Source organism: Bombina bombina, chromosome 6 (genome assembly GCF_027579735.1).
Source record: "Bombina bombina isolate aBomBom1 chromosome 6, aBomBom1.pri, whole genome shotgun sequence".
Classification (NCBI taxonomy): Eukaryota; Metazoa; Chordata; class Amphibia; order Anura; family Bombinatoridae; genus Bombina; species Bombina bombina.
This window is the reverse complement of record NC_069504.1, coordinates 934,203,088-934,275,176: the sequence shown is the minus strand read 5'-3', so window position 1 is coordinate 934,275,176 and position 72,089 is coordinate 934,203,088.

Sequence of the window (72,089 nt, the reverse complement as noted above, 5' to 3'; positions counted from 1 at the left end):
TATTCACCTATAATGGGCCACAAATTATGAGTGGAGAGCAAAATTGCGTTTTTGCAACCACAATATTTATGCTCACTCGTAATACCAGAACATGCAAATGTACACTGGTATTACTAGTTAAGTGAAATGTGAACATAACCTCCCATTTTCATTGCATGGAAGCTTTGCGCTCATGAGAGCGCACTTCCATAGGCTCCAATGGAAGCCTCGTTCTCATGCTGATAGTCACAGCAGAGAACCTAGTGCAGCGAAGGGGGGAAGTCATGCAGCGATGGGCAGCAAAGTTTAAATATATATGGATATGGATATATATATATATATATATATATATGTGTGTTTATATGAGTATATACACATGTTAACACATAAATATATATGTATATAAGCATATACATATATATTTATAGAAATAACACAGTACCCATAGACTGCAATGTAATGGCACTTTTCAGTGCGTTTTTTTTCTAACACTCCGCATCCCCTCTTAAAACTGATTTATGCAGTTATATTTAAAATAAATAAAAAAAATTCTCAGATTTTAATAATAAAATAGAACAATATTCTTTATTTCAGGGGCAATTGGGGGACATTTTTAAAATTAACCAGAGGTCTGACCTCTTGTAATGGCTGGTTATTTAATATGCACCCGTAAATGGGCGAATTTGCCCCTTTACAAGTGCACCTTAAATAAGCGCTCCAATTATAATCTAGCCCAATATGTATTATTCTATTTTTTTCCCTAAAATGTATCAGAACATTTTGATTTTATTTTTACTTAAGTACCTTTTCTTTGTTACATATGCATGTGTCATAGAATAAAGAAATATTTTTATAAAGCAATGTGATATTTTAATTTTATGTAAGTATTGATAATTTCCTAGCATTTATGCTGTAAATGTTTGAGAAACAATAGGAAACAAGTACAACCTCAATTCACAGTGACATATAGATTTATTGAACAAGCAAATACATAAATATGCGAGAGCATAACATCACAGGCACATAATTTAAAAGTAAAGTCACCAAAGTCTTTGCAGCGTACTGTGCTTTTATATTTCTGCTGCGGCTTTGACACACACACCCTTATCGTCTAATGTGCAACAGTATTCAGTATCACTCTTCCTGGGAGGAAGGAGGTACGAGTGATACTGGTTACTGTTGTTGCGCTTTTTTTTTTTTTTAAATAAAGATTTTTATTGAGGTTGTGCGAAAACCAATACAGTTTACATAGAGTAACAAATCACAATACAAACATAGGTAATATATTTCAAATATACTGTTTCTATAGTAATAGATAAGATTTATAACACAGATAATACTTATGGAAAGGACTGGAACCTCTTTTTCATTGCTAGGGGCTAGACACAGAATACAAGGTACATGATTTTTCCACAATGAACACTGGTGACAACTCCTGTACCTCCTGGTCCTTGCTATAGACTCTGAAGGAGGAGTAGGAATAAGCGAGAAACAATCTAAAATAGTTTGGCATTTAATGTGTTGTGAGATATTAACACTAAGGGAGCCAATCATTAGCTTAAATAGTGTGTTATCATATGCAGGTATGGTACAATATCACAAATGTGGTAGATGAGTTAGAAGGTAATAATTCAGATGGTGTCAATAATGAGGGCTCCATTCAGAAATTTGTATATAAATATGGTATAATGAATAGGTATGATATAATATCTAGGGTGCGGTATAGACAAGAGGAACCGCAAAGTTGGCCCTCCTAAAAGGGGGGTACATTATGGGGGGAGGTGGGAATTTTGGGCATAACAAGCAAAGCAATAAAAGCTATTATCACAGATAGGGAGTCTATGGAAACATGTACATATAGAACTTACTTGAGATTGAACTAATCATTGTAACATGTGCTTGGGGGGGGGGGAAATTGTTGTGCTATATCTGTGTGCAGAGTAATAATAACATAATAGGTAGAGTCTCGAGGGGTGCTATAGGGCCGGAGTTTCCTAAAAACAGGCTGGTGTTACCTCAGTGTGAAAAAATCTCAGGTAGTTATCTCCACGTAATCCAGTGCTTATATTTTGGAACAAGAGGTACTGGTGGATTTGTTGCTCTTTTTATATTCAAATTGCGCACTGCATGCTTGTGGGCTCTGTAGTTATATAATATACTATTATTTTTTTGTGAGAATCTTTAAGTGACCCCCTAATTAGGGACTACGTTCTTTACAAATAATAGGCATACACCATCTGTTTGGGAAAAAAGGCTGCAGCTTGTTTTTATTAAACAACATAACTTAACATATAAATAAAACAGATAAATATCCCTAGTAAAATAATTAATATTAACACCCACGGGGTTTGCCAAGTAACCCATTGTACCTCTGTTCCAAAGGTCCCCCTAGGAACCGTAATAGAACTCTCCTGCATAGCAGGATGTACCCCAGCAGAACTCCACAAACTACCAAAGGCAAGCCCCCCGCCACCAGGATGGCTTAAAGCCGGACCCCGCCACTACACAAGGCCTTTTCAACCCCTTCCCTTAAGTTAAAATTAAACAAATGGAGCCCCACCTCGTTTAAATAGACCCCATCTCTCAAAAAGAAGCATTCGCCTGACTCTCCTTTGAATTCCACATGTTATAGACACCCCCCATTCCTCTTCACAAACTTACTCAATATTCTATTGACTTTTCTCCTGGAATCTTCTAGCCTTCGCACATCCCAAGCTGTATGCCAATTTAGCCTAGGCACTATCTCTGACCACACCACAATTAACTCAGGGAACAACTCCCACAAATGGAGTAAATCCCTTTTAATTCCCTCCAGCAAGTCTTTTTGAGAGATGAAGCACAAATGAAGCATGGATCACCAACATACTCGGGGGACTGAATAATCTAGCATATCTTATCACCTTAACAATCCCCTAGTCCCACCTTAACCCCCGGAACCCGAACCACCGGATTCGGACTGTCTTGCCATCAAGATCCAACATTCCGTGGCGCCTACCCCTGGGGACAGAAAAAGAGATACTACAGAACCAATTCACTTCGAACATAGGATTTAAAACTACTAGAAGCCCAACTCTCAATCCTTTCTATCCTTGCATCTGACATACCCTACATTCTTGCCTCTGTTGCAGCCCCAATTCGGAAAGAGTGAGACCCAAAGTCAAGTTGCGGCAGGCCCAACAGCCCTAGCACCTTCCTAAAAACCAATAGAAATTGGAAATGCGATAAAGTGTCCTTGTTCCTATGAATAAACAAAGGAATATTGCCCACCGGACGCACTTGCAGGAACCAAGCCACCGACTCCACTGGGCAACATGCCCCTCTATTGCCCTAAGGCTAATCGCTCTCCCCTGTCCATCCTGATCGGTCTTAGACCACCTCAGGTATATGTAAAGTTCCCACCCTTTAATCCACACATTGCCCCTCTGAATACCTCCCCCATCTCTTTTAGTCGCTCCCACCACCTCAGACAACCGAAATGCCGCAAAAAAGGCTATAACATACGCAGCCCGGAAAAGCGCCACCTCATACCTATCCACGCATGCTGTGTCCAGTGTTCCCATAACCCTTTGCAAAAACAAGAAAATGACCGGTCTCCTTGAGTCCAGCACTCTTCCTTCCCTACACAAACCCATAGCCGCCATGCGCACCACAAAATATTTAGTAACATCCTCCCAACCCAAACATTGGCATAAAAAGATGATTGCCACCAGCCTTCATTTCACCATTGCCTTCGATACCCTTTGTATTTTCCAATCCGCCATCCATCCCAATAGTACTGACAACCAGCTCCGGGCTGTAAAGGCCCCCCGGCCCCTTTTAGCACCACACACCATTATTTCCATACCTGCGAATAAGCCTTCCATGTGGACCCCACCAAAGCCCTTCATACCATCTTCAACAAGCCAAGAAGTCCACCTTCCACAAGTCCCCCAGGCACTGCGTCCCCTCCTCCGCCAGCAGAGCCAGCTCCTGGAATCTATCCCACTGGAAACGGGAAAGAGCATCAGCAATCCCATTAGACTTACCAGGGACATGCAAAGCCTTAAACAGCACATTACATCTCAGGCACTCCAGCACAAACGTAGGAGAACCACCACCGGGGGGAGGATGCCAACAACGAGTTATCCACCAACACCACTGCCATATTATCCGAGTTAAACATAACCTTCCTGTCCCGCCGTAAACCCGGCCAAATAGTCAAGGCCACCAGTAAGGGGAACAATTATAAGAACACCAAGTTCTTAGTCAGGCCTCCCGTCTGCCACCCTTTTGGCCATGAATCCAAGCACCACTTACCCCCAAAGTATGCTCCAAAACCATGACCTTCCGATGCATCTGTAAACAAGTGTACATCCGGGTCCTCCCACCCCTCCTGTTGGATTAAGGACCACCAGTTAAATTCCTCTAGGAATCTCATCCAAATCATCTGATCCTCTTTCAACGCTTTTGTCAAGCGCACATGGTGTAAAGGCTCCTTTACCCCAACCGTAGCCAGGGAACACCCTTCCCACCGGGATGATTCTTAAAGCAAAATTCAGCTTCCCCAGCAACGATTGAATCCCCCTCAGAGTCAACGTCCTCTGCCCCAAGGCCGCCATAATGCACCACACAAGTTGGTCACCTTGTCATGAGGAAGGCAACATTCCATTTTCACAGAATCAATGTGTGTTCCTAAGAAACTCAGTGCAGTGGGATACCGAAATCCCTCGCTACTGCTTCAAATGCGTTCATTAATAGCTGGTATGCATCACTGCCAGGGGGGGCCTACAAACAGGAAGTCTTCCAAATAATGGACCACTGAACTCAACCCACGAAACACGCTTAACAACCCATTACATGAAACAGCTAAATTTTTCAAAATAGGAAGATGAGATCGAACAACCCATAGGTAAACATAAATCAACAAAAACGTTTCCCTCAAACAAACAACCCAACAAATGGTGAACCGGCAGTAACTGGAAAGCTGCCTCAACATCACCCTTTGCCAGGAGTGGTCCCCGGCCCGCCTGCCTGACCAAAGCCACCGCATTGTCAAATGATGCATATAGCCAGGACTGGGTCGATACCATAGTTCACCAAAGAACCCTTCGGGTACGACAGGTGGTGGATCATCCAAAACTGACCCTGTGCCTTCTTTGGGACTACTCCAAGGGGAGACAGCCTCAAGTTAGGCAAAGGACAAGCCGCAAACGGACCAGCCATTCGCCCAAGGGCAACTTCCTTCTCCAATTTTTCCCATACCACTCCCGGAAATTACCTGGCGGACTTCAAGTTTCCTGTCCCCCGGCCCCCTTTCACTTCCCGAAAGGGGGTGGGGAAACCTAAGCTAAACCCCATTTAGAGCATCCCCCTGTTTACCCCTAACCCTAGCGTACCGCCTTAGCCATGGGACCATCCTTCTGATGTCCACCGGTGTCCATGCCCTGAACACCTTCTTCCCTGAGTCTACCTCTGGCCTTTCCTTTTCTGAAACATTTGGCATAAGGATGGACTCCTCCACATCCCAAACATTCATGTTTATACTTGCACAATGCCCTGCACCGGCATTGCCCGTCGTTAAACTGGAAGCATAGGCCTTTTCGGAGGGCCACTGCTGAACTGTTACCAGCCGTTAAGGGGACTGGCCACCACATAGTGGAGTCATTATCTCTAGCCAAATCCCCATGTCCCTGTCGTCCCACCTCATTTCAGGATGAACTGCTATCCTTTGCCAAAACTGCTCATCATATCTCCACCATGCCATACCCCCATATGTACGGTAGGCCGAGGAGACTTCATCGAAGTAGCACAACAGGGCTGAACCTTGTTCAGGAAACTTCTGAGTAATCACGCTAGCCAAAATACAGAAGGCCCTAGACCATTTAGCAAAGGTCTTCGGGATCTTTTGATACCGCTGCTTCCGTTCATCCTCCTCCTTCTTCTCCTGCTCCCCTTTTGGGTCCTCTTTAACTTCAACAAACTGATCCAGGGGGAGGAGGGAAAACAATTCTAAAAACTCCCTCTTCCATATCCTCTCCTTAACCTTGGCCACCAAATACAACCCTAAGGGGCCTATGGAACATAAGCACGGCCTACACAGGGCTTTGTCACCACCCCAGAACTCCCAGCAGCACCGCCCACTCCCGCTACCCCTACAGCCACATCCCCAACAACCGCTCCTCCAGGCCCCTCCCCAGTCCCTGAGGTCCCAACCAGACCCGGCCCCGGAGCCACTGTCACTACGGCCCCATCTCCAGGGACACCGATGCCTGGGGCGCCAGCTCCCATGCCCCCGTCGGGCCCCCACAAAACTGCTCTACCCTCGCAATTAATTCTTTCAAACCTTTCAGCAGCACATTCTGCACCTCACTCATACTCCCACTCTGTGTAATAGTTGAATAATTGATCTCTGTTGAAGTCCTGCGCGCCATTTCCTCTCCTGAATCTCTTGTAGCTCCGGCCTAGCCCGAAAGTCTCCTGTCTCTCACTGGTGACCCTCTGCGCCTTTCTGGGGATCTCCTCCTGGATTTGGGCTCTCTCCTCCTATCCTCACTCTGTCCTCTGTCCGTGTGCCCAATGTGCGCCCAAGTGGGCGACATCCTCCTTTCCCTGCTGAGTCCTGTTGAGTTCATCCCGCATCACTAGCACAGAAGAAAGGGGGCAGTTAATGGCACCCACAACACAAGCCCACCCACCACAGGGGAGAGAGAGGAGAAAAAAAGAGGGGATGGGGGAAGGAGGGGGGAAGGAAGAGGGAGGAAGGTCCCAACATCTTGCTGCACTACATAAGGACTGGGTTACCCCCCCACGGTCTCCTGGCCTACATAGGGGACTATGCTTCCCATCCCCAGATCCTAAAGCCTACAGCCCCTGTCCCTCTCCTGTTAGCTTCCCCAAGTGGCTAAAAAAAAAAACTTGCATACTGCCTACTGCTAACCCACCTAAAAACGCACCTCACAGGGGCCAAGAGCTGTCACCTTGAATTGCTGCCCCCCCCTCCGGCCTAATTTTTGTATTGTTTGCCCCCCCATAACCCTGGCCCTGGCCTCATATGTTCCTCCCTAAGCTAACATTTGTGGCCCCTACCCTGGCCTCATCTGGGCCCACCACACCTGGTTCCTTCCCTAGCCTCATGTGGGCCCAACGGGGTTTACTTTATATACCCAATTGCACCCCCCGGCCTCATTTTGGCCCCACCATGTGTCCCCCTTTTAACCCCCCACTGGGCCTCATATGTGCCAGCCTGCCCCTCAAGTAAGGACACTCATCACCCCACTAACAGCCTCATGTGGGCCCCCCCAGTATCTTCCCGGTGCGCTATGGACCCCCTCATCCCTTGGTACCATCCACTACCACCACCCCTCTCTTCGACAGCTCAGTGGCTTACCTACAGGAGCAGCCATTGCCGCCTCCTCTGAAGATGCCTCCAGGACCGATCCAGCCAGGCTTGCGACAACATCCATGTGACCGCCATCATCTTCCTGCACTACCGGCTCCAGTCGTCCTCTCCTCTGCGGGCTACTCCTCTGCCCAGCTGGCCGTCCTCTGTTCCCTCTTCTGCAGGCTCGAACAGGACTGAGGCACTCTGGCGGCAGCGACCACAGCACCGGCCTGGCCCTAGGGGATGGCTCCTCTTCCACTGCTGTCTCCTCCGGATCCACTCCGCTCCGGGTAAGGCCCCAGCAGCCTGCAGCTGCGCCAGCAGCCACTGAGGACCTCTCTCCCTGATGGCAGCTGCAGCTGCAGTAAACAGCTCCTGGAAGTCAGACATGGTGACAGGTAAGTACCCTCACGTTCTCTCCGGGCTTGATGAGGTGACAAGATACCAGAGCTTCTTCTCACCGTCAGGTCCGGATAGAAGATGAGCCTACTTCCTGTTCACTGTCTCTTAAGGACTCCCCTATGGCCCACTCCTTAACCTCTCTCACCCCATCTTACACACTTGCCCTGTTCTGGGGACAAATGCCCTTCCCAAATAGGCATTTATCCAGGGCTGGCATTATCAGTAATATATATTGTTTATTTATGCAATGTATAAAATTTCAAAATATTTTTAGCAGTAGACGCACTTAGTACAATCAGAGTCACTCAATGTTGTAAAAATATTTGGCTTTCTTAAAGGGACAGTGTACTCCAGAATATTTATTGTTTAAAAAAATAGATAATTCCTTTATTATCCATTCCCCAGTTTTGCATAACCAACACATTTATATTAATACAATTTTTACCTATGTGATTATCTTGTACCTAAAACTCTGCAGACTGCCCCCATATCTCAGTCATTTTTACAGACTTGCATTTTAACCAATCAGTGCTGACTCATAAATAACTCCACCGACTGAGCACAATGTAATCTATATTACACACATGAACTAGCGCTGTCTAGCTGTGAAAAGCTGTCAAAATGCACAGAGATAAGATACTGCCTTCAAAGGCTTAGCAACTTGCATATGAGCCTACCAAGATTTAACTTTCATCAAAGAATACAAAGAGAAGAAAGCAAATTTGATGAAAATAGTAAATTGGGAAGTTAATTATAATTGCTTGTCCTATCTGAATTATGACATTTTTGACTAGACTGTCCCTTTAAGGGACTTTAGCAAAATTATATATTTTAAAAATGCAGCATAATTTAAATGAATTCAATGTTTATGCACAGTCAAAAGACTTTCCTTAGATGCACGACAATAGCATTTCTAAGAAGATTCATTTGCATATAATAGCTTTGCTGAAAAACATATTTCCTAGCAATATTACATTAACAAAAAAATATTTTAGTTAGATAAAAAAAAATAAAGTATTAAACTAAAGATATATTTCATAAATACAATATTTCCTAGCAATATTACATTAAAAAAAATATATATTTTAGTGAGATTAAAAAAAATTAAAGTATTAAACTAATGATACATTTTATGCATACAATATGGGTAAATCTACAATTTCATAATCTGAATTTCTTAAAGGGATAGTAAAGTCCAAATTAAACATGATTCAGATAGGGCATGTAACAACTTTCTAATTTACTTTATTCATCACATTTGCTTTGTACTCTTGGTATTAGATGAAAGCTAAACCTAGGTAGGCTTATATGCTAATTTCTAAGACCTTGAAGGCCGCCTTTTATTTAAATGCATTTGACAGTTTTTCACAGCAAGAGGGCATTAGTTCATGTGTTTCATATAGATAACACTGTGCTCATGCACATGAAGTTATTTAAGAGTCAGCACTAATTGCCTAAAATGCAAGTCTGTCAAAAAATCTTAAATAAGGAGGCAGTCAGCAGAAGTTTAGATGCAAGGTAATTAGAGATGTAAAAAGTATATTTCTATAACAGTGTTGGTTATGCAAAACTGAGGAACGGTAAATAAAGGGATTATCTTTTTAAACAATTACATTTTGGGTGTTTACTTTCCCTTTAAGTATGTATAATAAATAACATTTATATTATAAAAGAAGTGTGGTTTTTATTTTATTCATATTTTGCTTAGACATGCAAGAAAATAGGAAATACATTTACACATAAAGGTTTTGGGATCCAGATTTATATCTTTTTTTTGTTGCTGTTGTTTGGATGCAAAATAAATGAGTACTGGAGTAAAAATCTAATTTAATAAATATGTTTTCTGGAAGTGTTTTTCCATTGTGATAAGATCCTTATTGCAAATTCAAAAAGTAAATCAAAAGTTTTCATTTAAATCCCAAGAGTCATTTGTATTGCATCAATACTGTGAATATAATAGGACTACTCCAAAGTTTGTCTATATACAAATAATACATACTTTGTATGATGCAGTAGGGTGTTTCTGCAGATGATTTATAACCATTGAACACAATATATAATAGTTAAAAACAGGTTACAAGTAGGGCACAACTGATAATGTGCAACACATTAGTTAGCATTCTGCCATGCTCAACAATAACATTAGATCAGGTATTGAAAATTGCTTGTTAAAATGTTTTACCACTGCATTTGTAATGAATCATACACTTGTATAGTGTGCCTTATACTTTTAAGAGCAAAACAGGAGAAGCGCGGCCATTGTGCAGGTAATAATAGTATTTGGATAAAGGGACAGTCGACTTGAAAATTGTTATTGTTAAAAAAGATAAAAAATCCCGTTTGCATACCCAACACGTTTCTATTAACACACTTTTTACCTCTGTGATTACCTTGTATCTAAAGCCTCTGCAGACTGCCCTCTTATCTTAGTTCTTTTGACAGACATGCAATTTAGCCAATCAGTGTTAATTCATAAATAACTCCTGGTGAGTTAGCACAATGTTATCTATATGACACACATGCACTGAGATAAGAGGCAGCCTTCAATTGTTTAGAAATCAGTTTGGGCCTACATAGGTTTAGCTTTCAAAAAAGGATACCAAGGGAACAAAGAAAATTTGATGATTAAAGTAAATTGGAAAGTTGTTTAAAAGTGCATGCCCTATTTGAATCATGAAAGGTTAATTTACACTTGAGTATCCCTTCCATTTTTGCACTTGAACACAATCCAAAGCACCGCTTTTACTTTTAAAAGATCATTAAATACAGTAAAACTGCATAATTGACAAATGCATAATAAAAAGGCAATTCAATAACACTTAGGGCTCAAACTATGAAGCAGCGTAAGTTGCTCCAGAGCCCTTGAGGGGCTGGTTCACACAGGGTCTGAGTTGGCAAAGAGAAATCACCCTGAACTCTGGGTGATTGACAGACCCTTCTGTTGCACAAGAGAAGGGGTGGGCATTACCCACTCATTGGAGTGTGTAAAGATACATAGGGCCAGCAGACAAACAGATCCGCTGCCCATATGCAGCGAAGGAGTGCAGACAACTTCTCAAGTTGAGAAGCTTGTCCGTACGTAGCTTAATACAAGGGGCCCTTACTCTGAATTTCAAATGAGCATAAGAATTTTGTACGACAAATTAAAAAACAAAATCCTTTTATTTCCCAGAACCTGTAACAATTTGACAGCTATCAGTGAATCACAGGCTCATATGTGTATACATTGTGAACCCTTGCACATGCTCAGTAGGCGCTGATGCCTCACAAAGTTGTATCTAAAAAGGTTGTGCACATTTTCATAATGGAAGTAAATTGAAAAGTTGTTTTGTTTTTTTTTTTTTGTTAAATTGCATGCTCTGTCTGAATCATAAAAGTTTAATTTTGACTTTTGTGTCCCTTTAATGGTTTTTAAAATCTAGTATCAAATATTATTTCTTGCTATTGTGCTTTCAAAAACATATTAAAGTGCTAGAAAAGTAAATGAAAAACTCTGTTGCTTGAGCAGTTTTTTGCACTTGATCAGGTTTGTGCTCAAGCTTTATCCAACATAAATTATTTTAGTGCAGGCTGCTATAGAAAATATTACCTGACGGAAATTATGCATCAGTGTTATGAGAATATTGTAGCACACACTTTATTACAGCTCGCATGATAAATATTTACACATGGATTTGTAAGCAGTATAGATTGACCTCTAGCAAACTTAAAGGGATATGAAACCAAACATTTCTCTTTCATGATTAAGATAGACCATACAATTTTAATCAACTTTCCAATTTACTTCTGTTATCTAATTTGCTTTGTTCTCTTTGTATAATTTGTTTAAAAGCATACCTATGTAGCCTCTGAAGCTGGGTGCTAGCTGCTGATTCATGGCTGCAAATATATAGAAGAACTCTGCAAGAAAAGGAAACAACCCACAGCTGTAAGTCGTTCCTTACCCTTCCCTTAAAGGGACAGTCTACACAAAATCTATTGTGGACTGCCCCTTTAAATACCCACACTCAAGCACCTCCCCTCCTAACAACACACCTTAAGCACAAAGCCTAGGCTGTACAATTTTTTTCAACCCCTTAGAATTTTACATTCCTAGATAGTCATTACAATTATTGTGGTACATCATGATTTATTTTTCTTAATACATATATTTCCTGCAGAGTTTATCTCTATATTACAAATTTGCTTCTAGTATTATAGAATTTATCATTGCTTTACTTTTTTCTTTTACATATACAGTTCAGATGGCCATTTTTTTTAAAGGGACACATTGGATTTTTTTTTCACTTGCAGGGTATGTGAACACATCTGAGTAATTCTTCAAGTTAAAGTAAATACTTCTATGTAAATAAAATTTAATGTGCCATTTTTAACAAAACTTACTGCATTTTTTATTCTTGTCAAAAAAAATATTGCACATCCAGTTCTCCAAATAAAAAGAGTACTTGACCAAATACTTAATATTTATTTGATACTCAGAACAGCTCTTCTTAAACCTAGTATCCTACACAAGTTTCCATGTAATAATGCAAAATATGTAAATTGCACCACAATAAAGGATATGTGTTTAATAATAACGTCCAAGGTGCCAATTTAACAATGTGCGAGCAGACATGATCCGCTGTAGCTCGGGCTGATTGCTGTCCGCTGCCTCAGAGGTGGCTGACGAGTTAAGGAGCAGCGGTTTAAGACCGCTGCTTCTTAACTCCTGTATCCAGCGAGCCTGAAGGCTCACGTGGAAACAGTTGCATTCGGGCCTTAATAAGTCAGCCCCCTAAAGTCTTCTCTCGTTTGGTGTAAAAATCTCCAGGAATGGAAAAAAGAGGCAGAACAAACAAAAGTGAAGATTTAGTAATAATGGTGATGACCAAACAGCAGGACAGGAACCATACTCACATGATATAGAGCTATAACATAGCACTCAGTCTGTAAGTGCAGTAAAACCAATCTTCCAGAGTGTGAAAGGACGATATATACCTTGTGAAATTAAAACACAATTTATTAGGGAACAGATAACATAATCACTTGGGCGTAAGGGCGAAATCCAAATCAGAACTGCCGACACAAAACCACATAGACACTACTACAAATGGCGTCTCGGGCAAGCGGTATTACAGTTCAAAGGAAGTCACAACCATCCTAGTGATAAAGTGTCCCAGTGTCCAATCTGACATTTTGTTCACCAGATAGCTTCTGTCTTTTTCAAGTATACCATTGGTCTGTAGTCATCCTCCTTTTAAATGTCCAGCTGTTGTTTTGTTGATTTTTGCTATCCGTCAAATTTTGCTACCCTTTCAGTGCACATGCACACACTTACGTCAGTGCCTTCCACACGTTGTAAAGCATAGGTGAAATGCGGTGATGTATGTGCACTCACACGCACTGAGAGGGGTAGCAAAGTTTGATGGGTAGATAGAAAATCTCAATGCTTTGTCTGTGCATGCACTCCACGCGCACCCTCGATATATAAATAAAATTAACTAAACAGTTTTCCCAATATTAATTTGCAGCTCCATATATTATTACAATTAAAGGTTACTCCTAAATTCATTAACTGTAAGTTGAGTTATTGATCATCACCATTAATAATAGAATTTCACTGTTGTTTGTTCTGTCTCTTTTTCCATTCCTGGAGGTTTTTACACCTAACGAAAGAAAACCTTTGGACTTTAACACATATCCTTTATTGTGGTTCATTTTGCACATATTGTATTATACTTTAGTCCTACTGTGTATTTACAAGATTACTATTTTTTGTTTATGTTTCCATGTAATGTCTATATGGAGAAAGTACAATCTATATTTCACGGTAGATATATTTCTTTTATTAGATTAAGACGCCAATAAAATTATTCTTGCCAAACAGAAAGATGTACATATCAGATTTAAAGTCGAGTAGACATGATACGCTGTCAGCATTTAACATTGCACAAGCATTTCTGGTGAAATGCCGTCCCCTGCTCACTGGTGGCCAATCAGCTGCTAGCAGGAGCTGTCAATCATCCCAATCATATCGGATCGGGATGATTTCAATCTGCCACTTAAAAGGTGACGGACAAGTTAAGAAGCAGCGGTCTTATGACTGCTGCTTCTTAACTTCCGTTTCAAGCAAGCCTGAAATGATGGGGCTCCGAAGCATCCGCTATCATCTGTAGTCACGCTGATCACAACCTCTACAATTAATTCCCTTTAACCTTTTCTAGTAGGCATGTAACTAAGATCATTGCCTTGTTCACTGATGGAAAGCCAGCTGCCTTGAGATAGTTCTTCTTCATGGAAAACCTAGTGCATTACTGCTCTGGAGCTGGAGCTGACTTTATGTATTTAACCCCTTTGCAGCCAAATGCTGTAGCTAAACAAATTCCATTTCAGAAACATGGAAAAACAGCATGATTTATATTAACGTTATATATTTCAAAAGTACTGAACCAATTTAAATGGATATGAAACACAAAATGTTTCTTTCATGATTCAGATAGAGAATAAAATTTAAAAAAACTTTCCAATTTACTTTCATAATCTAATTTCATTAATTCTCTTGGTATCCTTTGTTAAAGAAACAGCAATGCACATGGGTGAGCCAATAACATAAGGCATATGTGCAGCCACCAATCAGAAGCTCCTGTCTGTACCTAGGTATGCTTTTCAACAAAGGATACCAAGAGAAAAAACGAAGAGAAAAAAAAACAAATTGGATAATAGAAGTAAATTGGAAAGTTGTTTAAAGTGTCATGCTCTCTCTGAATCATGAAAAAAAAAAAGTTTCATGTCCCTTTAATATATTTTGGATATGTAGTGATTGCAAATCAAAATTTGAAAGGAAACTCAAGTCAAAATAAACTTTTATGATTCACAAAGAGCAGCATTTTTAAGACACTTTCCAATTTACTTCCATTATCAAATGTTCCACAGTCTTTTTATTTACACACTTTCTGGGGAACAAGATCCTACTGAGCATGTACAAGCAAGCTCACAGGGTATATGTATACTTGTCTGTGATTGGCTGATGTCTGTCCCATGATACAAGGGGCCGGAAAATGAGAGAACAAATCAATTTGCCAGAAAAAAATCTATTGCTTATTTGAAATTCAGAGTAGGTATTAAATTAATGTCTTTTTATTATGCACTTGTTAATTATGCAATTATACTGCATTAAGTGGTCCTTTAAATACCACATGTAGGGCCATATTACAAGGGGAGCGCTATTGTTAGCGTGAGGAGCGCAAACACGATTGCAGGATCTCAGTGTTTTTTTAGTTCAAATCCATATTACAAGTGGCGCAGTGTTTAAATTGCCACAACTAATTTGTGTGAACTTGTGTTAATTTATACTCCCATATTTTCTATGGGCACAGCGTCAATGTGCACTCATATTACATGTTGAAAGTAAATGTGATCGCTCAAACACAATTTTATGCTCAAACTTTTTACGTAACTTAAAAGTTCATGTAAAGAGTTTGGCTGCAGGAAAAAAATTGCACTAAACTGTACTATTTACCCCTAAAAAGACACACATCCACATCGCAAAATACCTCACTACATTGTTAACCCCTAACTGCCACAATCCCCATTGCAAAGTACCCTGCTACACTACTAACCCCTAAACTGCCACAACCCCCTCACAAAGTGCCCTGCTACACTATTAACCCCTAAACCACCACAATCTCCCTATCACAAACTACCCACTGTACTATATACCCCTAAACCATCACAAACCCATCACAAAATTCCCTACTACACTATGAAAACCTAAACTGCCATACTACCACATTGCAAAGTATCCCGCTACACTATTGACCCTTAAACTGCCACAACCCCTTCTCAAAGTACCTTGCTAAACTATTAACTCCTAAACTACCACTAACATCCTAACAGATAACACCCTCTAAGTTACAAAAAAACTACCATTACAAAAAAACCCTAATATTACATAAAAATTAAAAAAAAACGTCTATTACATAAAAATAAAAAACCTATCAATGCAGAATTTGTTTTTACTAAAAATAAAAACACACAGGCCTAGATTTGGAGTTTGGCGGTAGCCGTGAAAACCAGCGTTAGAGGTTCCTAACGCTGGTTTTAGGCTACCGCCGGTATTTGGAGTCAGTCAAAAAAGGGTCTAACGCTCACTTTTCAGCCGCAACTTTTCCATACCGCAGATCCCCTTACGTCAATTGCGTATCCTATCTTTTCAATGGGATCTTTCTAACTCCGGTATTTAGAGTCGTGGCTGAAGTGAGTGTTAGAAATCTAACGACAAAACTCCAGCCGCAGAAAAAAGTCAGTAGTTAAGAGCTTTCTGGGCTAACGCTGGTTCATAAAGCTCTTAACTACTGTGCTCTAAAGTACACTAACACCCATAAACTACCTATGTACCCCTAAACCGAGGCCCCCCCACATCGCCGACACTCAATTACATTTTTTTAACCCCTAATCTGCCGACCGCCACCTACGTTATCCTTATGTACCCCTAATCTGCTGCCCCTAACACCGCCGACCCCTATATTATATTTATTAACCCCTAATCTGCCCCCCACAACGTCGCCGCCAGCTACCTACACTTATTAACCCCTAATCTGCCGTCCGCACGCCGCCGCCAGCTACATTATAGCTATGTACCCCTAATCTGCTGCCCTAACATCGCCGACCCCTATATTATATTTATTAACCCCTAACCTGCCCCCCACAACGTCGCCGCCACCTACCTACAATAATTAACCCCTAATCTGCCGACCGCAAAGAGCTGCCACCTACATTATAGCTATGTACCCCTAATCTGCTGCCCCTAACACCACGACCCCTATATTATATTTATTAACCCCTAATCTGCCCTCCCTAACATCGCCGACACCTAACTTCAATTATTAACCCCTAATCTGCCGACCGAATCTCGCCACTATTCTAATAAATGTATTAACCCCTAAAGCTAAGTCTAACCCTAACACTAACACCCCCTAAGTTAAATATAATTTAAATCTAACGAAATTAATTAACTCTTATTAAATAAATGATTCCTATTTAAAGCTAAATACTTACCTGTAAAATATACACTAATATAGCTACAATATAAATTATAATTATATTATAGCTATTTTAGGATTTATATTTATTTTACAGGTAACTTTGTATTTATTTTAACCAGGTACAATAGCTATTAAATAGTTAAGAACTATTTAATAGCTACCTAGTTAAAATAATTACAAAATTACCTTTAAAATAAATCCTAACCTAAGTTACAATTAAACCTAACACTACACTATCAATAAATTAATTAAATAAAATACCTACAATTACCTACAATTAAACCTAACACTACACTATCAATAAATTAATTAAATACAATATCTACAAATAAATACAATGAAATAAACTAACTAAAGTACAAAAAATAAAAAAGAACTAAGTTACAAAAAATAAAAAAATATTTACAAACATAAGAAAAATGTCACAACAATTTTAAACTAATTACACCTACTCTAAGCCCCCTAATAAAATAACAAAGCCCCCCAAAATAAAAAATGCCCTACCCTATTCTAAATTACAAAAGTTAAAAGCTCTTTTACCTTGCCAGCCCTGAACAGGGCCCTTTGCGGGGCATGCCCCAAGAAATTCAGCTCTTTTTCCTGTAAAAAAACACGTACAATACCTCCCCCAACTTTACAACCCACCACCCACATACCCCTAATCTAACCCAAACCCCCCTTAAATAAACCTAGCCCCTGAAGATCTTCCTACCTTGTCTTCACCATGCCAGGTATGACCGATCCGTCCTGGCTCCGATATCTTCATCTAAGCCCAAGCGGGGGCTAGACATCCATCATCCGATGGCTGAAGAAGTCCAGAAGAGGCTCCAAAGTCTTCATCCTATCCGGGAAGAAGAGTAGATCCGGACCGGCAACCATCTTCTTCCAAGCGGCATCTTCTATCTTCATCCAATGAGGACCGGCTCCATCTTGAAGACCTCCACCGCGGACCCATCTTCTTCCGACGACGACTTCCCGACGAATGACGGTTTCTTTAAGGGACGTCATCCAAGATGGTGTCCCTCGAATTCCGATTGGCTGATAGGATTCTATCAGCCAATCGGAATTAAGGTAGGAAAATTCTGATTGGCTGATGGAATCAGCCAATCAGAATCAAGTTCAATCCGATTGGCTGATCCGATCAGCCAATCAGATTGAGCTCGCATTCTATTGGCTGATCGGAACAGCTGGGTTAGATTAGGGGTATGTGGGTGGTGGGTTGTAATGTTGGGGGGGGGTATTGTATGTGTTTTTTTTACAGGAAAAAGAGCTGAATTTCTTGGGGCATGCCCCGCAAAGGGCCCTGTTCAGAGCTGGTAAGGTAAAAGAGCTTTGAACTTTTGTAATTTAGAATAGGGTAGGGCATTTTTTATTTTGGGGGGCTTTGTTATTTTATTAGGGGGCTTAGAGTAGGTGTAATTAGTTTAAAATTGTTGTAATATTTTTCTTATGTTTGTAAATATTTGTTTATTTTTTGTAACTTAGTTCTTTTGTATTTTTTGTACTTTAGTTAGTTTATTTCATTGTATTTATTTGTAGATATTGTATTTAATTAATTTATTGATAGTGTAGTGTTAGGTTTAATTGTAGGTAATTGTAGGTATTTTATTTAATTAATTTATTGATAGTGTAGTGTTAGGTTTAATTGTAACTTAGGTTATGATTTATTTTACAGGTAATTTTGTAATTATTTTAACTATTTTAGCTATTAAATAGTTCTTAACTATTTAATAGCTATTGTACCTGGTTAAAATAAATACAAAGTTACCTGTAAAATAAATATAAATCCTAAAATAGCTATAATATAATTATAATTTATATTGTAGCTATATTAGGATTTATTTTACAGGTAAGTATTTAGCTTTAAATAGGAATAATTTTTTTTTTTTTTTTTTTGTTTAAATAGTTTTTATTGAGGTTTATGATAAAATGACATGCAAATACAAATACAGGCGAAACTCATGTAACAACGAGAAACATCATCATACAGTAAGAGCTCAGTAGCTATCAATATCAAGTCACTAATAGCATAATATACAATAGTTTCCAATGACAGGATAAAAGTAGACGATATTATGTCATGCGTAGAGTTCCAAAATTAAGCAAACCTCATACATTTTTTACTTTTGTATCACTTGACACAACAGTTCATTAACAGTCAATAAACAACATTATATGATATAGACATAGATTAACGAGTTGTTTATTAATATCAAGCGAGAAAAAGAGCAACTCAGCAAATGTATAGCAAGTAGTATTAGAAAAGGAAAGAGGGGAAGGGAGGGGAAGAAAAAAAAAAAAAAAAGGGGGGGGGGAGAAGGGGGAAGAGAAAAAAGGGGGGGAGGGGGATAACTCCCCACCTCTGATTCCAGGTATCACTATAGCTCTGAATCCCTACAGGAGAACCCACCGGCGACTGGCTTCTATCCCCTATAAGTGGTGTCATCAATAATCCCACTACGTAAGGCACAAAGCATTGCTAGCACATGATAATCTCCCCTTCTAGGCATTGTCGCCAGGCTTCCCAACATAAACAATGAATCGTGATTTTGTTGTTAGCTGCAAAGACCGCGCATTCCATGGTTTCAATATGTGCCATTGTAGACTTAATCTGACTCCATCTAGGGCCCTTAGATTGGAGCCATGCCTTAGCGATGTTTAGCTTAACAGACATGAAAATATATATACACAGGTATTTTAAGTGTCGAGGTATCTTGTCAGAGAATAAATGAAATAGTGCTACAGCTGGCCGATTAGATTCCACCAAGCCTAGTTTGGTGCAGTAATAGAATGCCCTGGTCCAGATTCTCTGAATCTTAGGACACTCCCACCACATATGGGCTGGGGATCCCACTTTGCCACATCCCCTCCAACACATAGGGGAATTTGTTTTAGAGATCTGAAATAAGCGTAAGGGGGTGTAATGCCATTGTGTCAGGGTCTTAAAATAAAGTTCAAAATAGGTAGTACTATGAACCGCATTTTTAAGGAATAATTTATTTAATAAGAGTTAATTAATTTTGTTAGATTTAAATTATATTTAACTTAGGGGGGTGTTAGTGTTAGGGTTAGACTTAGCTTTAGGGGTTACTACATTTATTAGAATAGCGGTGAGCTCCATTCGGCAGATTAGGGGTTAATGTTTGAAGTTAGGTATCGGCAATGTTAGGGAGGGCAGATTAGGGGTTAATACTATTTATTATAGGGTTAGTGAGGCGGATTAGGGGTTAATAACTTTATTATAATAGCGGTGCAGTCCGCTCTGCAGATTAGGGGTTAATAAGTGTAGGCAGGTGGAGGCGACGTTGTGGGGGGCAGATTAGGGGTTAATAAATATAATATAGGGGTCGGCGATGTTAGGGCAGCAGATTAGGGGTACATAGGGATAATGTAAGTAGCGGCGGTTTACGGAGCGGCAGATTAGGGGTTAATAATAATATGCAGGGGTCAGCGATAGTGGGGTCGGCAGAATAGGGGTTAATAAGTGTAAGGTTAGGGGTGTTTAGACTCGGGATACATGTTAGAGTGTTAGGTGCAGACGTAGGAAGTGTTTCCCCATAGCAAACAATGGGGCTGCGTTAGGAGCTGAACGCGGCTTTTTTGCAGGTGTTAGGTTTTTTTTCAGCTCAAACAGCCCCATTGTTTTCTATGGGGGAATCGTGCACAAGCACGTTTTTGAGGCTGGCCACGTCCATAAGCAACTCTGGTATCGAGAGTTGCAGTGGCGTTAAATATGCTCTACGCTCCTTTTTTGGAGCCTAACGCTGACATTCTGTGGACGCTCAATACCAGAGTTATTTTAAAGGTGCGGCCAGAAAAAACCCAGCGTTAGCTACGCGGGTCGTTACCGACAAAACTCTAAATCTAGCCGACAGTTATGCCAATTCTAAAACTCCCCATTAAAAAAACACCCTTAAAATTAAAATATATATATATATATACAGACACTAAAAGTTACTATAGAAAAAGCCCTTAGAATGGCTTTTTGTAGGGCATTACCCTAAAGGGATTTAAGTTATTTTGCTATATAAAAATAAAATCAAATTTAAAAATAAACCTAATCTAAAACATTGCCCTTAAAAGGGCATTTGGTTGGGAATTGCCCTGATAAGGGTAATGGTAGTTCAGAGCCCTAAAGCGAGTCTGCTCTTTTGCTGCCCAAAAAAAAAAAAAAAATCTAAAACACCCTATCCTAAAAAAAAAGATTGCCCATTTGGTAGGGCAGTTCCATAAAGTGATTCAGCACTTTTTCTGCTCCCCCTCCCAAAAAATAAACTAATCTAAAAAAATAATAATAATCTAATAAAAAAATTCTAATCTAAAAAAAATATATATCATAGGTTACCTTGAAAAAAGCATTTGTAGGGCATTGCCCTAAAGTGAACATAGCTCTATTTTATTTTAAAAACAATTTCTAACCAAAAAAAAGTACACCAAAAAAACCAACAGCTAAACCCCAAAGAGGGTATTCATCGACCTTGAATCTGGCTCCCACGTGCTTGCCATCTGCAGTGCTCATCTTTATGGGGGGCCCATCTTCATGGAGGCACACATAAACTAGTTCTGTCTGGCTGTGAAAAGCTAATAAAATCCATTGAGGCTTAGAAATAGGCAGATATTTAGATGTTTATAATTTACAAAGTATTTTAATATAACAATGTTGGTTGTACAAAGCTAGGTAGTAAAGATGTTGTCTATCTTTTTAAACAATAAAAACATCAAGTAGACTGTCCCTTTAAACTGAACTTCACAATAGGTAAAAAATAGTGTGGTTTACCAACCCCTTTAATTTATTACCAATGTTTTAAATATTGCCTATATATATAAGAGGCCAAAAATACCAATGAAAACCTTTAACCTTCAAGGGGACCATACATCTAAAGTACATAAATATTGAATAGTTCTTATAATATTTTATAACAGCACTTCTAAAACTATAACCACTTTGTAAATTAATCCAGCATTTGTCATATTCCATATTTTGCTTTAGCTCTTTGGCAACATATGCTTGCTTCTAATACAGTTTGAAAGCTGTAAAAAAATACACAAGCATTCTCTTGACACTTATTTTAAGAGAGCACATTTTTATCCAGATTGTTTGATCTATTAAGATCTCACAGTGTTATATTGATATTTAACCCCTCAGTCATTCATCTCATGCTAGAAATAATACATCTGGGTAATCTTTAGGCATTGTAATAGATACTGTCTTTGTCTGTGTGTATCTTTCTTTCTTTCTATTTATCTATCTATATCTATCTATCTATCTATCTATCTATCTATCTATCAATATATCGATATTTCCATCTATATATTTCTATCTATCTATTTATTTATCTATTACATGAAAATGAGGCAAAATAATTGATGAAAGCATATTTGTTAAAGTTTTTGTATTCATAATTATATATATATATATATATATATATATATATATATATATATATATATATATATATTTTTTTTTTTTTTCTAATTATTTTATTTTTAATGCCCATTTAAAGTAATATTTTACTACGGAAAACCCATGTGTGCCCCAAGATACCTCTTTTCTATTCTTCTTTGTCAAATACATTTACCCTTGGTATCAAGGCACTGCCCTTTGCAATACGTAGGCTTACTCCAAAGGGAACTTGTGAGAGTCTTTATTTTGTTCCCCTTCCTTACTCTTAGAGTTGAGTTTCATTATAACAATAAATACATACATTTGGGGAAAAAGTAAACCATGCATCAAACAACAAACACTCTATAGAACCATGGAGGAAGGAGGCCTTGGTCTACCATGCATCCAAGACTACTGTAACGTAGTGACCTTACAAAGACTACTAGATTGGCACATATGGACTGATACCAAGGCATGGGTTTCATTAGATTAAAAAAATGTGAAAGTTCCAAGAGTAGGCACACTCTGTTGGGTTCCAAAAAATTCCAGACCCCCTCAATGCTATTAACTGGAGGTCCACAAAAAAACTTATTTTTCATACATGGGTTCACATAGTCAAATTGGGAGGCAAAATTACATCCTCACACTCACCAATGCTTCCCATCCCCCTAAACGCAGAACAAGTGGAAGGTTTAGACAAGGGTTACCAGAGATTACAAGAATGGAATCACACAGTTCCTATAGCCACCTTCATTTCAGATTGCAAACTGCTCAGGAGAGACCAACTCCAAAATCAAGAGAATATTTTCTCTACCAACTGGCATAAATAAATATGCATAGATCTCACATTTCATAAACACAAGCCCATTCAAAACAGACCTACTCAGACCCTTAACTATATTGGAATATTTATGCCATCAACAGAAACCAATCCAAAACCATTTGTCTTTATCAAGAAAATTACTAAAGACAACCAGACACTCTCTTCTCCTCGACTACAATACTAGATGGCAGAGAGATCTTGCCACACGAATAGACAAAAAAGACTGGGAAAAATTTATAACGGCCACTCACAAATCCACCACATCACCACAATTACTAGAGATGAATTACAAAATTCTCCTCAGATGGTACCTTACCACTACTAAATTAAACAGTATTGGGCACAGAGCCAGCAGCCATTAGCAGCAGACATGTTTCAGAAAGCTCTTGGGCCCAAGTTTTTATAAATCAACACTAACTAAGCTCCATCAAACTACCTCACAGTAGCAGTAAGATCACTACCCACTACTTGAGATCCTTGGGATTCCGGTTCGTATTGTTTGCGGACAACAGCTGACTGACCTGTATAGATTCCTGAGTACAGCCCGCATCGCGCAGCAGACTTAGGCCTTACAAGTGACATAGCCACTTCACAGACTCTCCGAAGGGTCGGGGCTCCGCTCCGGAGCCTGTGTGTTCCTACTTGTGGCTGAAGCCTCTGAGGGGGAGTTCCCGGGAGCCGGTCCCACTTAGCCAGTGAAGGAGACCTTTACAGCGTTTGCACGACTCCGGCCTAGGTGGACTTAGTAGCCGCGCAGCTATCAGGTGTCCTAGGAGATACCCATCCTGAAAGAGTTTCTCCTGCCTTATCTGGACTAATCGCCCTACAGGAACAGTGAGGAGGACAGTTTAGAGGGCTAACTGGTAAACCCGCCGAAGCACAGGAGACCCCGCCACATTGACTGAGTAAGTGCGCATATTTTTCCATAAGCACACACACTGCATAACAGGCCAAAGTTAAACTAGAGTCAATTCAAATATTGTGAATACCAACACAGGCTGTGCAATCCTGAATCCCAATGCTAACCACACTACATAGACATATACCAATAGGCCCTTGATAAAGCAGTAGGCGAAATGCATGTCAGGCGTTCGCACTGCTTCTCTTTAAACCTAAATGTAAAAGCTAATAGAAAACTATTTAATTGTTGGCCTTTATAGGCATTTTCTTTTTAGTGGTTAAAGCGGATAATTTAAAATGTGGTGATACTAATTTATAGAACAATCGGTGTCAGCTTTGACTCTTATTGACATAAAAAATCAGATCGCCGCCATAGTGCTAACTTTAAACAGCACAATAGACTGCTAATAACGTGTTATAGTGGCAACTGATGCAATCTCCTATATAACTTACTAAGTTACCGCTAATGTGCCAAAACTAATTCTTATTTGGGGGGTTATATTGCTAAATTAAAATGAACTATAGTGGAAAACTATCCCAATTATAAACGCATCTTGTTACCTTAGTAATGTAGAACACACAGCACAAATTGTGATCCGGTGCAAAAACCCTCTTATAGTAGCAGTCAGCCTGACCACCTATGACACACATATCTGTTCCACTACATTATTAATCACCATGCTACATATCATAGACTGATAGAACATTTGATAATAGCATGTGTCCTTAAAGACTGATTGAAATTGTGACTGTTATCCCTGATTCATACTATCCCCAAACTACCACTATTTTATTGGACCACTATCCCTTTGTTAATATTGTTAATGAGAATGCTTTTTGCTCTCCCATACCTTTAAGAAAAGCATGTGCATGTAATTAGTCAATGAAATGTGTCTACATTTGGTACATTTTTCTACCTGACTTATTTGATTTTACACTTAGTTTTTTATATATGACATCTTATATGTCATCTTAGGTACACTCTTTTACCCTATTATGTTAATTTAAGCTACGCTCACTTTATCCAGTACCAAATAGTTTCTCCAAATAAGATTGTATCATCCTATAGTCTAATAGGCACTAGAGTAATGTGTTTTCACTAGTGATAACCTTTTCTAATAGACACTGACACAATAGAGATTGTCCTCACGAATGTGGGACATACATTACCTGTGTAAGTGAACGTGGCCACATGTAATAGATGTAATAACATGGTGATACCTTTATTTTAAAACTTATTCTCATTTCCTATTTTTTAATTTTTCATTAATAAAAGTTATGTTTTAAGATGATGTCTCAGATGCCTATCCCCTATCTGAATACCTAAGTCTCTTACCCAAGTGTGCCCCAAGATACCTCTTTTCTTTTCTTCTTTGTCAAATGTATTTATTGTTCTCTGTAGCAGCAATATATACCAGTTTGTTAGGTGTATTGGGATGGACTGGAGAATATACAGAATTCTTGGTAAAGTCATAATTTTAATGGACTGAATACGTCCCCACCAAGAGATGGGTTTGGAGCCCCATTCCTTTAACTCGGTATGGGTACTTCAGTGTAATGTAGTGTAATTTCTGTGAAAAGAGTGTTGTAGGGTTGGCAGAGATGTAGGTAAGTATTTAATGTTGTCTTTTTGTAACCGAAGTGGGCATATAGTTTTTAGTCTGTCAAATTCTGTTTTAGAAAAATAAATATTTAATATCTCTGATTTCTGCATATTTACTGAAAAACAAGAGAATTTCCCAAAATGGGTAAGTTCTTTGCAGATCTCCCGGATTGATCTTATTGGTTCTGTAATTGTAAACATAACATTATTTGATTATAGCGCTATTTTAAAGTCATTATCTGATATTGCTATCCCTTTTATATTATCGTTACATCTTTTTTTCGAGGCTAATATTTCTATTGATAAAATAAACTATGTGGGGGACAGGGGTCATCCCTTTCTGGTCCCATTGTTAATTTGGAAAGGTTGGGATAACATTCCACTTGCTTTTACCCTGGCCGACGGGGAGGAATATAGACTGAAAATACGTTTTATCATAGTGTCACCAAACCCAAAACCCTCCAATGTTGATTTTAGAAAACCCCAGCCGATCCGATCGAAGGCCTTCTCTGCGACGGTGGCAAGGAACACTGACTTCTTTTTTGTATTCTTTAGCGTAAGCTGCCAGAGTTATTGAACTAATCGTGTTATCTCCTGACGCGGAACAAAGCCTACCTGGTCTACATGCACCAGATACACCAGAACTGTGTTTATACATTTTGATAATATTTTGGCCAAAATTTTTAGATCTGCATTCAAAAGGGATATAAGCCTATAATTGCTTGGTTCATCCGGAGATCTACCTGGTTTGTGTATTACTGTGATGAATTCTTCCTGCATAGTTGATGGCATTAGTTTGCCATCATCTAATGCTTGAAATAGGGAGAGTAAATTTGGGGCTTATATTTTTTTGAAGGCTTTGTAGTAAGAATTTGTGTACCCATCTAGACTCTTCCCTGTCAGCAGACTATCTATTGTGGTCAGTATCTCTGTCATGGTTATTGGTCTGTCTAACATATCTGATTGTGTTTGAGTAAGTTAAGGGATATCTGTTTTACATAAATACTGTACCTCTCTGTTCTCTACATTTTTGTCTAAATTGTATACGAGATTATAGTATTTACTAAATCGATCTGCTATGTCTTTGCATGACTAAGGGCCTATAGCAGGCCTGAAAGATTGTCGGCTAGATTACAAGTTGTGCGTTAGCCTTAAAAAGCAGCGTTGAGAGGTCCCAACGCTGCTTTTTTTCCTAACGCTGGTATTACGAGTCTTGCAGGTACAGGTGTACCGCTCACTTTTTTGGTCAGACTCGAAAATACCGCAAATCCACTTACGTCAATTACGTATCCTATATTTTCAATGGGACTTGCATAACGCCGCTATTATGAGTCTTCCAAAAATTGAGAGGTACAGCCTCTCCTATCAAGACTGATACCGCATTTAAAAGTCAGTAGTTTTAATGCCGTAGCATAAAACTCTTAACTAAAGTGCTAAAAAGTAAAATAACACCCATAAACTACCTATTAACATCTGCTGAACCGGACATCTCCGCCACTATAATAAATATATTAACCCCTAAACCGCCGCCCTCCCACATCGCAAACACTAGTTAAATTTGATTAGCCCCTAATCTGCCGTCCCTAACATCGTCGACACCTACCTACATTTATTAAAGGGCCACTGTAAGTAAATATTTTCTATGCCTGTTACTAACTAACTACCCCAAATACGCTTTTTATCAATAGCATTTCATTAACATATCTCTACCTTATATCAGAAATCTTGTCTGCAAATTTAATTGTTTTCCAAAACCACTCCGTGGGTATCCTTTGCTCTGTACCAATCCGTTTAAAATACCTAGGTTTCAAAATGGCGCTTTAAACACAAAGTTATTGGTTTAAGTATTTTGAACACTCAGTGCTGAAAATAGTGGGTAGGATAACGTGACATCATCGGCGAATAAAAGATATAACTTTTAGAACGTTATGAAACTTCGTTTTGGAGAAAATATAGGTCAGTAGGTTTTAATTAATGTTTATTAACTTTAATATGTTAGTTGTTTAGCTTAAAAATTATAACAGAAAGTAATCCTTTAACCTCTAATCTGCCGCCCACAACGTCGCCGCAACTATATTAAATGTTTTAACCCCTGAATCAAAGTCTAACTCTAACCCCCCCTAACTGAAATATAATTTAAATTAATCTAAATAAAATTACTACAATTCACTAAATTATTCCTATTTAAAACTAAATACTTACCAATAAAATAAACCATAAGCTAGCTACAATATAACTAATAGTTACATTGTAGCTAGTTTAGGGTTTATTTTTACTTTACAGGCAAGTTTGTATTTATTTTAACTAGATACAATAGTTATTAAATAGTTATTAACTATTTAATAGCTACCTAGTTAACATAAAGACAAATTTACATGTAAAATAAATCCTAACCTAAGTTACAATTACACCTAACACTACACTATAATTAAATTAATTACCTAAACTAAATACAATTAAATACAATTTAAATAAATTATCTAAAGTACGAAAAAAAAAACCCCCACTAAATTACCGAAAATAATAAAATAATTACAAGTTTTTTATACTAATTACACCTAATCTAATCCCCCTAATAAAATAAAAAGCCCCCCAAAATAATAAAAAGCCCTACCCTGTACAAACCCCCCAACATTAAAACCCACCACCCACACACCCAACTCTACTCTAAAACCAACCCAATACCCCCTTAATAAAACCTAACACTAACCCCTTGAAGATCACCCTACCTTGAGACTTTTTCACCCAACCGGGCCGAAGTCCTCAATGAAGCCGGGTGAAGTGGTCCTCCAGATGGGCAGAAGTCTTCATCCAGATGGCATCTTCTATCTTCATCCATCCGGCGTGGAGCAGGACCATCTTCAAGACATCCGACGCGGAGCATCCTCTTCAAATGAAGTCCAACTGAAGAATGAAGGTTCCTTTAAATGACGTCATCCAAGATGGAGTCCCTTGAATTCCGATTGGCTGATAGAATTCTATCAGTCAATTGGAAATTAAGGTAGAAAAAATCCTATTGGCTGATGCAATCAGCCAATAGGATTGAGCTTGCATCAGCCAATACGATTTTTTCTACCTTAATTCCGTTTAGCTGATAGAATTCTATCAGCCAATCGGAATTCAAGGGACACCCTCTTGGATGACGTCATTTAAAGGAACCTTCATTCTTCAGTTGGACTTCGTTTGAAGAGGATGCTCCGCGTCGGATGTCTTGAAGATGGACCCGCTCCGCGCCGGATGGATGAAAATAGAAGATACCGCCTGGATGAAGACTTCTGCCCATCTGGAGGACCTCTTCTGGCCAGCTTGGATGAAGGCTTCTGCCCGTCTGGAGGATCACTTTGCCCCGGCTTTGTTGAGGACTTCGGCCCGGCTGGGTAAAGACTTCTCAAGGTAGGGTGATCTTCAAGGGGTTAGTGTTAGGTTTTATTAAGGGGGTATTGGGTGGGATTTAGAGTAGGGTTGGGTGTGTGGGTGGTGGGTTTTAATGTTGGGGGTATTGTACTTTTTTACAGGTAATAGAGCTGATTACTTTGGGGTAATGCCCTGTAAAAGGCCCTTTTAAGGGCTATTTGTAATTTAGTATAGGGTAGGGCTTTTTATTATTTGGGGGGCTTTTTATTTTATTAGGGGGATTAGATTAGGTGTAATTAGTTTAAAAAACTTGTAATTATTTTATTATTTTCTATAATTTAGTGTTTGTTTTCGTACTTTAGAAAAAAAAATTAAATTGTATTTAATTGTATTTAGTTTAGGTAATTTATTTAATTATAGTGTAGTGTTAGATGTAATTGTAACTTAGTCTAGGATTTATTTTACAGGTAAATTTGAATTTGTTTTAACTAGTTAGCTATTAAATAGTTAATAACTATTTAATAACTATTCTACCTAAGCTAGTTACTATGTAACTATTAGTTATATTGTAGCTGTCTTAGGGTGCTGGTATTGCTGGTATTGAGGTGAGATGCAGTGCTGGTATCTTCGCTAACTTTTTTGCGGCTAACGCCGGGTTTGTAAAAACCTGTAATACCAGCGCGGTCTGTAAGTGAGTGGTGAGGAAAAACTGCTTGTTAGCACCGCACAGCATTACCGACAAAACTCGTAATCTAGGTATGTTTTGCTCTCTGGACCCTATGTGAAACAATAAAATTATTTTTTAACTTTGGAGGCTGGAATACCCTTCTTTTGTTATTGGATTACAATTTGGACGTGGCAGGTCCTATATTCCGTGCCCTTCAACCAAGAGACAGGTGTGCTGTTTTCCAAACCTTTTGTGAAGCTTTCAAATAGTATGCCTGTTAGTATCAGTTTCTTGCCATCTTTGTCTGTTATTTTGTTATTCAATTGGAATGGAATTTGATTATGAAAATGATGAAAATGATCTCCTACTCCATTTTTTTTTACATCTAAGTGAAATTAACCCACTGGTATGTCTTGGAGGTGAATTTAGGTTCTGCATTCGTGTATAAGTGTGTTTCTTGTATAAAGATTATTGAGTCCTTTTGTTTTGCGAACCATTTTAGGGCTACCGATCTTTTCATAGCTAAATTTAGACCTTTTACATTTTGTGAGATAATTTGCAGTGTGCGTTTATTTACGTGTTATCTGTCATTGTATGTAGGTGGGTGGTGTTTCTTACCTTTTTGAATATCACTCAGTATCGCCTCCTCTCCCAGAAAAAGAGACAGGGACGGGTAGGGGTTAGGGAAAAATTGATCTGAGATGTCTCTGAGTAAACATACTATAGTTAGTTGTATATCAACAACAATAAATACAAACATAATAACATTCAACAATTGCATGTCAAAAACCAATGACATGTTTAAACTGGTTTTGTCCAAACATAACATTAGAAATAAACTAGAAACAGGGATACGGTTGAAGGTAGGGGGATTACTAATATTCACTAGTGGTAGTCTTTCATGTGCTATTAAATGTTTAGCTTCTATACATAGCTATAAAGGTAAAGGATATTGAGGTTGGGTAGGGGTAACGACTGTCAGGTCTCTCGTATGTTCACGAGGATGAGTTAGGGGCCTGTTTTTAGTAAGAAATTGTTAAATTTGCCTAAGGGCTTTGTTCTATTTTACACTAATATTTCAACATTCACAAATTATTTTTATCAGATAGGTTGACACTACTTTTTTTAAAATGCTCTTTCCTATTTTTTTTCCAACTATAATGTGAACCACGTCTTCTACATTCTATGCTAAGTTGTTAAAATTGAATCAGCTAATTAGATGAATAACGTTTTCTAATAACTTATGTGTGCTATAAGTGTATTTCTTTCAAGAGCTGGTTCTTTCCCTCTCTTAAATAATTTTTGACACTATAGTCCGTTCATGACAAGTACTAGAAAGTTCTCTCTAATGACTTTGTCTCCTCATCTCAGGTGGGTGCTGTTGTGGGATGCAAAGTGGTCTGTTGAGGTGATATCTGGCTTTTCTTCCTTTTCAAAACCTTTGTCCATGATGATGATTGTGGTTTTGATACTGATGGTTGTAGTTTCAAAGTGTTTCCTTGTCCATCTTTTAAAGATGGAAGTTTTTGTTGTGGTATGTTCAGGCAAGAACAAAATTCTGTAATGTCATCTGGTTCTTGGTATGTTATGATTTTATTGTCTCTCATGACTCGAAGTGAAAATGGGAACCCCCATCTGTGTGGTGTTCCCAATTACATGAGATGGAGTGTGAGGTATCTTGCCTCTCATCGTTTAGCTAATGTCACTGGGCTGAGGTCTGGAAATATTTGTATCTCTGAGCCTTCAAATTAGATTGGAGACCTTTTCCTGACAGCTGCAAGTATATTTTCTTTGTCTTTGAACTTATGAAATCTGATGATGACATCTCTCAGGGATTCTGTTTGTTGGGGTTTAGGCCTTAGTGCTCTGTGAGCTCGGTCCATTATTATAGTTTCGGGTTCTTCTATTACTAGAAAGTGGTTGAACAGTAATTGCAAGTGTTGAGGAAGGTTTACTGCTGATACTTCTGATATCCCTCTTATTCGGATGTTCTGTCTTCTGTTTCTGTTGTCGAGGTCTTCAAATTGTGTCTGAAGTTGCATGATTGCAGTGTTTTGGCATTGGATGGTTTGAGCCATTTTATCTCTCTCTCTGGAGAACTATTCTGACTAATCTTCCAAAGATTGTACTCTTTGGCCTATGTCCTTAATATCTCTTTTGATCTCTGAGAGATTTTCTTTTATCATCTGACCTACTTGTACTATAAAAGATTTAAAGTCTTCCTTAGTTGGTAGGATTATGGTCAGGTTGAGATACGTAACTTGTCTCTTCTTCTATTTCCTTTGATTTGAGGGAATGAGTAGGCGAAGGTGCTGTCACTGATGCTTATATAGCTTTAAAATAAGTGTTCAGTTTGGATCCAGATGTGCTTAGTGGTTTATTCAGCTTATCAGTTTTTGTGACTCTCCTGGTCGCCATTTTTAGTTATTTGAGGCATGTTTGATAATTGAATTACAGTGTCCGGGAGCACTAAAATAAAAGTTTTTTTAATCCTTAGTTGTTTCAGAATATATTATGCTCAAAGTATTTTATTGTGTAAGATTATGGCACTGAATTGTGATGTTAGATTACCCCGGTTCTGTCCCTTTTCTTGTCTTAAATATGAGAGGTAATGTGATAAATTTTATGATTGTAGCATCCACAATAATTGTGTATTCATCTTATCGTGTTCTTTCCTTGGCCCTTTTTCATCATTGAGTGGTTAATCTAGGGAAATTTTCTGTCCCCATAGGCCTCGTGGCTGTTACGTAAGGCTTCAGGCCTCCAGCATGGCGCCGCTCAGACCTGTACCTAGGCTAGGCCGTAAGGGTTTTATGTGCAGTTTTATGTGCAGTGGTTGAGGCCAGTCACCATTATTTGTGTGTAGGAGGTTAAGGGTAGTCTCACCTGCAAATGATCTTGGTGTTTTTAAGACTGCTGTACTGCAGGGTCTTCCATAGCTTCATTTTTTATAGGCCTCACACTGTTGTGCTCTTATCCGGACTTGTCCGGTGTCTGGTGGTTTTGGGTTTACATCAGACATTCCCTGATTGCTAACGATGATCAAGCTTCATTTAGTTATACTCGATCTAGCTCTATCACCACTAGAATAGCCGGTGCACATGAAGGTGACGTGGAACTTCACACTAATGTGGCCATCTTCCTCGCTGGCCGGCTCCGCCCCCCGTGCATTTGATGTTTTAATCCAAGGGTCAACAAAGCTTTTATAGGTGACAAGTCTCCATGTATGCTCACATGTGCATATATTATTGAACTTGTATTCTGGAACGTGCATTTGTGATTCTAAGTTCAATAATATATGCCCTGCCATGGATGAGAATCAGCCAAAATCTTCCTATTTTGGTTATGCTGAAACAAAAAGTAGCCTTTTTGGTCCAAAAAAAAATATCTGAAAATGTGAATACCGATAGATTGTGATTGAGGCCTTTATTATATACACATATATGTAGTCATGTTGGGGTCCTGATGAACATTTCCTCATTTTTCTTGAAGATCCACTTAGCTGTACTGGATATCACATATTAGAATAAATATGTAAATTTACATATACTGTACATATGCAGACAGGCTAATGAATCTAGACCATGTATACAAATACACCTCAAAAATATTTTCTCTGCCATTTCAGAGTATCTTATTATTCCAAATTGTCTTGCAAATATGTCAAAAAGGACATTTCAGAACTTTAACAAGTGACTTTAGATGTTGTATTAGATTAGTGTAAAATGGTCTCAAAAGCCTGTTGCAAAGTAAATGAAAATGGATTGTAATCTCTCAGAACTTTTTGTCTCTATTTTAAAAATAGGGCTTTATGCCATGAACCAAAAACTCTAACATACAGCTATAAACCAGCTATTGGAAATGTGTCTAAAGGAAAAGTGCCCTTTTCCAGATCAAAATCAGCTCAAAACAAATTGTCAGATGGATTAGAATTGACATAGATTGTCAGAGAAATCCTAGCCAATGTCTCAGGTACTCACTGCAAGGTGCCGATTACACCTCAGGCTTTGTAGATGTGTTCTGCAGCTCACCACAATTCCTGTGGTTGCATTGTTAAGATCACAACCGCAATCGCCTTAAAGCCTCTGATACTGCTTAATTTTCCTAGTGCTTCCTGCTTCAATGCTGTACCTGGGACTGTGGCTTCAGTGATATCTCCTGTTGCTCAATGTTGAGTGACGTTACTGCCACAATTAGGCCTGAAGCGCTATGGCACAGTTGTTTTACCAGCCGCTCCTGCTGGTGTATAGTTACTGATATCCTTTGTTTTTCTTTCTTTCTTATTAACTGACTAACACCTGGATTACAAGTTTTGCGTTATGGTTTTAGCGCTGAAAAAATGTCCATTTCAGCGTAAAAACAGTAACGCAGCCATTACGAGTCTTGTTGGTATAGCTATACTGCAAGCATTTTAGCCTGAAACGCAAAGTCAATCCCGCACTCAAAAAAATTAAGTTTTTGCGTGGGATTTCCATAGCACCGGTATTACAGGTTGTGTGGTGAGGCTAAAATGCTTGCGTTACACGACACAATCCTTTCCGCTATCTGAGACCAATAGTTATGAGTTTTGCACAACAAAACTGTTACACAAAACTCATAACTAAAATGTTACAAAGTACACTAACACCCATAAACTACCTATTAACCCCTATTCTGCCACCCTCCCACATCGCAAACACTATTTAAAACTTATTAACCCCGAATCTGCCACTCCTGACATCGCAGCCACTAATAAATGTTATTAACCCCTATTCCACCGCTCCCCAACATCACCGCCACTAAATAAAGCTCAAATTAAATAAAAACATACCTGTGAAATAAAAAAAAATAAGTTTAAACTAACAATTAACCTAACGTAACTATTATACGAAAATTAAAATAACCTATATGCCTTGATGGCTTGGCCTCAGCTGGCCCTAGCCCAGTCGATCAGGTTTGAGACAGACAAAATAATCTCAGTGGCCTACATCAACCACCAAGGGGGAACTTGTAGTTCCTTATCCATGAAGGACGTAGCACAGATCATCCAGTGGGCAGAGACTCACAATTGCTGTTTTTCTGCCATCCACATTCCAGGAGTGGACAATTGGGAAGCGGACTTCCTGAGCAGACAGACTTTTCATCCCGGGGAGTGGGAGCTCCACCCGGAAGTGTTCTCCAGGTTAAAAACCAAATGGATCTGATGGCGTCCTGTCAGAACACCAAGCTCCCAAAGTATGGTTTGAGGTAGAGAGATCCTCAAGCCTTTCTGATAGATGCTCTGGCAGTTCCTTGAAACTTCAGGTTGGCATATGTCTTTCCTCCATTTTCTCTCCTTCCGTGAGTCATCGCTCGGATCAAGCAGGAGAAAGCATCAGTGATTATAATAGCTCCTGTGTGGCCTTGCAGGATCTGGTATGCAGATCTAGTAGAGATGTCATCTCTGCCTTCGTGGAGACTACCACTGAGGAAGGACCTTCTGCTTCAGGGGCCCTTCCTTCATCCAAATCTCGCTTCTCTGAATTTGACTGCTTGGAGATTGAACGCTTGATTTTAGCTAAGCGTGGATTTTCTGAATCGGTCATTAAGACCATGGTTAAGGCTCATAAGACTGTCACTAGAATGATTTACCATAAGATATGGCGTAAATATCTTTATTGGTGTGAGTCTAAAGGATTTTCTTGGAGTAAGATCAGGATCCCAAGGATCTTATCTTTTCACCAGGAAGGCCTCGAGAAGGGGTTATCTGTCAGTACCCTCAAGGGTCAGATTTCTGCTCTATCCATTCTGCTGCACAAGCGTCTGGTGGACGTGCCAGATGTACAATCCTTCTTGGAGCCTTAAACTTGTTCTTTAAGTTTTACAACAGGCTCCTTTTGAGCCTATGCATTCCATAGATATTAAGTTATTATCTTGAATGGTTTTGTTTCTTACTGCTATTTCTTCTGCTCTGATGGTTTCTGAACTCTCAGCATTGCAGTGTGATTCTCCTTATCTCATATTTCATGCAAATAAGGCAGTTCTCCGTACCAAGTTTTATTTTCTTCCTAAGGTTGTTTCGGACAGAAATATTAATCAGGAATTGTTGTTCCTTCTCTCTGTCCTAATCCTTCTTAAATAATTATTGTTGCACAATTTAGATGTTGTGCAGCTATTAAATTCTATTTGCAAGCGACTAAGGATTTTCATCAGTCTTCTGCATTGTTTGTTTGCTTTTCTGGGAAACGTAAAGGACAAAAAGCTACTGCCACTTCTATTTCTCTCTGGTTGAGAAGTATTATTCATTTGGCTGATGAGATTGTTGGACAGCATTCTTAGAGAATCACAGCTCATTCAACTAGGGCTGTTTCTTATTCTTGGGCCTTCAAGAATTTGCAAGGCTGTGACTTGGTCTTCTTTGCACACTTTTTCTAAATTCTATAAATTTGATACTTTTGCCTCGGCTGAGGCTTCCTTTGGGAGAAAGGCTCTTCAAGCAGTGGTGCCTTCTGTTTAGGTTACCTGTCTTGTCCCTCCCTAATCATCTGTGTCCTCTAGCATGGGTATTGATTCCCAACAGTAATTGATGTTTCCGTGGACTCACCGTGTCATAAGAAAGAAAACAAAATGTATGCTTACCTGATAAATGTATTTATTTCTCGACATGGTGAGTCCACGGTCCACCCTTATTTTAAGACAAGTTTTTTTATATAAACCTCAGGCACCTCTACACCTTGTGTTGCTTCCTTTATCTCATTTTCCTTCGGTCGATTGACTGGGGATTATGGGAAGGGAAGTGATACTTATCAGCTTTGCTGTGGTGCTCTTTGCCTCCTCCTGCTGGACAGGAGTGATATTCCCAACAGTAATTGATGTTTCCGTGGACTCATTGTGTCAAGAAAGAAAGAAGTTTATCAGATAAGCATATTTTTTTTTTTTTTTTTTTTTTTAAATACACACCACTATATTTTGGGACATTTGGGGCACATTTATAAAATGAACTAGAGATCTGATCTCTGGTTAATTTTATAAGCAAGGTTGTGTAATGTAATGGCTGGTTATTTATCATGTGCCCGCAAATAGGCAAATTTGCCTGTTTGCAGGCACACGATAAATTATTGCTCTGCTTGTTATCTAGCCCTTATTCATAAAACAAATATCGGTAAGAATTAGTTCAAATTAGTTATTTTTTTTACAAGCAAGCAGTAATCGATTTTTGCACATATATTTCACCTTTTAATACAAGATCTTTTTTTTTTTTTTCTTAGGCCTAATATGAATTTTAGATAAAATGTGATACATAATTTGTCTTTTGAAAAATTTAAAATGCAATATAAAATAAATAGATAAGTACCTGCACTAACAATATCTCACACATCTCTCTAAAATATTGCTAAAAGCTTATTAATAAAATAAAATAATAAATATTTGTCACACACATTTCAATAAACTATTGGCATTAAAATACCACAGGGTTAAAAAAAAATTAAAATGAAATTATAGAGAAATCTTCAGAGTAGCACAATTCTGATGATGTGGAAATGAATCTCAGCATGTCAGAAAAGTTAGCAATCGAAATCTCAGAGAGGAAACAGCAATATCAAGAATATTCCTTGGACTTGCAATCGAGGAAATATTATTTTCTCAATATGGACACCACTTGACTTCTTCATTCAATCATAAAATGCCATGGAATTATCACTGCTGATAAAACATTAGGTTTGAAATTTTGTAACCATAAGTGAGTAAATAAATAACACCATATTTAACCTTAGAAATGTTCCAGCTTTATACATACACATTTATTAATTTATTCTACTCACACAATCATCAGTTTATTTATTTGATAGATAATAATTATGTTTTCACTTTCATTCTAATAATTCTAATATATGAACTATAAAATAAAATTTTAATATAAAGGTCTAGATTACAAGTGGCACGCTAATGTTATAATGCGTGCTATAAGAATATTGCAGCTGCGTTCATTTTTTGTATTAATAGTTTAAAGTGAACGCGAGGGCGCAATCGCATTTTAAGTTTAAGTTAGCATGACTGAAAACCTTGCATTAAGGGTAATGTGTTAAAAAAGTTGCATCAAACAAAACATAAATACATGTAATATATACTGTATATATATATATATATATATATATATATATATATATATGTGTGTGTGTGTGTGTGTGTGTGTATATCTATTCCTATAGATATATAGGAATAGATATCTATTTTTTACATTTACATTTTACATTAACATTATCACATATACATAGAAATATATGTTCATTAATAATAATTACATTTTTGTCTATGTGAAGAACATAAGATTGTAAAATATAATAAACTTGCTACGTGTATTGCACTTTCGGTCTAATATAGTGTCGGTTTAGTGCACATGAACACTTTGTTATCTTAAGACACGTCATTGAAATATTACATATAAAATATTAAAATGTTTTAATAATAATTATTAAAAATTGATACTGTATATATATATATATATACTATATATATATATATATATATATATATATATATATATATATATATATATATATATATATATATCTCGCTTGCGAATGTGTGTTATAATTAATCAGCCATTACAAGTGGATGGATAATGCTACCGCGAGCTCTGGTTAATTTTATAAATCTGCCACAAATGCCCCTAAAATACGGCCTAGTGTAGTTTATTAAAAAATAAAGATGCAGCATCTTTATTTTTTATAAAATTACTGCACTAGCTGGAATTTTGGCGTTAAAGTTGGTGAGAGTGGGGTGTTAGAAAAAAAAACTGAAAAGTGCCTTTACATTGCGGTCTATGAGAACTGGTGTGTTCCCAGTTAATATATATATGTAGAAAAAAGTATGATAATAAAACATACAATAGGGTGCGCAACACAATATACGAAAAGAATGTGCAATATATAAGTGTATGTATATAATAAATATAAAGAGTGGATTTGCTAGTGATCATATAAAGTGTTCATTTAAATTAAATAGTCGTGTTATAGCACAAAACAAGTCAAAACCAGTGTAATCAGTTTTGCAAAAAGGGTTATATAAAGTATATAATCTTGTTCTGTTGCTGGTATAAAATAAAAAGTCTAATGCTTGCTAATAAAGACCTATTTGGTAATAGGAAATAAGTGTAACCAATACTAAATTTGGTCTTACTCTACAAGACCGTGATGTGATATTGTCTTGCAAAATAATATTTATCAAAGATATATAAAACCTACAGTGAACAAAACAATACGAATTCACAAAAAAAACCACAATTGGTATAATATAAATAATAAAACACAGAACAACAGTGTGGAATATAATCAATGAATAGATATAAATATAAATATATTCACTGTAAATGTCCAGCAAACAAAAGCAAACAGTGGATAGAATCGCTGTCAAATCAGCAAATGTATAAGGCTGCTTCGCTCCAAACCGGTGGTGAGTCGGATAATCTGTAAAATTGAGAGCAAAAAAGAGAGAGCGCCTAATAGTGTAATTTCGTCTGGGACCAGGTAGATACAATCATTAACAGCATCAGCCAAATGGATACTCACAAAGGAGTTGGCACTCACAGGTAGTGCATACAGGCAAGCTGACCTTTATACAGCAGTCAGTACGATGAATATGTGGAATTCGTATCAGAGAACTATAGTGATAGAAAAGAAAAAAAGCACCTAATAGTGCAATACTGTCTGAACTCGGGCAGACACAGACAAAACATCGATAACAGCAAGATGGGTACTCACAAGAGAGTTGGCACTCGCAAGTAGTGCATTCAGGCAGGCTGACCTTAATACAGCAGTCAGTATGCTGAAATTTAAGAATTCATATCCCTCTGGCCGATTATGTGGTTGTTTGTAGCCATTGTTAGCTGGGGTTTGTCTACCGCACACAGCGTGTGCACTGAATCAGCGTCTGGGACTCAGCTGTTCTGCGGTGAAAGGGAATCCTCTGAGTGTGACGTGGGCAGTCCAAATGGTGTATCTGAAGCAGTTTGATAGCTCAGAGTGTACACAATATGAAGTGGTTGTTAGTCCGACATGATAATAACAAAGTAAAAGCGTGGAGCTAAAAAATGTTTAAAACCAAAGACCTTAAAAAAGGAAGTCAGCGAACAAATGCTAGGTGATAAAAATTAAAAATAAAAAAAATAATATTCTTACCTGAGGAAACGGCCAGTGAGCATTACGGCCGAGAAACGCATTGTACTAAGCTCTAAATAAATCCTTTTTCTCTTGTTAAGTGTGTTCAGTCCACGGGTCATCCATTACTTATGGGATATATTCTCCTCCCCAACAGGAAGTTGCAAGAGGATCACCCAAGCAGAGCTGCTATATAGCTCCTCCCCTCACATGTCATACCCAGTCATTCTCTTGCAACCCTCAACAAAGAAGGAGGTCGCTGGAGGAGTTGGAGTTTTTACTTAATTATTCTTCAATCAAAAGTTTGTTATTTTAAATGGCACCGGAGTGTGCTGTTTTTTTCTATCTCAGGCAGTATTTGGAAGAAGAAACTGCCTGCGTTTTCTATGATCTTAGCAGGCGTAACTAAGATCCACTGGCTGTTCTCGACATTCTGAGAAGTGGGGTAACTTCAGAACATGGGAATAGCATGCGGGGTCCACCGCAAATGAGGTATGTGCAGTACAATATTTTCTGGGAATGGAATTGACTAAAAAAATACTGCTGTTACCTGTATGATGTAAGTACAGCCTTAAATGCAGTAGTAGTGACTGGTATCAGGCTGATAAATGTATGCACAGTAGAGTTATTTTCTAGGGACTAGAATTTGACTGTGAAAATACTGTTAATACTGAAATAATGTTTAAGCCTTATCTGCAGTGGTAGCGACTGGTTGCAGGCTTAGTAATAACTTTGCATGACATTTAAAGAAGTTTATTTTCAAAACGTTTACTGGCATGTTATTCATTTTGTGAGGTACTTTGGCGATAAATCCTTTGGGCATGGATTTTTTTCCACATGGTTAACGTATATTTCTGTATAGAAACCGTTATATCAGGTCTCCCACTGTTGTAAATGAGCGGGAGGGGCCTCTTTTTTAGCGCCTTGTTGCGCAGTTAAAATTCTAGCACAGTCTTCCTGCTTCTTCCTCCTTGATCCAGGACGTCTCTAGAGAGCTCAGGGGTCTTCAAAATTCATTTTTTGAGGGAGGTAATCAGTCACAGCAGACCTGTGACAGTGTGTTAGACTGATAAAAACGTTTTTTTTTTTTGGGTACTGAGGGGTTAATCATCCGGTTGCTAATGGGTGCAATCCTCTGCTAATTAATACATTTAAAGAATTGTTGACTATAACTGAATTATTCTTTAGTTACTCAATTGTGTTTTTTAAAAGCGCTGCAGCGTTTTTTATATTGCTTGCAAACTTATTGAAAGTATTTTCCAAGCTTGCTAGCTTCATTGCTAGTCTGTTTAAACATGTCTGATACAGAGGAATCTGCTTGTTCATTATGTTTAAAAGCCGTTGTGGAGCCCAATAGAAATATGTGTACCAATTGTATTGATGTTACTTTGAAAAATCAATCTGTACCGCTTAAAAAATTATCACCAGACAACGAGGGGACAGTTATGCCGTCTAACTCTCCTCACGTGTCAGTACCTTTGTCTCCCGCTCGGGAGGTGCGTGAGATTGAGGCGCCAAGTACATCAAGGCCCTTACAAATCACTTTACATGATATGGCTAATGTTATGAAAGAAGTGTTATACAATATGCCAGAGTTAAGAGGCAAGCGCGACAGTTCTGGGTTAAGGACAGAGCGCGCCGATGACACAAGAGCCATGTCTGATACTGCGTCACAATTTGCAGAACATGAGGACGGAGAGCTTCATTCTGTGGGTGACGGTTCTGATTCGGGGAGACCGGATTCAGAAATTTAAAATTTAAAATTTAAGCTTGAGAACCTCCGCGTGTTGCTAGGGGAGGTGTTAGCGGCTCTGAATGATTGTGACACGGTGGCAATCCCAGAGAAATTATGTAGGCTGGATAAATACTACTCGGTGCCGGTGTGTACTGACGTTTTTCCTATACCAAAGAGGCTTACAGAGATTATTAGTAAGGAGTGGGATAGACCCGGTGTGCCTTTTTCCCCTCCTCCGATATTTAGAAAAATGTTCCCTATAGACGCCACCACAAGAGACTTATGGCAGACGGTCCCTAAGGTGGAGGGAGCAGTTTCTACTTTAGCCAAGCGTACCACTATCCCGGTGGAGGATAGCTGTACTTTCTCAGATCCAATGGATAAAAAATTAGAGGGTTATCTTAAGAAAATGTTTATTCAACAAGGTTTTATATTACAGCCTCTTGCATGCATTGCGCCTGTCACTGCTGCAGCGGCATTCTGGTTTGAGTCTCTGGAAGAGGCGATTCGCACAGCACCATTGGATGAGTCTCTGAGCAAGATTAGAACCCTTAAGCTGGCTAATGCGTTTGTTTTGGATGCCGTAGTGCATTTAACCCCTTAATGACCGGACCATTTTTCAATTTTCTTACCCTTAATGACAATGGCTATTTTTACATTTCTTCAGTATTTGTGTTTAGCTGTAATTTTCCTCTTACTCATTTACTGTACCCACACATATTATATACCGTTTTTCTCGCCATTAAATGGACTTTCTAAATATACCATTATTTTCATCATATCGTATAATTTACTATAAAAAAATGTAAAATATGAGGAAAAAATTGAAAAAAACACACTTTTTCTAACTTTGACCCCCAAAATCTGTTACACATCTACAGCCACCAAAAAAAAAACATTCTAAATAGTTTCTAAATTTTGTCCTGAGTTTAGAAATACCCAATATTTACACGTTCTTTGCTTTTTTTTCAAGTTATAGGGCCATAAATACAAGTAGCACTTTGCTATTTCCAAACCACTTTTTTTCAAAATTAGCGCTAGTTAAATTGGAACACTAATATCTTTCAGGAATCCCTGAATATCCCTTGACATGTATATATTTATATTTAGTAGACATCCCAAAGCATTGATCTAGGCCCATTTTGGTATATTTCATGCCACCATTTCACCGCCAAATACGATCAAATAAAAAAAAAATTAAATTTTTCACAATTTTAGGTTTCTCACTGAAATTATTTACAAACAGCTTGTGCAATTATGGCACAAATGGTTGTAAATGCTTCTCTGGGATCCCCTTTGTTCAGAAATAGCAGACATATATGACTTTGGCATTGCTTTTTGGTAATAATAAGGCCGTTAAATACTGCTACGCACCACACTTGTAATATGCCCAGCAGTTAAGGGGTTAGTTAGGTAGCATGTAGGGTTAATTTTTAGCTTTAGCGTAGAGATCAGCCTCCCACCTGACACATCCCACCCCCTGATCCCCCCCCCTGACCCCCCTCAAACAGCTCTCTTCCCTCCCCCACCTCACAATTGTCACCGCCATCTTAAGTACTGGCAGAAAGTCTGCCAGTACTGAAATAAAAATAATTTATTATTATTTTTTTATTTTTTTCATACAGTCTGCAGTGATGGATCCCCCCTTACCCCACAACCTCCCTGATCCCCCCCAATACCTCTCTCTAACCCTCCCCCTATACCTATTTGCCGCCATCTTGGGTACTGGCAGCTGTCTGCCAGTACCCAATTTGCCCCCAAAATAGTTTTTTTTTACTTTTTTAGATGAAATACTTGTTTTCTGTAGTGTAGCTGGCCCCCCTAAATGATCTACATCCCTCCCCCTCCCAGATCCCTTACTAAAGAACTAAGATCCCCCTGCATCTATATCTGTCTTTTTTTTTAACTTTCATATTCCTGCATAATTTGCGTGCGCGCGCACCCGGCACCCCGCCCCCCCGGCTGCAACCGCCCCTCCGGTAACAACAACCGACAATGTCAGATCGGTTTGAAAAACTGAGGGTAATATAGCCAAAAGCTGCTCCCACCCACCAACGAATTTGTTAGCATCAATGGCCGATGCAGAGAGGGCCACAGAGTGGCCCTTTCTACATCGGTATGTAAAATAGTGGATTGTAGTGATGCCTCAATATTGAGGCATCACTACAATCCCTTGGAAGCAGCTGGAAGCGATCATGATCGCTTCCAGCACTTCAGACAACAGAGGACGTACAAGGTACGTCAATTGTCATTAAGGGAGTTTTTTTCTATGACGTACCTGGTAAGTCCTCTGTCATTAAGGGGTTAACCAAACTTATGGCTAAAAATTCCGGATTCGCCATACAGGCTTTGGCTTAAATCCTGGTCAGTAGATGTAACTTCTGAGTCTAAATTGCTAAACATTCCTTTCAAAGGGCAGACCTTATTCGGGCCCGGCTTGAAGGAAATTATTGCTGACATTACTGGAGGTAAGGGCCACACCCTTCCTCAGGACAGGGCCAAATCGAAGGCCAAACAGTCTAATTTTCGTGCCTTTTGTAATTTCAAGGCAGGAGCAGCATCAGCTTCCTCAGCTCCAAAACAGGAAGGAACTACTGCTCGTTACAGACAGGGTTGGAAAAGCAACCAGTTATGGAACAAGGGCAAGCAGGCCAGAAAGCCTACTTCCGCCCCTAAGACAGCATGAAGTCAGGGCCCCCTTTCCGGAGACGGATCTAGTGGGGGGCAGACTCTCTCTCTTCGCCCAGGCTTGGGCAAGAGATGTACAGGATCCCTGGACGCTGGAGATTATATCTCAGGGATACCTTCTGGATTTCAAGACTTCTCCTCCACAAGGGAGGTTTCATCTGTCAAGGTTATCAACAAACCTAGTAAAGAAAGAGGCATTTCTACAATGTGTACAAGACCTCTTAGTGATGGGAGTGATCCACCCAGTTCCGCGGACGGAACAGGGGCAAGGTTCTTATTCAAATCTGTTTGTGGTTCCCAAGAAAGAGGGAACCTTCAGACCAATCTTAGATTTAAAAATCTTAAACAAATTCCTAAGGGTTCCATCGTTCAAGATGGAAACCATTCGAACCATCCTACCCATGATCCAAGAGGGTCAATATATGACCACAGTGGATTTAAAGGATGCCTACCTTCACATACCGATTCACAAAGATCATTATCGGTACCTAAGGTTTGCCTTTCTAGACAGTTTGTAGCGCTTCCCTTCGGGTTGGCTACGGCCCCGAGAATTTTTACAAAGGTTTTGGGCTCTCTTCTGGCGGTACTAAGACCACGAGGCATAGCGGTGGCTCCGTACCTAGACGACATTCTGATTCAAGCGTCAAGTTTTCAAAATGCAAAGTCTCATACAGAGATAGTTCTAGCATTTCTGAGGTCGCATGGGTGGAAAGTGAACGTGGAAAAGAGTTCTCTGTTACCACTCACAAGGGTCGCTTTTCTAGGGACTCTTATAGATTCTGTAGAGATGAAGATTTACCTGACGGAGTCCAGGCTATCAAAACTTCTCAATGCTTGCCGTGTCCTTCACTCCATTCCAAGCCCATCGGTAGCTCAGTGCATGGAAGTGATCGGCTTAATGGTCGCGGCGATGGACATAGTGCCATTTGCGCGCCTACATCTCAGACCGCTGCAACTATGCATGCTAAGTCAATGGAACAGGGATTACTCAGATCTGTCCCCTTTGCTAAATCTGGACCAGGAGACCAGAGATTCTCTTCTCTGGTGGTTATCACGGGTTCATCTGTCCAAAGGAATGTCCTTTCGCAGACCAGATTGGACGATTGTAACAACAGATGCCAGCCTACTAGGCTGGGGAGCAGTCTGGAACTCCCTGAAGGCTCAGGGATCGTGGACTCAGGAGGAGAAACTCCTCCCAATAAACATTCTAGAATTAAGGGCAATATTCAATGCTCTTCTAGCTTGGCCTCAGTTGGCAACACTGAGGTTTATCAGATTTCAGTCGGACAACATCACGACTGTGGCTTACATCAATCATCAAGGGGGAACCAGGAGTTCCCTAGCGATGTTGGAAGTCTCGAAGATAATTCGCTGGGCAGAGTCTCACTCTTGCCACCTGTCAGCGATCTACATCCCAGGCGTGGAGAACTGGGAGGCGGATTTTTTAAGTCACCAGACTTTTCATCCGGGGGAGTGGGAACTTCACCCGGACGTATTTGCCCAACTGATTCTTCGTTGGGGCAAACCGGATCTGGATCTCATGGCATCTCGCCAGAACGCCAAGCTTCCTTGTTACGGATCCAGGTCCAGGGACCCGGGAGCGGTGCTGGTAGATGCACTAGCAGCCCCTTGGGTTTTCAACATAGCTTATGTGTTTCCACCTTTTCTGTTGCTTCCTCGTCTGATTGCCAGGATCAAACAGGAGAGAGCATCTGTGATTCTGATAGCGCCTGCGTGGCCACGCAGGACCTGGTATGCAGACCTAGTGGACATGTCGTCCTGTCCACCATGGTCTCTATCCCTGAGGCAGGACCTTCTAATTCAGGGTCCTTTCAACCATCCAAACCTAATTTCTCTGAGGCTGACTGCTTGGAAATTGAATGCTTGATTCTATCAAAGCGTGGGTTTTTGGATTCGGTTATTGATACATTAATACAGGCTCGGAAACCTGTTACCAGAAAAATTTACCACAAGATATGGCGTAAATATTTATATTGGTGTGAATCCAAGAGTTACTCATGGAGTAAGGTTAGGATTCCTAGGATATTGTCTTTTCTACAAGAGGGTTTAGAAAAGAGCTTATCCGCTAGTTCACTAAAGGGACAGATTTCTGCTCTGTCTATTCTTTTACACAAGCGTCTGGCAGAGAATCCAGACGTCCAGGCTTTTTGTCAGGCTTTGGCTAGGATTAAGCCTGTGTTTAAAACTGTTGCTCCTCCGTGGAGCTTAAACTTGGTTCTTAAAGTTCTCCAGGGTGTTCCGTTTGAACCCCTTCATTCCATTGATATTAAGCTTTTATCTTGGAAAGTTCTGTTTTTGATGGCTATTTCCTTGGCTCGTAGAGTCTCTGAGTTATCTGCCTTACATTGTGATTCTCCTTATCTGATCTTTCATTCAGACAAGGTAGTCCTGCGTACTAAACCTGGGTTTTTACCTAAGGTTGTTTCTAACAAGAATATCAATCAAGAGATTGTTGTTCCATCCTTATGTCCTAATCCTTCTTCAAAGAAGGAACGTCTTTTGCATAATCTAGATGTGGTCCGTGCTCTGAAGTTCTACTTACAGGCAACTAAAGATTTTCGACAAACTTCTTCTCTGTTTGTCGTTTACTCTGTACAGAGGAGAGGTCAAAAGGCTTCGGCTACCTCTCTCTCTTTTTGGCTTCGTAGCATAATACGCTTAGCCTATGAGACTGCTGGACAGCAGCCTCCTGAAAGAATTACAGCTCATTCCACTAGAGCTGTGGCTTCCACCTGGGCCTTTAAGAATGAGGCCTCTGTTGAACAGATTTGCAAGGCTGCAACTTGGTCTTCACTTCATACCTTTTCCAAATTTTACAAATTTGACACTTTTGCTTCTTCTGAGGCTGTTTTTGGGAGAAAGGTTCTACAGGCAGTGGTTCCTTCTGTTTAATGTTCCTGCCTTGTCCCTCCCATCATCCGTGTACTTTAGCTTTGGTATTGGTATCCCATAAGTAATGGATGACCCGTGGACTGAACACACTTAACAAGAGAAAAGATAATTTATGCTTACCTGATAAATTTATTTCTCTTGTAGTGTGTTCAGTCCACAGCCCGCCCTGTCTATTTGAGGCAGGTTCTAAATTTTAAATTATAACTCCAGTCACCACTGCACCCTATAGTTTCTCCTTTCTCATCTTGTTTCGGTCGAATGACTGGATATGACATGTGAGGGGAGGAGCTATATAGCAGCTCTGCTTGGGTGATCCTCTTGCAACTTCCTGTTGGGGAGGAGAATATATCCTACAAGTAATGGATGACCCGTGGACTGAACACACTACAAGAGAAATAAATTTATCAGGTAAGCATAAATTATGTTTTTAATTTTTATCACCTAGCATTTGTTCGCTGACTTCCTTTTTTAAGGTCTTTGGTTTTAAACATTTTTTAGCTCCACGCTTTTACTTTGTTATTATCATTTCGGACTAACAACCACTTCATATTGTGTACAGTCTGAGCTATCAAACTGCTTCAGATACACCATTTGGACTGCCCACGTCACACTCAGAGGATTCCCTTTCACCGCAGAACAGCTGAGTCCCAGACGCTGATTCAGTGCACACACTGTGTGCGGTAGACAAGCCCCAGCTGACAATGGCTACAAACAACCACATAATCGGCCAGAGGGATATGAATTCTTAAATTTCAGCGTACTGACTGCTGTATTAAGGTCAGCCTGCCTGAATGCACTACTTGCGAGTGCCAACTCTCTTGTGAGTACCCATCTTGCTGTTATCGCTGTTTTGTCTGTGTCTGCCCGAGTTCAGACAGTATTGCACTATTAGGTGCTTTCTTTCTTTTCTATCACTATAGATCTCCGATACGAATTCCACATATTCAGCGTACTGACTGCTGTATAAAAGTCAGCTTGCCTGTATGCACTACCTGTGAATGCCAACTCCTTTGTGAGTATCCATTTGGCTGATGCTGTTAATGATTGTATCTACCTGGTCCCAGACGAAATTACACTATTAGGCGCTCTCTCTTTTTTGCTCTCAATATATAAATGTATATGCTTATAATCATATATATATATTTATGTGTTAATATGTGTATATTCACATTTGCGTGTGCTGGTATTACTAGGTTGAGCCTTGTATATATGCCTTGTATATATATATATATATATATATATATATAAATGTATACTAAGGGCTAGATCACAAGTGGAGCCCTTAATATCGCTTTGATGAAAGCGATATTTGCCCTCCACTGTGTAATACCAGCACGTTCCGATGCCTCCATACATGGCATTAGAACTTGCTTAGTGCAGGAGGTAAGTAACGCATAGATTAGTGACAGTGTTAACTATATATGTATATTTATATATACATAAAGATTAATGTGTTAATATACACATATTAACACATATATATATATATATATATATATATATATATATACACATATACATACAGTATATATTTACTAGGAACACACAGTTTTCCATTGACCACAATGTAAAGGCAGTAGATATGTAGATTTTTTTCTACGTCCCTTCTTAACTGAATTGTCCTCCTATGTGCAGGACACGGGGGACGTTTTAAGAAAATTGGATAAAATTAAAATGGAACCAGATATGCTTCTACTCACTCTTGATGTGGAGTCACTGTACTCTTCTATTCCACATAAAGTAGGTCTGGAAGCAGCAGAATACTTCCTTAAGCTACGTGGAGAAGAGTACAGTGACAACACCACCTTGGTACTCAAATTATTGGAATTTGTGTTAACCAATAACATATTTATGTTTGATGGCAAATTTTTTAGACAGTTAAGAGGCACAGCCATGGGCTCGGCGTGTGCCCCCACCTATGCCTGTCTCCATCTAGGTGTCTGGGAGGCAGTTGATGTCTTCCAGGAATTAGATATATGGGTGGAGGCTCACGTCGTCCTATGGCTGCGCTATGTGGATGACATCCTAGTTTTGTGGAAAGGGGATGAAACTTCAGCCAATAAATTTGTTGAGATTCTGAACAACAACAACAGAAATTTGTTCTTAACTCACCAGATTAGCAATAAGGAAACTACTTTTTTGGATCTCAAACTCACCATTGAAGATGGATTATTAAAAAGCAAAGTGTTTCGAAAAGAAACAGCAACTAATAATCTGTTATATGGTTCCAGCCACCACCCGGAGGCCTTAAAAAATGGCATTCCAGTGGGACAGTTCTTGAGGCTCAAGAGGTGCTGTTCCACTGAACAAGATTTTGAAAGGCAGGCCGGAGAGATGGCTCAGAGGTTCCTTCAGAGAGGTTACTCTAAGAATCAAGTTAAAAAAGGATGGCTTAGAGCCAGGCAGAAACCCAGGAATGAATTACTATATAGAACAACTGAAAAGCCTAAGGAAGAGAATAGTATTCGTTTAATAACAAAATATAATTCCCATTGGAACAAATTGCGGAATATCCTTAATAAACACTGGCACATTTTGTTAAATGATAGTTCAGTTGCTAAATATATTTCTGAGTACCCATTGCTTACAGCCAAAAGAGCTCCCAGTATTAAGGATAAATTGGTTCGTAGTGAGTTCCAAAGAGACACCCCAAAAAATTGGCTAACACAAGCACAAACTAGGAAAGGTTGCAAACCTTGTGGCAGATGTGTGTACTGCAAGTACATCGTTAAAGCCTCAAATTTTTGCACTGAATATTCAGATAGGTCTTACCACATTAATGAAAGAATAGTCTGTAATACCTCAAATGTCATTTATATGTTACACTGTTCGTGTCCCAAATTTTACATTGGGAAAACGACACGTGAATTAAAAGAAAGGGTGAGGGAACACAGAGATAGCATTAAGGATAAGGACTCAGACAGTCCAGTAGCCAGACACTTCCAAAAAATGCATGACTCTGATTTCTCTCTCCTAAGAGTATTGGGTATTGAACACATCAAACCAAGGAGGAGAGGAGGTAATATTGACCAATTATTGCTCCAGCATGAGTCACGCTGGATGTACAGACTCAACACCCTCTCTCCCTTTGGTTTGAATGAAAAAATAGAATTTTCCTGTTTTCTATAAATATTCCTTATTTATTAACACTGTTAGAAAATGTGTATGAAATAATACACGGTTGCTTAGTAATGAGTATGGAAACATGTTCATATAAGTGGTTCTCAGTGTATATTTAAATCTAATGCTGTATTTTATCAGTATATAATAAGCAGTTTTCAAAAAATATGTGAATTGCAATATGCCATATTTGTATAGATTAGTTGTATATTAAATGTGTAGTGTAATCTAATTGTAGCCATTGAAATGTACATGCACTATACACTTCCCTTTAACATATATGAAGGAGGTGTAACTTTGTTTCTGCACAAGTGTTATAGAGTCTGCTGTGGTGTCTAATTAGACACATCTGATGAAGCCCTGAGTTCAGCCCGGAAAGGGGGAGGGGCGAAACGCGTAATGTGTAGAACAAGACACAGTGTGGAGGACGCCAGCATGGTGGATATGCTGTGAATCTGACGATATCAAGTGAACACAACCAAGCAAGTGAAGAGCTGCATAGGCGGAATACATCGCTGTAAGCCACACCACGGATGAGATACTGTCAGGTAATACCGTAGAGTGTGTGAAGATAGCGGAGGTAAGCCATGCAGTAATAAGTCTTGCACACTGAAAGTTTAAAGTTGGAGTTGTCATTAGCACATGGGATCAAGTTTGCAATAGTACTAGTACCATCCTTTGGACTCTCACATTACATCTTTAATCCGGTACCGGAACGTATACACATAATGAGATATCAAGGACGGTAACTTGTCTAAATCTTTAAACCGGAGCGTGTTTTTAACACTTAAGTGCCCGGCATCAAGGACAGACTTTCTCATGAGTTAACAATTACTTTGCAAATGCTAGCTCACAGTTGACAGTAGTGCACTACGCTTGGTATATGTTTGTGTGCTGTAATCTTGTTGTTGCCATTATTCTCAGCATGTATCTTTTTTGGCTTTGTTTTTATTAAAAGCATATGTTCAGCAGACCTGTTTAGGATGTCATTCCTTAGTATACTGTAGGGGTGTGTTGGTGCGGCCAGGTATCCGCTTTAGCTCTTTTGACATATTAGAGCTCTTTTCTAATTAATTTGTTTATATTCATTTAGGATTGCCAGCACAACACGCTTTACCCTCTAATTCTATCTGTGTGCACCCTATCCTTTGTATCAAAAAAACACATATATATATATATATATATATATATATATATATATATATATATATATATATATGTAAATGTATACTAAGGGCTAGATCACAATTGGAGCCCTTAATATCGCTTTTATGAAAGCGATATTTGCCCTCCACTGTGTAATACCAGCACGTTCCGATGCCTCCATACATGGCATTAGAACTTGCTTAGTGCAGGAGGTAAGTAACGCATAGATTAGCGACAGTGTTAACTATATATGTATATTTATATATACATAAAGATTAATGTGTTAATATACACATATTAACACATATATATATATATATATATATATATATATATATATATATATATATATATATATATACACATATACATACAGTATATATTTACTAGGAACACACAGTTTTCCATTGACCACAATGTAAAGGCAGTTTTCAGTAGAATTTGTTTTCTAACACCCCACTCCCACCAACTTTAACCCCAAAATACAGCCTGGTGCAGTAATTGTATTAAACAATAAATATACTGCTATCTTTATATTTTAATAAAATACACTAGATATTATTTTGGGGGCATTTGGGGCATATTTATAAAATTGACCAGAGGTCCGAGCTCTGGTTAATTTTATAAGAGCTAATTTCTACCGCAGGCTTGTAGTAGCAATAACCAGACACTTGTAATGGCTGATTAGTAATCATGCCAGTTTGCGTGCACGCAGTAATTTAGGGCTCCACTTGTAAACTAGACCTAAATCTATTTTTTTTTAATAATTTTTTATTGAGGTATAAATTAAAGGCATACAGAAAATCCACATTAGTTATTCTAGCTAGGTACAATATCCAATATGCATATGGAAGCATAAAGATACAATACATATGAGTCATGGCTAAGACAATATAAACCTTCCAGGATAGGTATGAGGCCCCTCTTGGACCTCAGATTAACATATAGTATAAATATAGGAAGGCATCGTGAAGTAGAGGAGACCACTTACGGATCTCATATGAAAAACCTCTTTTATTTTTAATATTATGTTTTAAACAACACATGAAATATAGTTTTTAGGCCCATCTCATACCCTAAGAGAGTGAACAATATCAACTGATAGTTGGGAACTAAAGATAAGTCAATGCAAAGAATAAATGGTACATATGTTACATTATGTTGTACTGTAAGAATTACTAATGAAGAATATAATGAGAGTGCGGTATAGACAAGATAAACCGCGTAGTTAACCCTCCTAAGCTAGGAGGTTTATTATATGGGAGGGGGGGGTGGCCATCTAAGTATGAGAAACAGCAACTATCACAGAAAACATGTAATTCCAGAAAAACAAGGTAAGCTATTGCTTCATAACTTGTGGCAAACAAACTTTTATTAAACAAAGTGACTTATCCATTCGGAAAGTCTCAAGAGCACATGGGTTACTAGTAGATACATGAAAGAGAGCTAATTGCTTGCTGGACTTAAAGCATTCCTGGCATAATAGAGCCTAAAGATTTAAGCTGATAAATTTGACGTGATGCGTGCAGCTCAATTATGGCATTATAAGTGGGGAGACCATGCAGAGTAACAATAGTCCGGCCTACACTAAAAACATATCAAAAACTTAGAGGGGAAGCTGTGCATCACAACGCAGAAGTGGTCATGGCCTCAGGTTACGAGTTTAACACACTTTGTCACCTACAAAAAATGGAGAATCAGGAATATGTTTACATATATGCTGTCTGTTCTTCTACCATGCTTTCAAAACAACCATGGCATCACATTGGGCTGTAGTAGTACACAAATACCTTGAGCTATCTAATAAAGGGAGAAACACATACCCAATATTGAGTGGCAAAACTCCCTAGGAGGCTAAGAAGTCTACAATCCTTGTGTATTTTACCTATTTTATCTATCAATAAAGAAGTGGGAAGGCTCAGACATCTCGGCCGCAGATATCCAAGCCCTCAGGAACATTTAGTAGTAAAAGCACCACATGAGTAGATAGCCAGATATACAAGGTCAAATATCTTTGTAGGAGGCAGTGTCTATTATCCGTATGTAGAGAGAAAAATGCAAATAGGAGACAAGCACAAGTAGAAAGACTGATAGGCAGTTAGCTATATCAAAGGAGATACTACTGTACACAATTTGGGGGAGGTGAAAAATATGGAGCCATATCCAAGAGGGCTAATATCTTGAAACATTAGGATGGTAAAATAGATAAGACAAAAATAACAGAAGTAGCATTCTTTTAGGAATAAGGACGAATATATAGCAACAGCTAAATATAACTCGCAGGACAATGTTATATTTACGCTAGCGGTAGAGAATATATATCATATTTGTGAGTGTGTAGCTCTTGATAATTACCTGCTAAACCTCCCTTAGCTACTTGAATTATAATGTTAATGCCCATTGTGTAGGAGAGATAGTCTGAGCTTACAAATTCACTAACTTCACAAGATAATGATTCTTGAGAGAGCTAACCTATTTAACAAATTATGGGGATATGATTCTAATTTCTAACCACATTACTAAGTTTCCTCTGATGTATCAGACACCCCAGTCATCCTATATTACTTAATTCCTGTGGAGAGATAATAATTAAAAGGCACAACAATTAAGCTTACAAATAACCTGTAAGCAAACATATATAACGTACGCAACTCTATAGTTAAAGTTACAACAAATGACAAAAAAAAAATATTTAACCAACTCAAAAAGTAAAGTTGAGCTTTAAAACTTAGTTCCAAGGGAGAGCTAGTTTAGACCTTGGGGTAGCTTATAGTAATGTAACGGTCTGTTAAAGGATACAGGCAATGTATTATCTAAGTGCAAAACAATAGTGATCATATCAGTGTAGTTTCAACTTTAACAAACATGCCAATGAACAATAGTAAATAATATTTGCTCTATGTAAAAGGCAAGAGCAGAGTGGCTCATCCAATAGGTTGAAACTATTATGTCTGAAGTCTGACTAGTGTCTCTGTCTATTGCCTTCTCTTTCATAGAGTCTATGATGGCTAATATTTTACTATAGGGCTGGGAGTAATGAGGATGTCTCCAAGGGTCCCACTCTCAATATGCCCCCAACTCACGATCGCCATATTCACTCTCTTAAGTTCCCTGGTTTGCTGATTGAATGATAAGCCAGACAGGACCAACAGCCATGTATATTCTGGGTGTCGAGTATAAAAGCCTTCCTGAATCTTCATACGTTTGAGCACCATAGATTTCTGAATTATCCCACAAAATGGTAGATAAGAGATAGTGAGACCGTGGCAAATATGGGCTGCCAATTCGCTGGTCCGCAATTGCAAATGCCAGTCCCCAACAGGTAGGTTATTCTGAGATCCCATGTATACGGGCCACAAGCACTGGGACTCCTTAGCACCACCGGTCCCGGACTCCACTGGAACATGGTCAAGATCTATAGTGTGCACAGTGATTTGGGTTTCTTCGCGCTTAAATGCCTTGCACAGAGTTTCTGTAAGTGCAGCATGATGCTTATCAAGCAGGCAGCACATCTCGCCAATAATTGACAAGCAAGTTGTCAAGGCCTCCATGCTGGCTTTCCGATATAGGTATGCCCTGGGTTAGAAGAAAGCCCTCAGTCTGGTTGTTGTATAGCGGTTTAACGGCTGTCCGCACACACTCTCCACCGCTGGAGTAGGTAGGGAAACAGTAGGAAGGTGTCTTATTTTCAAAATTATAACAGGGCCTGTGGGAATATTTCAAAAGCGCTGCACCCTTGTTCCAAAATGGCCGAACTTCACAAACTGCTTGAGGATAAATCAGTGTCCAAGAGGAAGCTGAAAAAGGTTTACATGGTCCCATTTGAAAGCATAGTGAGTGTAGATAGTTGCTCCAACTTTGTAGTCAGTTATCATTCATATTTCGATGAAAGTAAGCCATATTTGCTGCCTGTAGATGAGGAGCAGCTTAAACATGCGACCGCTCCATAGATAGCTTGCTCCGCCCCCCTGCCCTAAATCAATTTTTAAATATAATTATAATGGCTATTATATATGCACCTACTACCTGTTTTTAATGTATCTAGCTCTTAATTATTTGAGCATGTGTCACAACAATACATAACAAAAAGTAATTCTAGATTCCAGACTGGAAGTAATAGATTTACTTTAAGGGACAGTAAACAGCTTGAGACTTTATAAACTCAAGATTTAGGGCAAATTTCTAAAAAGGTCTCTGGGCTGGTGAGATTCTATAAGAATACTCGCCAGACCTTCTATTTGCCTGATTCAATTTTAAAAAGCCACTTTTTACCCTTAGAGCAGAGTGTCTCGCTAAGGAGCATATACTGCATTTTCCTACTGGAAGGAGATGCATACAAAAGTGCACAATGAAAATCAAAATTAAAAAATCATACAAAATGAATAATTTACTCTTCTTTTTCTCTGGACAGGGTACCATGCGAGAAATTCTGGGAGGCCACTCTAAACTCTCCAATAACAGAGATGGAAGTAAGCCAATTGTTAAAATTAGATAAAACCCCAGGCCCGGACACATTACCAAACAAATTATATAAGACTTTAGAGTCATCACTCACTTGGCTAAACTCTTTAATTACTTTTACAGTGAAAATGCCCAAATTCCTGCAAACTTTGTAACATCGCACACAATTCTTTTACTTAAGTCAGGTAAAGATCCGCGTAATAGAGAATCTTATAGGCCTATTGCTCTCCTAAATTCTGACTATAAGATATTTACCTCCATTGTGGCCAAGAGATCACAGGACGGGTTTGCAGAGATTATCCACAGAGATCAAGTGGGGTTTCTTCTTAACAGCACCTCAACATCTAAAATCAGACAATTTCTCTTGCTTATTGATTATTTTAAAAATACTGAGGGAAACTCATTGAAAGAATATCCGGATGCCGCAGTATTAGCGATAGACGCTGAGAAAGCGTTTGATCGCATCAGTCATGACTATCTGCTAGACACATTAGATCAGTTTGGGCTCAGGAATAACTTCTTGAATTTAGTGAAAAACATCTGTACCCACTCTTTTACAAGTCTAGTTATACAAGGGCAGGAGTCAAATAAAATCAGACTAGAAAAAGGTACCCGACAAGGCTGTCCACTCTCGCCGCTATTGTTTGATCTCGCAATTGAACCTTTTGCTGTTAAAATTAGACAACAGATTGAAGGCAATAAAATGTATAAAAAAGAGGTGAAGATGGCTTTATATGCAGACGATTACTGATATATATATATATATATATATATATATATATATATATATATATATATATATATATATATATATATATATATATATATATATATAATACTTCTTCTAATATCCCAAAGCTCTTGGATATATTTGAATTATTTGGTCAATTCTCAGGATATAAAGTGAACAAATTGAAATCTGAACTGCTATGGCTAAGAAAAACAGAGAATTCTTGTACGTATAACCCTTTCAAGATAGTCTCCAGCTCGTTTAGATATCTGTCGGCCAACCTTCAAGACTGGTATGCCTTGAACATCTCTCTAATTTTACATCAAGCCATTATCTATATGAGAAATTGGCCTTCCTCTCTCGCTTTCAGGATGTATTGCTCTTTTTAAAATGGTGATCCTACCTAAAAAATTTTACATATTACAAAATCTTCTTATCTTGTTGAAGTCATATGATATTAAGAAATTCAATACTGCACTTCACTGTTTTATATGGCAGTCAAGGAAACCTAGAATATCTCTTCAGAAACTGTCTCTCCCTAGGAAATTTGCTGGCCTTGCTCTCCCTGATCTATACCTCTATAATTTAGTTTTTCTTGGACGGATTGCAGCTGATTGAAATGGAGAGTCAGACCATTTCACAGATACTGAACTGAGTCCAATATGATATACCCATTTTTGCCAGCTTCTTTGCTTCATGTCATTTTCCACTCAATCCCTGAGCATGGAGTAGGATTGGAGCATGGGTTGAAGTAAATGTTAATATACCTAGATATCAAACTTTTCTAGGAAACCCAGAATATCAAGAGGGAACACAATCTTTACTACTGAAGAATTGGCATAGGCAGGAGCTTTATTTGGTATCCCAGCTCTTTAATCTAGAGTCAGGTAATATTAAATCTTTTGAAGAGCTGAGACAAAAGTTTAATCTTAACAATCACAATTTTTTTGCATACTTGCAAGCTAGACATTATGCCATGCAGTTAGGCAGTAAATTTCCTTGGAGTTGGTCATGTGGTAAGCTTGATAACTGGCCAATTCTGAAAAAAGCAGGTCATCTCTCTATTTCTTCTTGGTACTCTTATCTCGTTTCATATAAGGGAGGATCTAACTTGGAGAATTTAGCCCAAAAATGGACAAATCTTACATCTAGTAGTATTGACCAAGAACTTCATGTGACACGCTCCCTATCTTCACTTGTTTGTGCTTCTATAGCTGAGACTTGGAGGGAGTACCATATAAAATGAATACATCAAACTTATTATACCCCAGATAGAGGTTAAATATGGTATAATAAAAACTTCAATTAATGCCCAAAATGCAGCTTACTAGCCGCAGATATATTACATATGATTTGGGCTTCTCCTAAATTACAACAATTCTGGAACAAAATAGAATTTTGGCTACACAAAGTGTTAAAAACACCTTGCGATCTTATGTTGACAGATGTTATCTTTCTGATAAATAGTAATTCAGCTTCAGAAGATTCCAGGCTGGCAAATTTACTTATCCTTGCAGCTAGACATTTGATCTTCAAGAAATGGAAGAGCAAATTTATACCCTCATTGTTTGAAGTAAAAAATTATCTTAAAAAACAATACTTAGTTGAACAGTTAGCCACAGATTTGAGTGCAGATCGAGAAATAATCCTTTTTTTAAAAAAAAAAAAATGGGCTAAATTTATAAAAATATTTCCATCTAGTGAAATCAGTCACTTTATTTCACCATTTAGAAATACCGAAATAGTTTTATTAGGTATTTGGTAGATAGATGGAGGAATGCATATGCATATAACACTTTTATATATTTTTTCTGCATATAGTCCTCTTTAAGCGTCTCTAAAAGGAGGGAAAGAGGGAGAGGAACGAGGGTTTCTGATAAATTAAAAAAATATATCTTTCTTTTTTTCTTTAATGATTTTTTGCCCACTTTTTTAAGATTAATCACTGATCTTTGCAATAACCATATTATAAATTACCATTTTGTTGCTACCAGGTTATAAATATAAAATCTTCAACAATGTATTTAGTAAAGTTCAAGAGCAGTTGGCTCAGGATATTTATTTAAATTATTGATTTTGCGATACTAATGTAACCTTCAGCTTCTTGTGGCTTATATGGATTTGTGTGAAATTAACATAGTGCTGGTTTTTTTTTTTCAAGACGTACCTTTTATTTTAATTTCACTACTATTCTTGATCGTATTGTTGGTATAAAATAAAATATAATATAAAAAAGCATTCTCTTTCTGATTCTTGAAGGAACAATGTTGGGTTTCATGTCTACTGGCCCTTTAAGCCAATCTTTTTGTTTTGACTTGCTGTGAGATATGCACAAAGTAAATGTTTACACAATAAGAGATAGATAAATTAAAAACAGGTAGTAAGTGCTTATATAAAATTTTGCTAACATTGCTGTCCTTATCTCTTTTTTCTTGTTTTCTTGTAGCCTCAGGCACAAAACAGAAACCCTCTGCTTGGCTTCACTGTTCTGTTTTTTTTTTTTTTTTTCTTTCCTCTCAGTCTCTGGAGGAGGAAGGAGGGATTTTCAGAGGAGGAAGCATGGAGTTTTAAAGGATGGAGGAGGGAGTTTTACAGGAGGGAGGAGGAAGGAGGGATTTTAAGAGGAGGGAGCATGCAGTTTTAAAGGATGGAGGAGGGAGCAAAGATGTCCTAAAATAAACACCATACAGGACTTTGCAATAGGTAGTCAGTTAGAAGGAATCTCTGTGTTGAAGGGTTTATGATGGGGTTATTTAGATACATTACATGGTACTTGGATGGTTGTAATGAGGGGGTTGATGTTGAGTGTTTCTTTAGATGATGAGAGTACTGTTATAGTAATGGACCCCATTTGTTAAGCTGTGAATGCTACTTAATCTCTCTGCCACCTCAAGTGTGGCAGAGTTAAATCATCCTGATCTGTTCCAACTAGGATAAGTGATAAGCCCTGCCTTTGCACTATTGGATTCACCAGAGCAGGGACTTTGGCTGAGGAAACCTGACTAACTGATCCTTAACCAAGTTTCCCAACAATCATGACCTTTACAGCTATTTACACCTATTGAAACTAAATATGTACACAGGATTCATGATTTTATGAAATAATATAACCAACATGGTAACAACTGTTTTTTATGTGATCACTTTTATTTTTAATTGAATAATAAATAGAGCCCAGTATATCAGAGGAGGTGTTCAGGTTGGTGATTAAGTATTCTAAAGGGTGGCCAGATAAAGGTAGGTATTGTAGCTGTTTGGGGCGCGATCCGATATAGATCGCAGTTTGCGGCGCAAGCGAGGGAACCAGCGTCGCCCGCAGTTTCAGCTCGCAACTCGAGCTATCCCATATAAGTCGCCGTCAGATGCTAACGTGCCGTAAGTCTGACAAACCAGCGATGTCCAGAAATCTGCGTAAGTACAAATTTCTGGCGTCGCCAGTGACTTGCGGCACGTGACTGCCGGCGCCTATAAAACCTGACTAAAGTCTAAAACACCCGCACTGTCTAACACGCCTCCCTAACATAGCCCGACAAGTCTAACACGCCTCCCTAACATAGCCCGCACTGTCTAACCCTCTATCCGCTATCCCCCCTCACTATCCTAACAATAAAAAAGCTATTAACCCCTAAACCGCCGCTCCCGTACCCCGCCGCAACCTAATAATTGAGCTCGCATTCTATTGGCTGATCGGAACAGCCAATAGAATGCAAGCTCAATCTGATTGGCTGATTGGATCAGCCAATCGGATTGAACTTGAATCTGATTGGCTGATTCAATCAGCCAATCAGATTTTTTTAACTTAATTCCGATTGGCTGATAGAATCCTATCAGCCAATCGGAATTCGGCGGACGCCATCTTGGATGACGTCATTTAAAGGTACCTCATTCCAAGTTCAGTAGTTGGCCGGGATGGATGCTCCGCGGCGGCGGAGCGAAGAAAGAAGATTGAAGATGCCGCCGGAAGAATGAAGACTTTGCTGCCGCTTGGAGGAAGACGTCGCTGGAGGAAGAATTCTTCTTTGCCGCTTGGAGGAAGACATCGCCGGAGGAAGAATTCTTCTTTGCCGCTTGGAGGAAGACATCGCCCGGATCGGATCAGGAGTTCAGCCCGGTGTGGTGAAGACAAGGTAGGGAGATCTTCAGGGGGGTAGTGTTAGGCTTTTTTAAGGGGGGTTTGGGTGGTTTTAGAATAGGGGTATGTGGGTGGTGGGTTGTAATGGGGGGGGTATTGTATTTGTATGCAAAAGAGCTGAATTCTTTGGGGCATGCCCCACAAAAGGCCCTTTTAAGGGCTGGTAAGGTAAAGAGCTTTGAAATTTGTTTAATTTAGAATAGGGCAGGGAATTTTTTTTATTTTGGGGGTTTATTATTTTATTAGGGGGCTTAGAATAGGTGTAATTATCTTAAAAATCTTGTAATCTTTTTTTATTTTTTGTAATTTAGTGTTTGTTTTTTTTGTAATTTAGTTTAGTTAATTTAATTGTATTTTTAGATAGATGTTTGTAGTTTATTTAATTTATTGATAGTGTAGGTGTATTTGTAACTTAGGTTAGGATTTATTTTACAGGTATTGGGTAATTATTTTAACTAGGTAGATATTAAATAGTGAATAACTATTTAATAGCTATTATACCTAGTTAAAATAATTAACAATTTACCTGTAAAATAAATATTAACCCTAACATAGCTACAATGTAATTATTAATTATATTGTAGCTATCTTAGTGTTTATTTTATAGGTAAGTATTTAGATTTAAATAGGAATATTTTAGTTTATAAATGAATTAGATTAATTTAATATAAATTTAGTTAGGGGTGTTAGGGTTAGATAGAGTTAATATAGTTAATATAAATACTATAGTAACTATATTAACTATATTAACCCTAATATAATTAGGGTTAATATAGTTAATATATATAATGTAATACCTATATTAACTATAATATACTTAGGGTTAATATAGATAATATAGCTGGCGGCGGGGTAGGTAGATTAAATAAGGGGTTAATCATTTTAATAGAGATGGCGGCGGTGTAAGGGGCTTACATTAGGGGTTAATAATATTAATATAGCTGGCGGCGGTATAGGGGGATTAGATTAGGGGTTAATAATTTTTATATAGGTGGCGGCGGTGTAAGGGGTCAGATTAGGGGATAGATAAGGTAGATGACAGCGGTGTAAGGGGTTCTAATTAGGGGATAGATAAGGTAGATGGCGGCGGTTTTAGGGGCTCACAGTAGGGGGTTAGTTTATGTAGATGGCGGCGGGGTCCGGGAGCGGCGGTTTAGGGGTTAATAACTTTATTAGGGATTTCGGGGGGGGGGGATCGCGGTTGACAGGTAGATAGACATTGCGCATGCGTTAGGTGTTAGGTTTATTTTAGCAGATCGCGGTTGACAGGGAGATAGACATTGCGCATGCGTTAGGTGTTAGGTTTATTTTAGAAGATCGCGGTTGACAGGGAGATAGACATTGCGCATGTGTTAGGTGTTAGGTTTATTTTAGCTGCCAGTTTAGGGAGTTACGGGGCTCCAATAGTCAGCGTAAGGCTTCTTACGGCTGCTTTTTGTGGCGAGGTGAAAATGGAGTAAGTTTTCTCCATTTTCGCCACGTAAGTCCTTACGCTGCATATTGGATACCAAACTGCGCGGGTTTGGTATACCTGCCTATAGCCCAAAAAACTACGGGCGACGGCAGAAATATACGCGCGTAACTTCTAGGTTACGCCGTATATAGGATACCAAACCCGCGCAAATATTGGCGTCGCCGGCTTTTGCGGGCGACGATTTTTATCGGATCGACCCCTTGGTGTCCAGGTCAGTCAGGTTAGATTAGTTTTTTTTAGGTGGCAGGTAATAGTTTTTTTTTAGGTGGCAGTTAACTTAATGAGATAGATTAATAGATGCGTATTAAATATTGCAAACAGAAATAAAATCATGGTTTTGTTTATCCTTACTCAACAAGGATATATGTTTTTATTTTAAGCAGCACTGTTGTGATTTAAATCAAATAATACTATAAATAATTTGGTGTTCATACAATCTGATTTTCTTTATCTTTTATACTTTCTAATTTTTCAATAACTAATAATATATCTGTCTTCTACATGAGCATAACTGATTGGCTCCTATATTTCATAGTTCTTGGAGAAAGAAACATTTGTAAATTCTTAGATCAAGGCTAGTGTATTATAAACCTATTCCCTCTGGTAGATCTATAATTGGAAAATTGCCAACATGCATATTAAGTGTGACTGAAGTCATTTAACAAACCCATTGCACAAAGTGGATTTTTTTCTTCCTATTTTCAGGTTTGATGCATTTTGGAGGCTTTTATATTGTGTAGAAAGTAATAAAACAAAATATTAAAAACTTTTATTTAATGTTTCCATTAGGGAACCTGACTAACTGATCATTAACCAAGTTTCCCAACAATCTATTTAAAGCTATTGACCCACACACCGATTGAAACTTGATATGAACACAAGATTCATGGTTTCATAAAAGCATATAACCAAAGAGGTAATAACTGTAACTTTTTTTTTAAAAAATGAACATTGCTTTCTCAAAAAACATGATTAATTTTCTCATAACTGTATCCATTTCATCTTAAATAGGAAATACTTTCCTAAGGGATAAGAAGAATGTCAGCACATGTGGTGTATGGTTGCCTTGAGGATCTTAGCTTGAGTACCCTAAACATAATTATAATTGGTTTATATGATGACAGTTTTTTTAACTTAATGACTAAAGCTTTAAAAATTGTACAATTAGGCTGCCCAACAATCGCTAGAGACACATCTGAGTTTAAACATATCACTGGGTATCCAAAATCCCAATCTTATCACCACTCATCAAATAGTGATATCCTTAAAATGTATTCTGGCTCCAGCCTTCAAGGACTAACTTTGGAAATCCCTGATGTACAACTATAATGTGCATTAGAAACATGTCACTGAATCATTTGTCAAAGTATAGGAAAGAGGACAAGACCTCAGATCTCATATCTTGTATCCCCTAGAGTTCTTAAAAATAAAGAATGACCAAAAACATTCTCAGAAAAGCAAGGTTGTGGTATCAGAAAAAAACCACACTTCTTGCAAAGTGGTCAAAGTATGCTACAAAATACAGAAAACTGATCTTAAAATCATAGGGGCCGATTTATCACTGACCGAATGGGGCCGTATACACCAGTTTTCAGGCTCACCGGAAACAGTAGTTTAAAAGCAGCGGTCTTAAGACCACTGCTCCTTAACTCGTCCGCCTGCTCTGAGGTGGCAGACAGCAATCTGTCTGATTGCATACTATCGGGTTGATTGACACCCCCTGCTAACGACGATTGGCCACAAATGTGCAGGGGGTGGCATTGCACAAGCATTTCTAATGAAATTTATTGATGTGCTGCGGACATGGTCACTAGTTATTAATGTTACAACAAATTGTATTTCTTAAAAGAATATCACTAAACTATAATAATTATATTTGTGTGTAAGTAAATCTAACACACATATATGAAATGACACCATGCCTTCTACTTGCATTAAACTCAATTTATGCAAGAAGTATTGGCATCCAGAATAGTGCAATGTTTGTGTACTGAAATAACTAATGACCTAACATTCCATCAATAGAATTTTTAAATCAATTGTACCAGATGGGAATAAAAGTGTTAGCATATCTATTCAAAGGAAATTCCTGCAAAGCTGACAATTTTCTGAATAGTTTTGCTGCTTCTGAAAACTGTGTGAATTGAGGTATTATCGACAAATCACACTAAACATCTGAGTTGTACACAGCCTGAAATATTGTGTCAGCAGTGACCTGCCCTTAGCAAGGTCAACCCTTGCTGCTTTATTTATGCACAGACCTAAAACATCTTATCAACACTCAAACATGTCCAAACTATGATGACATTAACTGCATCAAGATGACATAGCAGATAGAGAAGGATAAATACTGCAGGCATGGACAAGAAACAGTGATTGGCACATATTAATTATAGCTTTGTTATTGTTGGCATAAGAATATATCTAACAGACAGTACATTTATGCTGTTTGTTATCTTCTGTCTATCATCCCGTACATCCTCTAAATTGCAGTGCTATGAATAATTATTTTAAAGGGACATTAAAGTCATTTTTTTTTTTGCTGCTTCTAAAGAAATGCATTTTACAATTTACTTTTCTTACTTGATAATGTTGTGGAATTTTTTTTTGTTTTGATGCCTTTGGCTGTCACAGTGCACCAATCATCCCACATACTGGAGGACTGCCATTAGTTTGGATCTTCATTCCTCATTCCTTCCAGCAGCTTTCCCTACCAAATAAATGTTGCAGTTTCTAGAAAAGAAACCAAGAGCAACAAGCCATGCAAACGGGCAAATTCGCCCATTTATGGGCGCACAATAAATATCCAGCCATTACAAGTGGCTGGTTATTGCTACCACAAGCTTGTGGTAGCAATTAGTGCTCAGCAAATTAACTAGAGATCAGATCTCTGGTTTATTTTCTAAATGTCCCCCAATTGCCCCCAAAATAAAGTGGTGTTTTTGTTTTATAAAAAAATAAAAACTAAAGCATCTTTATTTTTTTTAAAAGAAAACTGCACTTAGCAGTTATAAGAGGTTAAAAGTGGTGGGTGTGGGGTGTTAGAAAAAAAATGGCACTGAAAAATTCCTTTCCATTGCAGTCTATGGGGACTGTGTGTTCTCAACAATATACATGTATATGCTTATATACATATATATGTATGTGTTAATATGTGTATATACACATATTAACACATACATATATATGTATATATACATATAACTTGGGAAAACCGAAAAATCACAGTCTGTGAGCCTTCTTAAGGAGCTGTAAGTACCAAAACTCTGTGTGCACAAAGTATGTGTATAGTTCAGGATGCGGTAGCTCTGTAGGCTGATTGGGCAAAAACAATGAAGGGCATAACAAATGCTTCCACTCCTGATTAGCAGAAAGCGTATGACTCACAGATCTTCAGGCCAAACAGGTACATGGGAACCGGTTCTTAATCCTAACCACCAGGGCTTTCTCACAGCACCGCCAACGCTGCGCTTGTGGGAGCCAGGGGAAGCAGCCTCGTCCTCATTCCATCTGTAGCCAAGGAACAGCAAGCCGCCCAGCACGTCAGTGACGTGTTCACTACCGCTCCGCCAATCCTGAAGTAGATAGACCGAAGGTTGCTCTCCAACACTTTATCCAAGAGAACATACCCAGCAATGCAATGGGTGATTGGATCCTCATTTCAGTCTGGGTCCCAGAAGATTTTTGAAGGGGATAATCAATGTGATATGACAAAAAAAGGCAAAATCTTCCAGAACTTGTAAAAATAAAACGTCCTACTTTATTGATCCATTAAAAGCATAGCAATAATCAGATAAGAACGTCTGACATGTTTCGGCCAGATGGCCTTACTCATAGACTGAAATTCAGTTCAATTACTACCACTAACTAACCTTCACTAAATACCTTCACTAAATACATACAATTACCCTGCAAGAATATTTCTTATTTCTTATTTCTCTGATACCTCATGTATAACTCTGCTGTATAACTTTTATACATACAATGTATATTAGTGTGTACAGATTGAACATTGCTATTATATATATTATTTTTTAGATACTTACGCCTAGATTTAGAGTTTTGCGGCCAAAGGGGTGCATTAGGTATTCGTGTTTTTTTTTCTAGCGCTGCTTCTAAACAATGCTGGTATTTAGAGTTCTCTGAAGGGCTGAGTTAGGCTCCAAAAAGGGAGCGTACAGGCATATTTACCGCCACTTCAACTCTCAATACCAGCGTTGCTTACGGTAGAGGCAAGCTGGAAAAACATGCTTGTGCACGATTCCCCCATAGGAAACAATGGGGCAGTTTGGGCAGAAAAAAACCTAACACCTGCAAAAAAACAGCGTTAAGCTCCTAACGCAGCCCTATTGTTTCCTATGGGGAAACACTTTCTAAGTCTGCACCTAACACCCTAACATGTACCCCGAGTCTAAACACCCCTAATCTTACACTTATTAACCCCTAATCTGCCGCTCCGCTATCACTGACCCCTGCATTACACTATTAACCCCTAATCTGCCGCTCCGGACACCGCCGCAACCTACATTATACCTATGTACCCCTAATCTGCTGCCCTTAACATCATCGACACCTAAATAATATTTATTAACCCCTAATCTGCCCCCCCCAACGTCGCTGCTACCTTACCTACACTTATTAACCCCTAATCTTCCGACCGGACCTCGCCGCTACTATAATAAATGTATTAACACCTAAAGCTAAGTCTAACCCTAACACCCCCCAAAGTTAAATATAATTTTATTCTAACAAAATAAGTTAACTCTTATTAAATAAAGTATTCCTATTTAAAGCTAAATACTTACCTGTAAAATAAACCCTAATATAGCTACAATATAACAAATAATTATATTGTAGCTATTTTATGATTTATATTTATTTTACAGGCAACTTTGTATATATTTTAACTAGGTACAATAGCTATTAAATAGTTATTAACTATTTAATAGCTACCTAGTTAAAATGATTACAAAATTACCTGTAAAATAAAGCCTAACCTAAGTTACAATTAAACCTAACACTACACTATCAATAAAATAATTAAATAAATTAACTACAAGTACCTACAATTAAATAAACTAAACTAAATTACAAAAAAAACCACTAAATTACAAAAAATAAAAAATATTACAAGATTTTTAAGCTAATTACACCTACTCTAAGCCCCCTAATAAAATAACAAAGCCCCCCAAAATAAAAAAAATCCCTACCCTAATCTAAATTAAAAAAACTTAACAGCTCTATTACCTTACCAGCCCTTAAAAGGGCTTTTTGCGGGGATGCCCCAAAGAAATCAGCTCTTTTGCCTGTAAAAAAACCCACAATACCACCCCCCAACATTACCACCCACCACCCACATACCCCTACTCTAACCCAAACCCCCCTTAAATAAACCTAACACTATACCCCTGAAGATCTCCCTACCTTGAGTCGTCTTCACCCAGCCGAGCACGGATGGACCAAAAGAAGAAGTGTCGTCATCCAAGATGGCATCCCTCGAATTCCGATTGACTGATAGGATTCTATCAGCTAATTGGAATTAAGGTAAGAAAAATCTGATTGGCTGATTGAATCAGCCAATCAGATTCAAGTTCAATCGGATTGGCTGATCCAATCAGCCAATCAGATTGAACTCGCATTCTATTGGCTGTTCCGATGACGTCATTTAAAGGAACCTTCATTCGGCGAGTAGGCGTCGGTAGAAGAGGATGGATCCGCGTCGGCTGGAAGAAGATGGCTCCACTCCGCTCCGGATGGATGAAGATAGAAGATGCTGCTTGGATGAAGATGTCTACCAGTCCGGATGTCCTCTTCTGCCCGGATAGGATGAAGACTTCTGCCGCTTCTAGCAGCGAGCTCTGGTCGGAAGATTAGGGGTTAATAAGTGTAGGTAAGGTAGCAGCGATGTTGGGGGTGGCAGATTAGGGGTTAATAAATATTATGTAGGTGTCGGCGATGTTAGGGGCAGCAGATTAGGGGTTTATAGGTATAATGTAGGTGGCGGCGGCGTGCGGTCGGCAGATTAGGGGTTAAAAATTTTTATTAGAGTGGCGGCGATATGGTGGGACCTCGGTTTAGGGGTACATAGGTAGTCTATGGGTGTTAGTGTACTTTAGAGCACAGTAGTTAAGAACTTTATAAACCGGCGTTAGCCCAGAAAGCTCTTAACTACTGACTTTTTCCTGCGGATGGAGTCTTGTCGGTAGAGGCTCTACCGCTCACTTTAGCCAAGACTCTAAATACCGGCGTTAGGAATATCCCATTGAAAAGATAGGATACGCAATTGGCGTAAGGGGATCTGCGGTATTCAAAAGTCGCGGCTTGGAAGTGAGCGTTAGACCCTTTCCTGACTGACTCTAAATACCAGCGGGCGGTAAAAAGCAGCGTTAGGACCCCTTAATGCTGCATTTGATGGCTAACGCATAACTCTAAATCTAGGCGTTAGTATATTCTTGCAGGATAAATGTATGTATTTAGTGAAGGTTAGTTAGACATATTTACTTACATTTGTGCGTGTTTAATATATGTCCTAACACAAATGCTTTGCATTACATTTAATCAGTAGTAGCCTATAGCATGTCAGCTATGTTCTTAAATGTGGCAGTAATTGAACTGAACTTCAGTCTATGAGTAAAGCCATCTGGCCGAAACATGTCAGACGTTCTTATCTGATTATTGCTATGCTTTTAATGAATCAATAAAGTTGGACGTTTTATTTTTACAAGTTCTGGAAGATTTTGCCTTTTTTGTTATATCATATATATTCATATACATATATATTTAAAATCTATTGCCCATTGCTGCGTGACTTACCCCCTTCGCTGCATGAGAATGAGGCTCCCATTGGAGCCTATGGAAGCACACTCTTGTGAGAGCAATGCTGTTGTGCAATGCGAACGTGAGGTCACATTCACATTGCACCTCACTTGCAATACCAGCACACATTTGTGTGCGTTAGTATTACTAGGTTGAGCGCAAATATTTCTTTCGGTCCTTTGTATTTCACAGATTGCATGCACAATAAAAGCTAACACTAAAACAGCAATAACTTTACTTTAGCTACAATTATTTTTTGCTTTTATAAGTTGCATTTCACTTGCAGACCATCACTCTGGGCTGAGTTATTGCCTAATCTACCTTATTCCGGAAGTTCAGCATACTTACCTTGCAACTGTTTATGCTTTGGTTCCTGTAAGCCAAGCATACTTACCTGTTACCTGCATATGCTCATCTGGTTCCGGAGATCAAGCATACTTACCTCGCACCTGTGTATGCTCACCTGGTCTCTGAAAGCCAAGCATGCTTACCTGATACCTGTGTATGCTCACCTTGTTCCAGAGACCAAGCATACTTACTTTGCACCTGAGTATGCTCACCTTGTTCTTGAGGCTGAACCTACCTGGTATTCTGTGACAGTCTCACCAACAGTACCCGCTGGGTATCTTGTGCCTGCTGAGTATCCTGTGTCTGCTATATCAGTAAAAGCTTTCCTCAAACCAGCCATACCTGCTGTGCCTAAATGGTATCCTGTTACAGTCTCACCCTCCTGTCAGTCTCAGGACGTTGTTACTGCAACCTACTATTGTATTTTTAATAGGACTTTAGCTTTCTGCCTTGGGACTTTGTTCAAACTTACTGTTTCTGTTTTCTTCACTTTAAACTACCAACTGTTCTTTTACTTATCATTCAGTAAAGCTTCCAAAAGACTTTTGTAGTTTAGTGTATCTGTCACTGCATTCTGAGTTCCACACACCCTAACCTCCTCACACATGTATAATCACAAACATACACAAACATCTAGAGGGGTTTTCTACTATTTACCACATCCCTATTTCATAGACCAACACCACATACCAGATGCTTAAACCCTAAAAGCCCTTCAAGCTGCTGCTTTTTTACCAGCAATATTTATAGTGACATTGAACATTAACAGTCACAGAATTTGAAATCTGTACTCCACAGACTTGATGACATCATAAATGACCGCATCTACAAAACTGCTGATTTCCTAACACAATACCATTATGTATATAATTCTAGCACTGTGTAACCTCCCAGCACTGGAAATGAACCAAATTATATTAACTCTTACCTTTATCAGCAAGATAAGTCTATTAAAAAATTCCTAGTTTCACTAGGAAGAATAGGTCTTGCAATATTTATAAAAGGGCTAAACAGAGGAAAACTCTCTATGTAGAAAAACTGATTTCCTGGAAATATTTTACTGAAAAATGTTACTGTACATGTACCAACTTTGGGCTAGATTACAAGTGGAGCGCTAAATTATCATTTGCGGGATCGCAAGCTAGCGGTAGCAATCAGCACTCCGAAAATTAACCAGAGATCTCTAGTTATTTTCTAAAAGTGCCCCAAAGGCCCTCAAAATAGAGGGAATTGTACTTTTTTTTTTTATTTAAGAAAAAAAGTAGCATTATTTTTTTAGTTCAAAACAACTGCACTAGGCAGTTTTTGGGGTCTAAAGTTGGTGGGAGTGGGGTGTTAGAAAGAAAACAGCATTGTAAAGAGCCTTTACATTGCATTCTATGGGAACTGTGCGTTCCCATAGACCGCAATGTAAATATATATGTACAGTATATGATTATATACATATATATTTATGTGTTAAAATGTGTATATACACATATTAACATATAAATACAAAATGCTGCCCATCGCTGTGCTACTTACCCCCAACGCTGAGCGAGGTTCTGATGCCATCTGTGACGGTATCAGAATGAGGCTGCCATAGGAGTCTATGGGAGAGCACTCTTGTGAACGCAATGCTTTCTAGCAATGAGAATGAGAGCTTGCGTTCGCATATCAATTTGATTGTAATACAAGCGCACATTTTTGTGCGCTGGTATTACAAAGTGAAGAGCTAATTTTGCTTGCTTATTTAGTAAGTGATATTTAGCAATATTTAGTGTTCCACTTGTAATCTGGCCCTTTGGTTTTTTTTTAAATGCACTTGCCCACCACAATCATATATTTTTTAAGCTAAGTATAATTAGAACCGGTAAGTTTATTTTTTGTTTCCCTAAGGCACTTTTAGCTTTCTTTTGTAAATGTTAAAGCCCACTTGTACTTTTTTTGGGAAAGTAAAAAAATATACTTCTTTAATTCCTGTTCTTTTAAATGATACTTGTGCAAGATTTGGGCAACATGCTTTGGTATATTACAATTTTTAGTAATAAAAGTTGCCTGATTCACTTTTTCTTTGTAAAGTACAATTGTGGTTGCTTTCCCCCCTGTAACGTATATAACAAAACCCAATGAATACATTGTTAAATAAATCATAACTAAAACAATTACAATCAAGCTGTTTTTAAAATTGTATGCCTATTGGATTTTCAAACTATAGTCAGTAAAAATCAAATAAGGAACATGTGTTAAGAAAAACAAATGGGGTTGCTTGCATTTCAATGCATTCCATTTAGTTATAAATTGTACTAATTACCTGTAAATAAATGTTAAACCTGAGACATACTGTAAGTCCTAAATATAACAAGTTGATGAGTATGGAGTATATAACTTTAAATTACCAACTTTAGATTTGAGGGCCGATTTACCAAATGGCAGGCGGACATGATTCGCTGTAGCGAATCATGTCAGCCTGACATAGCTGAATGCTGACAGCATATGCTGCTGGAATGTAACATTGCACAAGCATTTCTGGTGAACTGCTTGCGCAATGCTGCCCCCTGCCGATTCGCTAGCAGGGGGTGGCAATCAACCCAATCATATCTGGTTGATTGCTGTCCGCAGCCTCAGAGGCAGCGGATTAGTTAAGGAACAGTGGTCTTAAAACCGCTGCTTCTTAACTGTCGCTTCTGGTGAGCCTGAAGGCACGCACGTAAACAAGGGCATAAGGGGCCATTCGGCCCTTGATAAATCGGCCCCTAAGTGTCTGGATTTTAGAAGTTGACTTGTAGTCACTTATTTGCTGATTATCTGGTTTGCCATATATTAAGCAACCAACTTAAAATGACTTGAACTGACTTGGGATATACAAGGCCATTGTAAAGCATGATTTGTATCAACAGAACAGTTGACTTGGAGGTTGCTTTAGTCTATTCATCCT